Source organism: Drosophila melanogaster, chromosome 2L (genome assembly GCF_000001215.4).
Source record: "Drosophila melanogaster chromosome 2L".
In the NCBI taxonomy this organism is placed as follows: domain Eukaryota; kingdom Metazoa; phylum Arthropoda; class Insecta; order Diptera; family Drosophilidae; genus Drosophila; species Drosophila melanogaster.
This window is the reverse complement of record NT_033779.5, coordinates 11,488,488-11,556,376: the sequence shown is the minus strand read 5'-3', so window position 1 is coordinate 11,556,376 and position 67,889 is coordinate 11,488,488. Positions and strand designations below refer to the sequence as shown.

The 67,889-nt window shown below is 42.0% G+C and overlaps 11 protein-coding genes, 1 long non-coding RNA gene and 1 other non-coding gene across 21 annotated transcripts, besides 1 other annotated feature; 8 read left to right on the top strand and 5 right to left on the bottom strand.

The window, feature by feature from the left end:
• The first annotated feature begins 6,341 nt into the window (after window positions 1-6,341).
• lncRNA:CR44494 (long non-coding RNA:CR44494) lies at window positions 6,342-7,737 on the top strand. The gene is made up of 2 exons (NR_124199.1): window positions 6,342-6,628; window positions 6,997-7,737. It is a non-coding gene; the product is annotated as a long non-coding RNA:CR44494 (long non-coding RNA).
• Window positions 7,738-8,394: 657 nt separating this feature from the next.
• Window positions 8,395-15,739: a mobile genetic element.
• Window positions 15,740-19,532: 3,793 nt separating this feature from the next.
• Window positions 19,533-20,232, bottom strand: CG43438 (uncharacterized protein). The gene is made up of 2 exons (NM_001259061.1): window positions 19,931-20,232; window positions 19,533-19,870 (listed from the first exon to the last, which is right to left on the bottom strand). The coding sequence occupies exon 2, from the start codon at window positions 19,829-19,831 to the stop codon at window positions 19,664-19,666; it is 168 nt and encodes a 55-aa protein (NP_001245990.1). The 5' UTR covers window positions 19,832-19,870; window positions 19,931-20,232; the 3' UTR covers window positions 19,533-19,663.
• Window positions 20,233-21,829: 1,597 nt separating this feature from the next.
• asRNA:CR42743 (antisense RNA:CR42743) lies at window positions 21,830-24,411 on the top strand. Of its 2 annotated transcripts, NR_037733.2 has the most exons (3): window positions 21,830-22,500; window positions 22,684-23,098; window positions 23,183-24,411. The 2 variants fall into 2 exon arrangements; NR_037732.2 differs by having other exon boundaries at window positions 22,684-23,551.
• On the bottom strand, window positions 22,621-24,557 carry CG34162 (uncharacterized protein). Its single transcript, NM_001103679.3, has 5 exons — window positions 24,470-24,557; window positions 24,198-24,415; window positions 23,526-24,141; window positions 22,934-23,461; window positions 22,621-22,875 (listed from the first exon to the last, which is right to left on the bottom strand). The coding sequence occupies exons 1-5, from the start codon at window positions 24,494-24,496 to the stop codon at window positions 22,657-22,659; spliced, it is 1,608 nt and encodes a 535-aa protein (NP_001097149.2). The 5' UTR covers window positions 24,497-24,557; the 3' UTR covers window positions 22,621-22,656.
• A 767-nt stretch (window positions 24,558-25,324) lies between these two features.
• Window positions 25,325-27,339, top strand: CG31706 (uncharacterized protein). Of its 2 annotated transcripts, none has more exons than NM_001273458.1 (2): window positions 25,325-25,803; window positions 26,194-27,339. In NM_001273458.1, exons 1-2 carry the CDS (start codon window positions 25,383-25,385, stop codon window positions 26,826-26,828), a joined length of 1,056 nt encoding a protein of 351 aa, NP_001260387.1. In that variant the 5' UTR covers window positions 25,325-25,382; the 3' UTR covers window positions 26,829-27,339. The 2 variants fall into 2 exon arrangements, with proteins under 2 accessions (NP_001260387.1, NP_723675.1); NM_164969.3 differs by having other exon boundaries at window positions 26,194-26,853.
• An 832-nt stretch (window positions 27,340-28,171) lies between these two features.
• Window positions 28,172-33,356, top strand: CG31705 (uncharacterized protein). Of its 3 annotated transcripts, NM_205964.2 has the most exons (4): window positions 28,172-28,256; window positions 30,365-30,460; window positions 30,710-31,809; window positions 31,878-33,073. In NM_205964.2, exons 3-4 carry the CDS (start codon window positions 30,711-30,713, stop codon window positions 32,825-32,827), a joined length of 2,049 nt encoding a protein of 682 aa, NP_995686.1. In that variant the 5' UTR covers window positions 28,172-28,256; window positions 30,365-30,460; window position 30,710; the 3' UTR covers window positions 32,828-33,073. The 3 variants fall into 3 exon arrangements, with proteins under 3 accessions (NP_995686.1, NP_995687.1, NP_609509.2); NM_205965.2 differs by lacking the exon at window positions 30,365-30,460 and having other exon boundaries at window positions 31,878-33,356; NM_135665.3 differs by lacking the exon at window positions 30,365-30,460.
• A 244-nt stretch (window positions 33,357-33,600) lies between these two features.
• CG43153 (uncharacterized protein) lies at window positions 33,601-34,612 on the top strand. The gene is made up of 2 exons (NM_001259060.2): window positions 33,601-33,713; window positions 33,997-34,612. The coding sequence occupies exon 2, from the start codon at window positions 33,998-34,000 to the stop codon at window positions 34,568-34,570; it is 573 nt and encodes a 190-aa protein (NP_001245989.1). The 5' UTR covers window positions 33,601-33,713; window position 33,997; the 3' UTR covers window positions 34,571-34,612.
• A 320-nt stretch (window positions 34,613-34,932) lies between these two features.
• Window positions 34,933-36,545, bottom strand: CG14929 (uncharacterized protein). 2 transcript variants are annotated; one of them, NM_135663.5, is made up of 2 exons: window positions 36,019-36,545; window positions 34,933-35,920 (listed from the first exon to the last, which is right to left on the bottom strand). In NM_135663.5, the coding sequence occupies exon 1, from the start codon at window positions 36,431-36,433 to the stop codon at window positions 36,044-36,046; it is 390 nt and encodes a 129-aa protein (NP_609507.1). In that variant the 5' UTR covers window positions 36,434-36,545; the 3' UTR covers window positions 34,933-35,920; window positions 36,019-36,043. The 2 variants fall into 2 exon arrangements, with proteins under 2 accessions (NP_609507.1, NP_001260386.1); NM_001273457.1 differs by lacking the exon at window positions 34,933-35,920 and having other exon boundaries at window positions 35,960-36,545.
• Window positions 35,092-36,019, top strand: CG14930 (uncharacterized protein). Its single transcript, NM_135664.2, has 2 exons — window positions 35,092-35,259; window positions 35,322-36,019. The coding sequence occupies exons 1-2, from the start codon at window positions 35,118-35,120 to the stop codon at window positions 35,924-35,926; spliced, it is 747 nt and encodes a 248-aa protein (NP_609508.1). The 5' UTR covers window positions 35,092-35,117; the 3' UTR covers window positions 35,927-36,019.
• Window positions 36,546-36,593: 48 nt separating the features above from the next.
• CG4970 (uncharacterized protein) lies at window positions 36,594-38,986 on the bottom strand. Its single transcript, NM_001032082.3, has 4 exons — window positions 37,425-38,986; window positions 37,263-37,367; window positions 37,109-37,205; window positions 36,594-37,056 (listed from the first exon to the last, which is right to left on the bottom strand). The coding sequence occupies exons 1-4, from the start codon at window positions 38,883-38,885 to the stop codon at window positions 36,647-36,649; spliced, it is 2,073 nt and encodes a 690-aa protein (NP_001027253.1). The 5' UTR covers window positions 38,886-38,986; the 3' UTR covers window positions 36,594-36,646.
• A 309-nt stretch (window positions 38,987-39,295) lies between these two features.
• Dlg5 (Discs large 5) lies at window positions 39,296-47,978 on the top strand. 4 transcript variants are annotated; one of them, NM_164967.2, is made up of 12 exons: window positions 39,296-39,511; window positions 39,576-39,654; window positions 39,720-39,868; window positions 40,560-40,651; window positions 40,704-44,768; window positions 44,833-45,198; window positions 45,527-45,781; window positions 45,837-46,056; window positions 46,115-46,353; window positions 46,413-46,642; window positions 46,694-46,910; window positions 46,974-47,978. In NM_164967.2, the coding sequence occupies exons 4-12, from the start codon at window positions 40,597-40,599 to the stop codon at window positions 47,075-47,077; spliced, it is 5,751 nt and encodes a 1,916-aa protein (NP_723672.1). In that variant the 5' UTR covers window positions 39,296-39,511; window positions 39,576-39,654; window positions 39,720-39,868; window positions 40,560-40,596; the 3' UTR covers window positions 47,078-47,978. The 4 variants fall into 4 exon arrangements, with proteins under 4 accessions (NP_723672.1, NP_001260384.1, NP_001260385.1 ...); NM_001273455.1 differs by having other exon boundaries at window positions 39,296-39,654; window positions 44,833-45,321; NM_001273456.1 differs by having other exon boundaries at window positions 39,296-39,868; window positions 40,707-44,768.
• Window positions 47,728-54,662, bottom strand: spz4 (spatzle 4). Its single transcript, NM_135660.3, has 3 exons — window positions 54,204-54,662; window positions 48,993-50,281; window positions 47,728-48,933 (listed from the first exon to the last, which is right to left on the bottom strand). The coding sequence occupies exons 1-3, from the start codon at window positions 54,252-54,254 to the stop codon at window positions 48,480-48,482; spliced, it is 1,794 nt and encodes a 597-aa protein (NP_609504.2). The 5' UTR covers window positions 54,255-54,662; the 3' UTR covers window positions 47,728-48,479.
• A 2,766-nt stretch (window positions 54,663-57,428) lies between these two features.
• Cog8 (Component of oligomeric golgi complex 8) lies at window positions 57,429-59,573 on the top strand. Its single transcript, NM_135659.3, has 5 exons — window positions 57,429-57,567; window positions 57,638-58,110; window positions 58,169-58,382; window positions 58,466-58,647; window positions 58,706-59,573. The coding sequence occupies exons 1-5, from the start codon at window positions 57,495-57,497 to the stop codon at window positions 59,474-59,476; spliced, it is 1,713 nt and encodes a 570-aa protein (NP_609503.2). The 5' UTR covers window positions 57,429-57,494; the 3' UTR covers window positions 59,477-59,573.
• Window positions 59,574-67,889: the final 8,316 nt, after the last annotated feature.

Genomic DNA, 67,889 nt, shown 5'->3' with positions numbered 1-67,889 from the left:
GCAACAGCAAAACAAATCAATTAAAACAATACTGGCCCACAACCACACACACCCAATGAGCGACGACACGGGGCTTAGGACAAAGTCCACTTCAGTCAAACTATTACATAATTAAATCACAGCGACGCACGCACGCACACAGCCTCACACACCGATTGTCAACACACACACACACACACACACCCATAATAAATGGAGGATTATGTTAATCAAGCGGAAAAGCAGACACGCAAGCGTAGAGAAAACGGCCAAATAAATGAATGAATAAATGAAAGATTTTATTAATGGTTTATTTCTTCTGCCTTGCGCTGTCCTTCAAAGTCACAAAAAAAAGTGCAAAAAAGCATAAAAAATAAGTATGCGAAGCCGAATGAAAAAGAACAAAAAGTTATAAGCATTTAGCTTTGTTTTCGTTTGCTTAAATAATTCATTAAATTAAGTGTGCCGAACAATCAATCAAGCCGCCTTTAGTTTTGTCAGCCAGCACAACGATAATGAAATCCACAGATTCCTTTTGACTTTGCCCTCATTATGAGGAAAACTTTTTCCTCGGAATCCCGTTTCTTCAAGCTGAATTTAAGCATATTTTTGAAGTCGGCCATAAATTTATTCTCAGTTATTCTCCCTCTGGCTGCCTTTGCGCCTGGGAAATTCTTTTCCAGTTCAAACATTGGCGGATAAACGATTTGCTGCAGGCAATTAAAGCAAGAAACTATTGCAACTTAACTTTAAATAACACCCATATTTATATATTGGGCAATCGTTTTATTAAAAATATTCTTTTCAAAAAATCGTAATATTTTATAGTATTTATTATAAAACTAAATTCAATATTTGCATTTATCAAATATTCATTTAGTTTGACTATAAATAAACACACTGCCCGAAAACATTTAATCATAAACCATAAATTTATGTGACGTTATGAGCGCCACTGGCATTGGTTTGATAAGCAAACTGCGTACTAAGAAAATTAAAAATGCAATTTTTTCTAAGTGTAGATCCACGAACAGACCAAAACCAGACCTCGGGCAGACTTAAATGCTCCTGCAGCTGAGCGCTTCGAGTGGCACAATAATGCGCATAAAAACTAGCATCTTTTTCGAGATATTTCGTGGACTAGTCCTCCCGCAGGAGCGCGCTGCCACGCCCCCCAATCGAGCGCCCACTAACTCATATGGTTGTCGCGTGGTCGTCGAGTCCGCCAGATCGTCTCATAAGCAGTTGCAAGTTATTGGCGCTAGATTTCCCCTGACATCGCATCCTGCGGAAAATTCAAGGCGAGTGCCGACGGCGGCAACATAGTTTAGTCCTTTTCCGTCACACAGACACTGGGATACAAAGATACTAAGACACTCAGATGCACGCACACACATCCCCAACAAATATGCGAAACAAATGTTTGCCTTGTGCTTGCATTTTCAGCAACATATTTTTATAAAAATAATATGTAGCCCTGTAGCCCAACAATTTTTGGGGCCGGCACGCCTTTGCACTCGCTTTACTTTCGTTAAGCATTGAGTTTAGTTTTAGTTTATAAACGTTAACAAATAGTTGCCCTTGGTCCATGCTCGGTGATTTTTCAGCAAACTTATTTACTGCGAAAATAGTTGCACTCGTTATAAAGTTAGTTGCTCGAGTGCCAAATAAAATGCCATACCTTGCACTGCTTTCTCTTTTCCGACATTTCTGGGGCTTGTTTGTTGGCCATTCCTTCTTTTTGTTTCACTCTTACAATATTTTTGTGCATTCTGAGCTCTCTTAAATATTTTGCGACTTTGTGGCCTGTGCTGACTTTGAGTGGCAAAGAAGCTTGTGAGTAAACATATTTGCCAGAGCCTTGTTAAGCCCTGTTGTATGAAGCGCAAGTAAATGGTTTTGGTATGAAAAGTACACCTTTGCCACCCAAAGTATTTCAAAAAAATAATTGAAGCTATAAGCATTCGCTGATATTGAGTTGAGCCGACATTAAGTGGAGCTCTGAACGCATTTCACTGACAAATATTAATTCCCAATGACACCATCTGAACTCGGCTCGTTTAAGACAATTTTCGCGCTCACACGCAGTCGAGAAGTCTTGTTATCTGTTCGCTTTTAAAACACGACTGTCGTGTATTTATATATTGGCCTGCAGGCTTTCAATTATTTAAGGTCTTTATAATCGAATAATTAAAAATGAAAAATTAACGCAGAGAAAAATGCATCCTCAACTCAAATTTACAGGGCGCGGATGGCCGAAAGGGGGGTTAATGCCAGCAGAAACTTTCCATATCTCCTTTATTTGCCTGGGCCACTTTTTAATTCTTTTTTTTTTTTTTTTGAACTTCTGCCAGCCAAACACTTTGAACTCACACATGGACAAACAAGCACGCGTACGCGCACGCACACATGCACATGCAATTCACGGGTGAAAATAATTGGAAGATATTTCGCATACTTTATGGTCGAAGGAAGGAGGAGAAGGAGTTCTGGGCGGTCAGCAAGGATGCGGGTCCCAAACACATTTAATGAAAACTGGCTGAGTAATTAAATACATGATGACAAACGCGGGCATGCATCCGCATTTATATTTATAGTTTAATACTCTACGAAAAGGAAAATCAAATCAATAATACATTTTAGAGTTCTTAAATAAATATAGTTTTAAGTAAACAAGCAAGCTTATAAATATATATTTATTATTACACATGAATTGTTGTATCAATAATGTTGTATTTTAATAATTAAAATTGCAGAGTAGATTTATTTATCTTTTCTACTATATTCGCACTTTTTTATTTTATTATATTTTTTATATATTATTTTTATTATTATTTTATTATATATTATCTTGCCAATGATCTAAAAGACAAACAATTTTTTCCACCAGCTGACTAACGGGTATCTGATAGTCGACGATTACGACTGCGTCGTTCTCTCTTCTTTTTTTATTTAAAACCTGAACGAAATATGCGTATTATTTATGGCGAGCATTGAGCATCGACAAGGAAAGGAGATATCCGGAAGCCAGATACCGATCCCAGGCCATGTTTCGATCCGACTTGACCCGCCAGTCGTCGTTTTCGCGCCCTTTCATGTCACATTATTGGTGGCCCATTGACAGAATATATATTAAATTAAAGTCCGTTTGCCACCCTAATGCGTTAAAGAGCCGGGCTTAATGAGACCCCTGTGGAAGAGGAGCAGGGAAAGGGAAAACTCACTCCCAACCGAATGTCCAACTATTTACGGGTTACTTGTACTCCGGCGGAAAATTATTTGCCGAACTGAGGGACAGAGAAATGTAAAATGCGTTAAGCTCGCCAAGTAGTGTCCGGCACAAAAGCGTAAGAAAAATTCCAAACAAAACTTAATTACTTTGTAGAAGGCAAAAAAGAAATGGGGATGGTGAGGAACAGAACAAATTGGCCAAATTTGCTTGACTTGCTAGCAAGTTTACATTCGTATTTGCCGCTCTTTGTTTATATTAACTGAGCACGGGTGACATTTTTTTCGTGCTTTTCATTTGCCGGGTTTTTCCCTTTACTTCTCAGTTTCTTTAATGAGGGTTTAAGTATTATTTGCCCAAGGGTTGCCTTTGGCCTTTGTTTATACTGCCCAACTCCCCATTTCCTATAGCCGAATACCTTGTCGCCGTAATTTGAGAAGGAAATGCGGGACGACCAACGAAAAAAAAAAGGTTTGCGTGTAATAATTTTTAATTTTAATTTTTAGTTCGCCGCGGCCAGAAAAGTTTGGCCCCTTTACTTTTTGAGCCACTTAAGCGGACTTCGGGTCAAATGAAATGAAGAAGGTTGACCCCCAAATAAATGTGGCAACACAAAAAGTGCCTGTACTTGGCGGATTCGAGATAACCAAATGAGATGTCGCTGGCCGAGTAAATAACCGGCGAAACTTATGACAAAGGCTGAGTCCGAGTCTGATGTCATTTGCCAGATTACTTCTGGCAGTTGTGGGGCAATTTCAATACAAATTTACTTAATTGTTGGAAAAATGGTTAGCGGAAATGGCAACAGGAAATATTCTGTTCTTTATACGACAGTAGAAAATAAAGTTCATTCCATTTGCAAGTAAATACGAATTTTAAAGAATTATAGCATAGCTTAAGCGTTTGCTATTATGCAATTAAAGTGAAGAAAGTATCTTAAACAAGACACAAGATAAAACGATAATCAAACAGAGATTGCAAGCCCCTTTGGTTTCCGCTCATTCGCTTCGTTTTACCGCCTTTTTGTTAAAGTAAATAAAGGCGCTTCTCCCCACAGGATGTTGACCAACAAAGGCTTCAATCAGTTGGCGCATTGAAAGCTACTTTGTTTCTCGCAGGACCTTCCTGTTCCGCCGTTGCTGTAATTTGATTGACTGTTTTCGGTATAAATCACTCTCAGACTGTTGGCCGCATGGTCAATCGATTATTTCAACAATCTTGGCGAAAACATTTTCGCTCTCGACTCTGACACTCACTCCGTGCAATTATCATTATGATGAGATGCGGAATAATTTGCCAACAAGTGCATGAAAGGACCAAGGATGGTTTGACATTGCCATTCGACGACGATGGGACCGGCAGAGGAAGAGGAAGTGAGGGCACGAGGAGCAGAGTTTTCGACGAGACATATAAAAGTAAATTCCATTTTTATTAATTGTCCGCCTTCTTGTTTGTTCTCGGATCGGAGTCCGTCGAGTTTTCATCTTTAAGCCAACCCCCTTTCCATCTTCACCTCCACACCCTCTCCCACCCCCCTCCTGATTTTCACGGTTTTTCTCCTCAATGGCACTCGACTCACGAGGCTGGTGTGGCCGCTGATGGGGCGTGGCAGGGGCGGGTCGGTCAATGGAATGCCATTTCGAGTGGCATCCATTGAAACACTATCAAGTGTTGACGGCGGTCCTGCGGATAGCGAGGGTTGCTCTGGGCATCCAGTGCATCTGGTCTAGGGTCTTTCAATAATTATAATTTGTGTGCTTTAATGAGACGCGGAGTGGGGTTTTAAAAGGGATCAGCTGCCGCTCGTGTACATAAAAATAATTTTAAATCAGCTGCATATTTACCCAAAGCCTTATTTGATTTTAATTGATTTTTTCGCCAGCGATATTTGCTTTTAATTTGCCCGCCGAAGTCGCAGCTCCTCTGCAGACACGTATTTGCCCATAATTCGACTGTTTGATCTGTCGAAAAAATGTACGCGTACATTTCCACACACACTCACATACACGTATTGCTGCGTATTTTAATTTTATTTGCTTTTTAAATGAAGCGTCATTGGCCCAAAGCGAACGCAACTGATTGTGTCACCTCCGCGGGCGATTGACAATCAGCTGGTTGGGGTTGCCTGCAATCCGTCCACATCGCCCACCCACCCATTTAACCATCACCCGCTCCAATCAGATACCCTGCACAAAAATTAACCTCAATGCAAGTTATGCGTGCGCCAGTAGCGAATAAATAAGAGCCAGCTAAAAAAAAAAATCCAGAGTGAAAACTTTATTTTTCCCATGGCGAACACTGAATACTCTTTGCAAGTGTTGATTGGTGATTGCATTGGTTCTGCACACTAAAATGTAATCAATGTATTAGTTAATATATAACAATAATTTCTTGTTTTAGGTATTTAGTAATAATAGATAAAATTAAAAAGAGTTTTACATTTAAAGTACACCTAAGTGCATCTAATAATGAAAAGAAATTAGTAAATGATTTTATGTATGACTCAATCTTATAATTTATATAATAAGTATTTTTGGCAATGTAATATTATCAAATATATAATTATACTAATTTTACAACGAATAATGCAACCCTTACTACATAGCTAATATGGCCACCAAAAGAATGGTTAAAGAAAAATAAGGGAAAATTTTATTTACTTTGTTTCTTTGCGCGCCTGAAGCTACTTAAGTTCTTGGCTTTCCCCTGATTTCCCAGTCTCGTTGTTTTGGTTGTTGTATATCGTAAAATATTTGCGTTATTATGCTAGTAATTTTTCCTCTTTTTTGTTGTCTTACCCTAGCCCCTGCGTCTTGGCCAGGTTTTGTTATTGTTGGCTAGTTGGCGGTTGGGTTTTGTGACGTTGTCGCAGCAGTTCGGTAGCTCATTTTTATTTCACCAGCCCCGGGCAGGGATGACAAAATCAGGGCTTGCATGTGAGTGCCGAGCCACTACGTACTACTTGTATTCTCGGCTTCTGTGAGAGCTTTTTCAGTATTTTCCAGCTTGTCATAAAATGCCAAGCATTTTTTGCAGAAACACAAAGAGTAGAGTAGCAGGAACAAGATATACTGCTATTAAAACTAAATCAAGCAAGCGTAGCTACCACCATCAGCAGTGGTTTCCGGTTTCCCAGAAATTTTCAACTTGTAGTTCAACTTTGTTTAAGCAATAAGGTAAAGACAGAGAACACAATTATTTTGGCAAGACCAGAGCCAATTGCCAAAAGCGGACCGGAATGCGACCCTAAACTCGTCAATCGGGTGAAGAACTATGTCAGGGCACGGACCGGCATTTTAATGACCTTCAACTTTGACAACAAGGCATAAATGGCCAACAATTGGGGCGTTAACGGAAATTGGCTTAAAAAGCTATAAAATGTACCCAGTAGCTTGGACCAGGAAGGAAGCACATTTATTGGTAAATAAAGTTCCGCTCAAGGTATAAAAGTTAATAATAAATTGAAACAATGAGGCAAATTTTGTTGATCCGCGCTAGAACAGGGCAAAATCTCAAGCTGCAAAAGTCGCCTTTTATGGCTGGCAATAAAATTGGTAATTGGTTAAAGGGCATATGAAATAAGCTACCGAACAGAGAATGGATTTAATTAAAGTCCACAATGCAAGCTCTTGATTAGGAGTCCTTTTCATGGCTTTCTTGAGTAGATTGCAGCAAATGCTTCTTTATTATTTTGATAAGAAAACATTAAGAATATCGTATCATCAAATCTAAATAGACATGTTTGATCATTTTTCTTTATTTCTAATGTTTTTTTTTCTTAATTGAAGACCTTTTCCACATTCCGTTTTCCTTACGGCGGGACATGACCCGAGACCCAAGTCGGGAGACATTACGACATACATTTTTACGTGTTCCCAGAATATCAGACATAATTAATAAGGCTTGCCAATTAAGAGGCCACGGCAAATTTTCAAGTGCGAAATTTTCACATCTATTCATGTCAGCAAATTATCGCATCAAGTGAGAAAGGTAAAAATTCAACAGAAATTGGCCAAGGACATTGAATGGTGCGGGAGGGGGCTAAGTGGCAGAGGACATTTGCCCCTAATAGATGGCAATCTTGGGCGTGTGTATCGTGATTGTTGGGCTTCTCGTCTCGCAGATGAAGACGCAGTGCGCATGTGACATAATTGAGGGCGACACGGCCGCCTCGTATGAACGAACAGGTGAGCAGGATACACCTGTCCGTCCGTCGGGCACGCATCCTCCGTCCAATAGAAGATTATAATGTACGCGTTGCTTAATTTGAATGGTGCGTGCTGGGCCGCCTTTGAAATGCTGTCAGAGACGCTAAATGAAATTAAAGACTGCTGCCCCCGCAACGTGCTTTCACCTCCCACTTTCACCTCCTGCGTCACAGATAACAGAGGGCACTCATGTTTTAAAAATTAAGCGAAAATAACGATATTAGCATAAATAAGCGTCGCTAATAGGATTTCCTTTGTAATTATCAAATTGCCAGGCTAGCACACAAGCTACCAAATAAAAAAATGGAACAAGCAGTAAATAAAAATGTGAAATAAATTAAAGAATCACACCCGGCTTTAAGCATTCCTTTGTGGCATAGCATAAAAAAAAAGTGCGCACATTTACACACATGTTGGCACCTGTTTTTTTGTTTGTTTGTTGATTTCTGTTTTGACGCCTGCTCTTGTTCTGTGGGTAATTTATTGGCTTGCTCGCCAAAATCGATTTCGCATTATTCGCGTATATCAATGCACTGGCTAATTTGCTTAAAAGCATAATTAACACGGCTCACACAGACACACACACACACACACACACGCACACCGTGCTCGCCATTTTATGGGTGCACGTGAGTCGTAAAAAATCGACGAACACGCGAGGTGCAAAAGACACGCCAAAAACATGATGCGAAATACAAAACAAAAATATAAAAAAAAAAACGCCTGTAAATCAGCGCCCCGAGCAGACAATGCCAATAACAAAAGTCTTCAGCACACGTCGTATACGTAATGAATATTTCGAATGTTTTGTTTGCCTGTTTTGCGGCTTTCGCGGCACTTTTTAGCGCTGATAAAAAACTATCACTTGCATTGAGGTTATCCAAGAGTATGAATAAACAAAAGTGGCATATATATTACCATTTTAAATTCATTTAAATTTTTTATCCTAAAAATCACAACTTTCAATTCATTAAAAGCTGTAATGTGCACACATATCGAATAAGCACTGTATCAAATCAGAACATTGGGAACAATCACATTGTAGCACTTTTGCAACAATGTTTATGTAAGACTTTTCAGTTCCCAGGCATATCTTGAGTGCTCAGCAATCTGACCACACAAGAATGCTATTCAGACCAGAAGTGCAGAGTCAGCATAATTAGCATGCGCGACTGCTCGATCTTTATGTCCACATGACTCTCTTAGACAGCGGCGCTCTCGCTGCCAAAGTTAAGTACATAAGAGCAAAGCAACGTCTCTGCCGACGGCCTCTCTGCCGGCGCAGACGGATTGCATTTGGCTAGCTTGGACTCTTCTAGACCAAGTACAAGGCAGTCGTAAAGGAGTCGTCAAAGAGCCTTCAACATGTCCTAATTGAATATTAATGAGTCTTAACAGAAGTTACAATTTTACTGATATCATACTGAATCTCTATTTCAATAAAAGTAATATAAAGAACACAAAAATGCATTACAATTATTACATGGCGACCGTGACATGGTCACTTAAGCCTGTAAAACAATAATAAAAAGAAATATATAAAAGTTAAAATGCGAACAGTGACCATTAAAAAATAAAATTGTGACAATTGATCAAACCCAGACGACAACAGAAGCCGCAAACTGGAGGACTCTGCTCCTATCGAGCAAAGGGACGCACCTACTCTACAAGAGGCACTAGAGGTGTGTCCAAACGATGGACCACGCCCACTCACAATAGCTGAGTATAGGGCAAGAAGACAGCCGAAACCAAAAATAAAGAAGAAAAGAAGCGGCAAAAGGATCAAGCTTCTTCAACAACGGAGATTAATAAAGGACCTAATAAAGACGGCAACTACGGAGGAAGAGAAAACTAACCAAGCCAAAAATCTGGAAGCGATTGAAGCCAAATTGTGCAGTGGTGCGCAATAACGCAGTTGAGGCTGTATTTAATACCAATGCCCCAATCTGCCTTAATATTAAAAATACATACCTCAAGCCGATGCGTGAAAACGCTGCTTGAAAAATACTAATCTCTGTTAGGCTTTTACTAAAAACATGTGTACGGTATTGAATTATATAGAGCAAAACATTGTAAACCGTACACATGCCCTCTAACTAACTTTTTCTTGGACAGACATACGTGTAGGGAGAAATTATAGCAATATACAATTTTTAATCAAAATTTAATAAATAAATAAATAATAATAATCGTTCAATTAACAACTATGGGTTGGTTCGGATCTGACGATAGTCAGACCAAAGACAACACGGCTAATGTCGTGAACAACGTCAAAATTGTAGATCACACAGAAGATATTCAAGCACTGTGGGTTTTACTCCTAATTTTGACAATTACAAGTGTGGCCCAGTTCCTTCTGACGTTGTACATAAAACACAACAAAATATTAAAAAGAAGATATATGAGTAGGGCGAATAATCTAGACAGGGTTTAAAAGAAAAAAAAAAAATATATTTTAAAGAATGAGTATATAAATATATACTAACAAGTAGGAATATATAAAATAGTATGGAATGGAACGAGTTATGTAAAAACATAACAAGAATAAGAAACGAATTTGAAAAATCTCATAAATGTTTGTCGCAAAATAGACCTATTTTAGGACCGACAACAAAGAAACATGCAAATATTCTGGTAAATTCCTTCAACGAAGCACGAATACTAGTGTATGATAACAAGGAAAGACTAAATCCAGATCATTGGTCTCAGGTATCGAAAGTTCTCATAAAACTTAGATCGAACTTGTTATCTGTAAAATTGAAACTTGGTTTGGATATATCAATACCAACCATTTTAAATTCGCCAATAAAAATAGAATCGGACGAACAAACAGAAACAGAAATAGAAGACGAAGATTTAAACAACTTAACAATTCCAGCTATATTAACACTAGCTGAATTGACGGAGGAAGAATTGGCTGAGTCAGACATAGAAGAAACAGAAACAAAATCTGTCATCATGGTGGACGAAGCAGCTGCCCAGAGGGCATACATAAAAGACATTTCAACGGCGATTCCGGAATTTGACGGTAAAAAGATCAATTTGCGTAGATTTATCACGGCAATCAAGTTGGTTAACCTGACTAAGGGACCACATGAAGCTATTGCCATTGAAGTGATTAAATCAAAAATAATCGGAACAACACTCTATAGAGTACAGAATGAAGTTACAATTGATGCCATAATCAGGAAATTAGAAGAAGTGGTCGTAGGAGAAACAACGGACGTAGTAAGAGCAAAAATGGCAAATGTTTACCAAAAAGGTAAAACAGCCACACAATTTACAAATGAAATTGAAAACCTACGCAAGTCTCTTGAATCTTCATATATAGATGAAGGATTGCAACCAGAACATGCTATCAAATTTAGCACAAAGGAAGCAATCAATACAATGACAAAGAATTGCGATCATGGAAAACTGAAAGCAATCCTAGAGGCAGGAACATTTAAGACAATGGACGAAGCAATAAGTAAATACATCCATTGCAGCACTGAGATGACAGGAAGTGCAAGTTCCGTTTTGTTTTACAAGAGAGGACAAGGAAGTTACACCAGAGGTAACTACCGAGGACGAGGAAATGGTCGAGGTGGTAATAATAGAAATAATTATAACCAGAACACCGGCCAATACAACAACTTTAATAATTATAACAATAGCAATGGCAGAGGACGAGGAGGATATAGAGAATATAACTACCAGAACAGAGGCGGTGGTAACTATAACAACCAAAACCGCAATTTCTCAAGTTATAGCCAAAATGGTAATGTCAGACATGCACAAGGCACGTCGGAAAACCAGCAGGCTCCCTTAGGGCATCAAGAACAGTAAAACAAAAGGTTCATACCATCAATCTTAATCTAAATATTTTCATTAAAGTAAAAAATGAACACACAAATAAGATACTTACATTTCTAGTAGACACAGGCGCCGATATATCAGTCATTAAAGAAAACTCAGATGAACTTTTGAATCTTGATCATAATAATATAACACAAATTACAGGAATTGGAAAGGGTTCAATAAATTCAATAGGTTTAACACTTCTCGAGATGAGAACCGGTAACTATATAGTACCGCACAATTTTCATGTTGTGGACGACAATTTTCCGATCCCTGGTGACGGAATAGTTGGAATCGACTTCATAAAAACATTCAATTGCCAATTAGATTTTACTACAGAAAGTGATTTTTTCATTCTAAGACCAAACAATATTAAACAAGCGATACAAATACCAATTTTTCATAATATCGATAACACTGAGATAACCATACCATCTCGTTGTGAGGTTATTAGGCAAATTACCGTAAGTTCGGTGGATAACCAAATTCTAATACCCAATCAGGAAATAGAAGATGGTGTATTTGTCGGAAATTCGATATCAGATTCAAAAAACACGTACATCCGAATACTAAACACAACTAACAGCAATAAAATTTTAAATGTAAACAAAATCAATTTTGAACCATTAACTAGCTACAAAATAGCAGACCTAAACGACTCCATAAGAGCCGAATCAATTTTAAGCAGATTAAAGAAAAACTTTCCATCTGCACATAAGAAAATGTTGACTGAACTGTGTTCACAATATACTGATATTTTTGGATTGGAGACAGAGCCAATCACTACAAATAAATTTTACAAACAAAAGATAAGATTGAGAGATGATGAACCAAGCTATATTAAGAACTATAGAACACCCCATTCACAACAAGCCGAAATATCGAGACAGGTAACTAAATTAATAGAAGACAAGATAGTAGAACCAGCTGTATCTGAATACAATAGCCCATTATTGCTAGTTCCAAAGAAATCCTTACCGGATTCAAAAGAAAAAAAATGGCGTTTAGTGATAGACTATCGCCAAATAAATAAAAAGTTGTTAGCTGACAAGTTCCCCTTGCCAAGAATAGATGACATACTTGATCAATTAGGCCGAGCAAAATATTTCTCGTGCCTGGATCTTATGTCGGGATTCCATCAAATAGAGTTAGAAGAAGATTCTCGAAATATAACATCCTTTTCTACGAGCAGTGGCTCTTATCGCTTCACGCGACTACCATACGGATTAAAAATAGCTCCAAATTCCTTTCAACGAATGATGACAATGGCATTTACAGGTCTGGAACCATCTCAAGCATTTCTGTACATGGATGACTTAATTGTCATAGGCTGTTCTGAAAAACACATGACCAAGAATCTTACAAATGTTTTTGAACTATGCAGGAAAAACAACCTCAAACTGCATCCAGATAAGTGCTCATTTTTCATGAGTGAAGTCACTTTTCTTGGACACAAATGTACTGATAAAGGCATATTGCCTGACGATACTAAATATGATGCTATACAGAGATATCCAGTTCCTACTGACGCAGACAGTGCCAGAAGATTCGTAGCATTTTGTAACTATTATAGACGTTTTATACAAAATTTTGCAGATTATTCCCGTCACATAACAAGATTATGTAAGAAAAATGTAAAGTTCGAATGGACAGCTGATTGCCAGCATGCCTTCGAACACCTGAAAAAACAACTAATGAATCCAACTTTGCTGAAATACCCCGACTTTAGCAAAGAGTTCTGTATTATAACTGATGCAAGCAAAGAGGCATGCGGAGCGGTACTGACCCAGAACTATAATGGTATCCATTTGCCAGTAGCTTATGCATCCCGTAGCTTCACTAAGGGTGAGAGCAACAAGTCAACAACAGAGCAAGAGTTGTCAGCAATACATTGGGCGATAAATCATTTCAAACCATATATATATGGTAGACACTTCACCGTCAAAACAGATCACAGACCGTTAACATACTTGTTCTCGATGGTTAATCCAAGCTCAAAACTGACCAGAATGAGGCTTGATTTAGAAGAATATGAATTTACTGTGGAATATCTTAAGGGAAAAGACAATTACGTAGCAGATGCGTTATCCAGAATAACCATCGACCAACTAAAAAATATATCCAAACAAGTACTTAAAGTCACTACAAGAAATCAAAGTAGACAGGAATCCTGCGCAGGAAAAGGAAATAAAAATGATAAAGTAGAATTGCCTAAGCAAACTACTCAAGAAGCTTCTAAGCCCAAAGTATACGGAGTCATTAATAATGACGAAGTACGCAAAGTAGTGACATTGCATGTAAATAATATGATATGTTTTTTTAAACATGAAAAAAAAATTACTGCAAGATACAACGTTGAAGATTTGTATATTAATGGAACTCTCGACTTAGGTCAATTTTTCCACAGGCTTGAAAAGCAGGCCGGTATGCATAATATCAATCAACTTAAAATGGCACCGTGGGAAAATATCTTTGATAACATTTCAATAGATACATTTAAGAAAATGGGCAATAAAACATTAAAACTATTAAGAGTAGCGCTACTCAACCCGGTGACCTTAGTGAATACAAAGAAAGAAAAAGAAGCAATCCTGTCTACACACCACGACGATCCAACACAAGGAGGACACGCAGGCATTACAAAAACCCTGGCCAGGATTAAAAGACATTACTTTTGGAAAGGTATGACTCGGGAAATAACAGAGTACATACGGAAATGTCCAAAATGCCAAAAAGCTAAAATTATGAAACACACAAAAACTCCTTTATCAATTACAGAGACACCAATAAGCGCATTTGACAGAGTCATAGTGGATACGATAGGTCCACTACCAAAGTCAGAAAACGGTAATGAATATGCTGTTACACTTATATGCGACCTGACAAAATATTTGGTAACCATTCCAATCGCAAATAAAAGCGCAAATACAGTAGCGAAAGCAATATTTGAATCCTTTGTACTAAAGTTCGGTCCAATGAAGACGTTCATTTCGGACATGGGAACTGAATACAGAAATTCAATTATCAAAGACTTATGCAAATACCTGAAAGTAGAAAATATAACTTCTTCAGCACACCATCATCAGACGGTAGGAACAGTGGAAAGAAGTCATAGAACTTTTAACGAATACATCCGGTCATACATATCGGTTGATAAAACTGACTGGGACGTATGGATAAAATATTTCGAATTTTGTTTTAATACTACACCATCTATGGCACATAATTATTGTCCATATGAGTTGATTTTCGGTAAAACATGCAATTTACCAAAGCATTTTAATAGCACGGATAGAATAGAACCCATTTATAATATAGAAGACTATCCTAAAGAAAGTAAATATAGGTTAGAAGTAGCATATAACAGAGCAAGAATTATGCTCGAAGAACAGAAGAAAAAGAATAAAGAATTATATGACTTAAAATTAAACGATATAAGTATATCAATAGGAGATAAGGTGTTATTAAAAAACGAAACCGGACATAAATTAGATTTCAAATATACTGGACCATATACGGTAGTAAAGATTGAAGAAAGGGATAATATAGTAATATCAAATGATAAGAAAAAACCACAAACGGTACATAAGGATAGGTTAAAATTGTTTAGTTCTTAAAAAAAAAAAATAAATAATATGGTGGCCACCAGCAAAAAAAAAAAATATATATAGAGAAAAGAGTTAACCCCACATAAGTGCATTGAATGTAAGAAAACATTTTTCTTTTATCATCTTTGATGGTTGAACGATTATAAACTAAAAATTTGAAAAAAAAAAAAAAAAAAAAAAAAAAAAAAAAACCAAAAAAAAACCCCCAAGAACACGTATGTTTGTACAGAATGTTCCTTAAATTTCCTTAACATTAAAATTACTTCCTTAAAAAAAAAAAAAAAAAAAAAAAAAAAAAATATATATATATAAAATTTTTAATTATAAAATAACTTCATAAAATTACGTTATTTTCCAAAAGGAGGGAGATGTAATGTGCACACATATCGAATAAGCACTGTATCAAATCAGAACATTGGGAACAATCACATTGTAGCACTTTTGCAACAATGTTTATGTAAGACTTTTCAGTTCCCAGGCATATCTTGAGTGCTCAGCAATCTGACCACACAAGAATGCTATTCAGACCAGAAGTGCAGAGTCAGCATAATTAGCATGCGCGACTGCTCGATCTTTATGTCCACATGACTCTCTTAGACAGCGGCGCTCTCGCTGCCAAAGTTAAGTACATAAGAGCAAAGCAACGTCTCTGCCGACGGCCTCTCTGCCGGCGCAGACGGATTGCATTTGGCTAGCTTGGACTCTTCTAGACCAAGTACAAGGCAGTCGTAAAGGAGTCGTCAAAGAGCCTTCAACATGTCCTAATTGAATATTAATGAGTCTTAACAGAAGTTACAATTTTACTGATATCATACTGAATCTCTATTTCAATAAAAGTAATATAAAGAACACAAAAATGCATTACAATTATTACAAAGCAAAAAAGGCATAAATGGTCTGGGATAAAAATTAGCAGGAAATATGTATTTATTTAAATATCGTTAAATAAAAAGAGTGTTTTCAGAATAAGTCCTGCCTATATTGGAATTAAAATCTACAGGATCAGAACATTAAGGAAAGCCAATTAAAAAACTTGTGAATTATGATGAATCTTTGCTTCGTAACAATTTGTATTTCTCACATTAATTGGCATTAATTCAAAAACTTAAAACTTGTCATTTTCGGTGTTCGTTTCGCAGCTTTTCTGGGTCATAAACTCATCGGTGGCTTCTAAGCAAAACTTCTCAAATTTCAAACACCGGATATTACTTTCAATAGCCTTCTTTTTGACTTTTTGGCTCCTTTTTTCATGGCCAATTAAAAGTGATTAGTTTCGTATTGCACGCCGTTTATAATATTCATATTGCTCAATGCGAGTTTTGTGTTTTCAAATGGCTAAAAGTAGGGAAACCTTTTTAAATTCCGTGGTAATTAATTAGACGGCCCCTTTCAAATTGCCCAGCGGGCCCAGACATTTACTTTTCACGGAACTGGAAAAGCTTTTTGGGCAATGCACGTAAGCGTTTACCTATAACTTTATGACTTTACGAGCGGAAAGTGGGAAAAGGGCGGGAAAAGGCGGGAAATGGCGGGCGGGCCTGGTGTTGGCTGTAAACAAAGTTTTTGTTGGGGCCAAAAACTTTTCTAATTATAATCTACATAACTTAAATTTGCAAATGAGACGCGAGGGCAAAGGCACAAAAGTTTACCGCTGCAAGGGCATGTGAAATTAAATTATGTCGGTGTCTACGCCATGTGTGTTTGTGCAAAACAAAAACCAGCTGTTTGTTTGAAAGAAATGTAAATACGCAAAACCTACATTTAAATTCGAGAGTCAAAAGCAAAGGACCCAAATTGAAAACATTCACAGTTCAAATGGAATTCTGTAAGCATTTTATTGATTGCTTCATTTAAATACACATATCCGTGCTGAGGAAAGTGTGCGAAGTACCCATCTTCCTTGGCTACGAAAAGTGCCTACCAAGTTGCTGCCTTTATCTTGAAAAATCATCTAATCTTAGCTAGACTTCATATTTTTTGCACCGCTAAGCTGCCTGCCATCTAAATGTGTATTGCTTTTGTGAGCCGTTCTGAGCTGCGAAATCTCATAAAATTCTTCATTCCAGTACTTGGAGTTAAATAAATAAATAAAAATGTATGCAAAATAAATACTTTTAGTATACAAAAATTTAATTTAATATCGTTTATGCTAGAAAAAGGTAAGCTATTTTAACTAAATCTATCTTAAAACCTAAAAAAAAGTGAACGTTTCTCTTCTCTCCTATCTGTTTAGACTCGCCCACTACCTGAAGTTCTCATTTAATATGTATATTCCTTGTATATTATGATTACGATCCCATTTACCAAAGCTTTGTGGATTTTTTTGTAGAGAAATTGGTTTTTAAAACACAATTACCGAGCCGCACGAACTGTGTGTGGTGGGAAGCTCTTGGCTTTCTTTTTTCAAACACCCTTGGGCATATTTTAGAGGCTCATGTGACAAATTGCGGCAGCACGTGTATCGCATGCTCATTTCGGGAATATGCCAGGTTCTTTTCTTGCTGATACGAGTATCTCTAAGTTGTGCACACGCTGACAAATCCAATTCATTCTTGCCGCCTTACGTGGCGTATACGTAATGGGCCAGCAACTAAAGGTAATGTGATGGGTGCTACCTGCCATACTCTGCCACTCTGATTCAATGTTTATGCATGTACACTCCTCAAATTGGCTACCACTTCAGTCATTTCCTGCTGCCTCGTTATTTTTTTGCTTTTCCATTTTAGTTTTTCATTTTCCGATTTCACTCGGCGGTCCATCAAGTGGAAGGCAATCGAAAATGTGCGCTTCGCAACAAAATGCTCAATGTTCAGCAAGAAATGGCCGGACTTCACTTGGCCGGAATGATATTGTTGCATCGCTGCCGTGGCATGGGCATCTGCATCGGCATCGGCATGGACATCATCCAGCATCCAACAACTGGTAACAATTACGCGCGCCTTAATTGCCCCACATATACACGTGCATACATACACATACACATGGACACAATCGTTAACAGAAGGATGCTGGAAAAGCGGCAACAACAATAACAACAAACAGGGGCGGATTGGGCTGGGCATCGGACCTGAAATCAAAATCATTGGTGTGAAAATAAACTAATTGAAGAAAAATTTCATTTGCAACACCGGCTGAAACAAGAACAGCGGCAGCAGCAACCGTTACAGCACCACTCGAGGTACCGCATCTTGTTGCATTTGACCCGGGGTCAAGTTGCAGCCAGGCCACGGCACACACACACACACACACATGTGGGGCCACATTCTCGCGCCGAAACAGGGGACACCGGAGAAGCGGGGCGGGCGCGGAGACGGATGCGGATACGGACACGGGGACAGGAGCAGGGACACCAGGGAGGACGAGCCGACGTGTGCTTATTTATCAGATGAACCAATCCCCTGCAGCCGTACACTGGCCACAGCTATTATGTGGCAAGCGAATTTCGCTGGAACATTTCAATTCTCTTTGAGCAGAGTTTGGTTTTCTTTTCATTGGAATATTTACACAAATTCAGTTAATTCAATTAAAGTAATGTCTGTTTTTCTCTTTTACTATTATATTTCTATATAAAGTACATAATTGGCCAAATTAAACATAATTTTAATTGGTTCACACAGTAAACTTACTTACAGAAGCATTGCTTAATATAATAAATAAGCTGAAAGAAAATTAAGTTAAGCTAAATCAAATCTTTGTTTGATCAATTTTAAAAATATGTTTACTAATTTAATTAACTATATTTTTAACTATCCGTTGGATCCTTTCTCCTTCGAAATCCTACTTGTCCACTGTGCGGGCTGAAAAGTCCTTAATCCCTGGCTCACTTCGGTGGACTGTCCATGTCGGGGCAATATTTTCAGGGAGTTGCCAGCCGCCCGGCTAACTATCGAAATGAATGCATGAAAAAGTACGAAACGGTAATGTGCAGTTGCCATGCAGCAGTGGGGCAACAGCAGCAGCAGCAGCAGTAGCAGATGTTGCTGATGGAGCCGCCCTGAGTTGTATGCTACACTTTTTGCACAGCGTGTGCGTGTGAGTGGGCGTGGCACATATCCTTGAATGTTTATTTGCCGCTACCCACTAGCTGCTGGCGGCTTACGCGTTTCCAATGCTGTTGCAAATGCCAATGTTGCCGCTGTTGCCGATGTTGCTGTTGCTGCCACACAGTTGCCAGCAGCAACAGTTGCGCGTAGATGGATGGACAGGCGACTGGCTGACCGTAGATATTGCTGCTTGTTTGCGCGCGCAAAAAAGCAACAAAGCAACAAAAGCAACAACAAAAAAAAAGCTGCAAAGAGAAAAAAATAAAAACCATATATATGAAACACAGTCGGCTTTTGCCGTATGCGCTTTCAAATTTTTCCCCTAATTGGCAGCTAGCCGATTGTTTTTCAAGTGCGAATTCATCGCTTGTATTACGGTGATTATTGAAACGAATCAATGGTCTATATTGGCTTCATTTTTAATGAGTGCATTCGAGGACCTGGGCGCAATCATTGAAAACGCACGTTACGTAGACTATGGTCATTTGAACTCGCTAAAGGGAAACATGCAAAAATGAAATGAATAAAAATATAGTTATCATATATTTTATTTAACCAGAATTATTTGTAATTTTTTCTTACTCTTTGCACATAGGTTTTAGCCAATGCTCTCCTAGTATAATTTCATTAAAAACTGCTTACTAAGTATTGAAATACCATTTCTTGCTTTTTATCTAGCCAGATCGCGCTTAAATGGAATATCCTTCTAGACTTACACAGGCTGCTTTCCCAATTTTTTTGTAGCCTAGTCACAAATCAAATCTTTGATTCCCACGTTCGATAAGCGGGAGCAGCCAGTCCCCGGGCTGAACTAATTTCTCCAACGCTGCGGTCTGAGTTATGGGGCTTAAATTGTTCAGCCCCCAAAAGCCCGGGACCACAAAATTTGCATCTCTCCCTGGATCTGCCGTCTCCTCCGCCCATCTAGTCTATATCTGTTCGCTTCTGGAAGTGTGGAGGCATCTACATAAATGTGGCTTTTCATTAAAATCTAAAAGCATAAATCTAAAAAGTGAAACCAACAATGCCAGAGCAGACACAGGCGGACATCTGCGGTGTGGACCAACCCAGCTGCCTCCCTCGATTTCACAGGATCTGTGGACTGACTGTTTTATGCCTTTGTTCCTTCCTGTCTGTGTGTATATGTGTGTGTGTGTGTGTGTGGGTTTGGGGGTTTGGGGGTGCGTGGCGAAAACTAATTGAATTTTGAAATTCAAGTCGAAATTAAAAAATTACAAACAGCCGGCCGCATTTGGCAATCGCCAGCCGAAATAAACTGTAAAACGGAAATGTATTCGGCAGGTGGAAATTGAAACTGATTGAATTGTAAAGTGAAGCATAAAATGCTTTTGGCTCTGTTGTTTTTGCTTACAGCTGCTGGCACACCAACCAACCGCCCACAAACCCAAGGATTTTCCCCAGTTGTTTTTATTTTTGTATAATTTATGGTTTTCGATTTTAATTTGCGCACTTAGCCGCTTATTTTATGGGAGTTTTCTTGCTTTTCTTTTTTTTTGCATATTTCGACGCGCCTTCTGTGTTTTGTCACAGCAAAAAGAGGGAATGATTTAGAGCGAGAGTTGATTTAGGAATGTGTGTTAGGGTGTGTCTCGATTCCATTTTACATTCGCTACCTTTTGCTTAGGACAACAAATTAGTTAATAATTAAGTTTAGTTACTTATTAGTTTACATTTAGACAAACTCATACAAGTCTAAATACGAAACCATATGTAACATTTATGATTCAAAAACAACATCTGTATGAATTAGTGTAATATAACATAAGATCATACATTCATGCATCATTTAGTTTATTATTTATATACTTGCTAAATGTATATCATCTGCCCTCGGTATACGACCCAAGACATATGCATTATGATTAGCGAGCGTAATTGAAGTTTAACTGCGCGTGTAATAAAAGCGATTTTTGGCCATTTGCAACGCATTACAACCATAAATAATACCAGCCGAAAGTGTGAAAATAAAGACACGCGATATGTTGTTTCCCTCGAAGGGCCTCGCCCATTTCTTCCCAGCAAATCCGAAATCATTTCTCAAAACACGAAGAAATACGGCACAATTTTTGATGAGTTGAGGATTTGGAGCACGCGAAATGGGCGCGAGAAAATGTACGAAATACGATACAGTGGCATAGCATTAAGGACGTGCTGGCATTACCAAACCTAGACCGACTTATATGGGCTTGCACCGATGTGTCGGGAAATGTGGCTGTGCTGTAGACCGCAAACAAACGAGGGCGACTTATTCATTGCGCTTGCCATTAAGGTGGCTCTCGTTGCCATTTGGCCATGCCCACTGGTCCGCCCACTCCCAACGCCACCGCCCTTTACTCACCAGGGTGATATATAACACGCTCATAATTGGTCATAAATCTGACAAACGTAATTTGTCATCACTCAAGCAGCTAGCGAAGCGGGAACAGCGTCATCCCCCAATCTTTTACAGCATAAAAATGTGCAAAACTGAGGCAACTACCACGTACCTGGTGTTTCTTGTCAGTCCTTAGAAAATAAAACTTGCTATAAAGGACTTTCACTAAACAAAAATTAAATGGCTCCACAGTGATATATCAAAAGTTAATTTAAAAGTATGTGTCCTGAAATCAATAATTTTTTTCTCTTTATTTATAGATAAAATATGCAGAATTTAAATAGCATTCAAGTCCTACAAGTATTGGCCCCAAGACTAGATCACTTTTTAAAACCAAAACTTCTTTTAATATTTATTATTTTTCAGGATTGGTTGCACCCACATGAAAAACCATATATACTTCAAGTTTTCAGGTATCGAAGTCGCCATGGTTTCTCCGGCTTATTCCCGCTTCCTTCATGGCTTCAGCTCAGTTGGTCATGCGACAAGTATACTGAAGTGGCAAAATGAAAAAGGGAGCTTGACACAAAATGTCAGCTGGATATTTTTTATTACACAATCACAACATACACATGCACACACACACACACATTCACCCGCATTCTGGCACCTACGAATATGCCCAGAAGCAGACTTTTGTTTTAGTTTCCGCTCGACACCAACCCACACACACAGACAAACAATATTTTCGGGCACTCCACACATAAGCCACAAAGTAGTTACTTTTTATGATCCTCGCCCGCACACATACTCATAATCGGGCTTGGGCCCAAACTCTGATTGTTTTCCCCCAAAAACGTCTCCAAAGCTCGTAAATATTTTACCAGTTTGGACCGCTTCCGACTCTAGGAACTAATTTCAGCTCTTATGGATGACATACGACGCACTTTTCGGTGCTCCTTGGGTGCGAGAGCGATTCAACATCTACATTTCGTTATAAATGACTTTCAAAGGGCCTAAACGTTGTAAATGGTCTAAGTGCGTGTTTCTGGCCAAGGCATCGTCATCAGCATTGAGTTTAAACGGACGGCGGCAATCAATAGGCCATGATAATTTATGACGATTATGCTGGCCAAAAGCCGAGAAAGTTGTCCAAGAATATGACTTGATATTAAACTTTGATTTTGCTGTGACATCTTTGTTGAGAACATAAGTTCATTTCTTCTGATGCCTTCATAAAAGAAATATCCATTTAAAGGTAAATATTTATGGGTGATAAATTTAAGTATGCTAATTAAATGAGAAAAGTATATTGGCTTACTTTTACTTACTAAAAGCTAAGTGGTAGTAATTTTGTATTTTAATCGGCAGACTTTATGACCAATCAATTGACACAGATTATAACTATTATCAACTAATCATTGTTTTTTGATTTATGAAGAGTGGCGAAGGAAAGTATCCAATCATAGTGAGTCATCCACTGAAGTGTTACATAGAAAACAGTCAACACCAAGAGATAGAATAACAAGGAAATACGAAACTCATAGCCACTCAAGGAAACGTGAAGTAGACAAGTGGACAGGACTAAAAATATGAAATGAATAGTCGTTTCCGTGGAAGATGTTACCATTATCTGAAGTAGGGAATTCGTGAAAGTTTCCACATCGCCCAAGAATTAGTAATCTACTCACGCTGCATTTGTTGTTGTAGCATCCCTGGAAGAAAAGTAGTGGAAATGCCAGGAAGATCGCATAAGTGACCAAGCTCATCACAACTCCAAAGGTGGCATCCCACATCTTCCTCTGCTGCAGGCACCTCACAACAATGGATTCACTTAACATCTCACCCAATCCAAAGTATACCAGTGCCGTCACATCAGGCATAACGTCAAACTGCATACTTATATACTGATATATAATATTTTCTATCTCTCGACTTAGCAAGTTAATGAACACCGAGCTGACGATCAATCCCAGCAAGGCAAAAATCCATATATTATTGGGTCTCCTCAAGGAATGAGTGGAGATGAAGGTCAAGATGCTGAGAGTCCAACAGGTCAGGAACATAATTAACCAGCTAACAGCTTTGAAGCCATGAGGCAGGCATATGATTGGAAGGAAAAACAAACCCAGGCAGCTTGTGTACTTGTTCCAGCCAATCAGAGCTCGATCATTGGATATAACCGGGATAAAGTTAGCCAATACAAAGTATGATGGTATCTGTAGATAGAAATGATTACCTTTTCATGGTAGTAAATCATTGAAGATATACAAATATATTCACCATTGCAATCCTATATATCACGTTTGAATCAGCCATGTTCCTATATCCATTCACCGCCTTCAGCCAAATTTCGCGCCTGGAAAACTCCATTTGCTTCTGATATTTGCCCAGAATCTCATCACCGCTATCCATTTCCAAAAAGTTTTCCTGAGTTTGTTTACTTTTCACCTTACTACGTTGAAAGTTAGCATACGACACAACAAAGATCACCAGTAAAACCATCAAAAAAGTGTACAAAAACACAGTTACCCGAAACTTTATCGAGTATAGGTCCGCAACTATAAGGTACACATTGTATGATTTCTTGATTACGATATACAAGTAGACCATTCCAGTCAAAATAAAGGACAAGCAGGACCAAAAAGTAATTCCGTCAACTCGATATCCCTGCGCACAAATAACCATAAATCCTATCACAATATAGCGCAGTATGTCTCCCATAATTTTTGCAAACTGCAAAGGACTCAGGCATATGGACTCAGGTTTACGAGGATTACATATTTCCCAGAAACTGTTGTAATAGGACACGAAAAATGTGGGCCCAAACAATAGGAAACTAGATCCAAACATTGTCATGGGTGCAAACTCAATAAGCGTCGCTAAATTTGGCACAAAACTAAAAGTGGCTTAAACTAAAATTAGGAAGGAAATGCGATTATCTATTTTACCCACAAGTATTTAGTCACCATGAAAAGCACGCTTAAGTGCACCATCAATAAGAAAGCACTTATTAGTCCATAAATTGACATCGTTGGTAGCTTAAATACGCAAAAGCATATATCTAAGTAGTTGATAAGGTAAACCAACGAACCACAACTCAGTGTACTTCTGGCGAGACCACATGTCTGATTGGCATTTCTGAATGATTCCCTTGGCAGTGAACAGCGATTCTGAAATGAAATCCCATTGAATAATGATCAAGTTTCCACCCATTAGATACTTGCCACGGCTGAGAGGTCGACAAACGCCATAACGACTATAAGTACCTAATAGATGAAGTAGTATTTTTTGAACAGGCTGCATTAGCTTGCTTTGTTAGTGCAACATATTAAATACTTTTTAATTTCTTCTAATAAAATTATTTTGTAGTTCAATGTATTATAAGTTATGCTAAACATTTTCAGCATTATGATGGATTCCAATGGCCTCTGGTCTTCAAGGTGCAAATGCAAATGCATTGCCTTCGAAATGGGTCAACATAAGGTTCATGAGCGAACGTCGTCATCGTCGTCAACGTGACGAGCCCCAAGTACGCCATATATCTGTGTATCTTTGTATCTTTTGTGATCGCCCAGTCCGATTTCACTAAGAATTCCTGCCGTAATGGAACTTGATGCGACACATTTGGCAAATTGCCGTTGCTTCAGCAGCATGCATCAACATCGGCCGAGAACATGATATTTTGCTTTTTGGGCTCCAAAGGAAAATCCGAGAACTTTGCCAGCTCGTCTCAATTAGCGGCAATTGAATTATTACACGACGACACTCATTCAATTTTCAGTGATAGGGGCTCATCCCCACGGGCAAGTGTTGTCACAATTCTGATAGACAAATGCGACGTGAGCATGGATTCGACTGGACACCCTTCTATATTATATTGACTTAATAATAATGATCGGCGTACTTATATATCTGAACACGGCCAAACATCTAAAACCAAACGAAGAATTTGTTAAATTGTTACATATAATACATAAGTTTGCTAGTGAAATAAATATACCCCTGCTGCAGATTGTAGCGCATCGTTCACGCATTTGCCACCTTCCTCGGCTAAACGGTTCGCAGTTAAGCCGCCTGCCTCCAGTTCGTCCGCAAAACTCGATCAGTTGAGATCATTTGAAAACTATCGCATCCAAGATGAAATCCTGGTACCTAGCACTCAGCCTGCTGCTCCTCGCCGCATCCACAATTCAGCCCACTGACGCTCGTGGCGGAAGGGGGCGTGGCGGCGGCTCATTTGGCGGACTCTTTGGCGGTTGGCGCAAGTACAAGAAGCCCTCGTCGTCGGGCGGTGGTCGGCGGGTGGTGAGCGGTTCGCCAGTTCACACGGCCATGACGGTGCCGAAACCACCACCGCCTCCGCCGGCACCACCAAAGATGCCCATGATGCCGCCCAAGCAGCAAATCCCCAGCTATCCTCGCCAGCAGATGCCACCTGGCTATGGCTTTGGATCGTATCCGGGCCAAGGCAGTGGAACGTACTACGCCAATGCCCAGGCCCTGCCAGCGGGAGCGGTTTACTATGCCCAACCACCCGTCGGAATGAATCGAGGAATCGGTGAGTACCTTGATATTAAAAGCTTCGATTTAAATAGCATTGGAAAATCAGAAAAGGCAAAAGACCATTAAGCATATACATATAATCGATATAAGACTTATTAGGTTGCTAAATAAGTGACTACATTTATTTATTATGTGTGTGGCTCAATAGTAGTTACGTTAGCTTGGACGACGTTTTCCTTAACTTCCTTACTTGTAGTGAACTAGATAGCTTGAATTAAAATCTGTAAATTTTTGTAAATTCATAGCTTTAACAATGCAGCTTTATTAATGGAAACAGATTGTTACTTTTCTAATGCAATTAATTGCTCTCACATTGTCTAGTTTCTAATCTACTTTGACGATTTCAACCCATTTTACTTTTTCACTCATTTTTTACGCCGAACAGGTACAGGAGATTTCCTCACCGGAATGCTGGCGGGTCACATGATGAACAACGTTCTGTTTGGCCACCGACACCATACGTACCATAGAAATCCGGAGGAGGGCCAGTCGTCGCCCCAGGGAAATGGTCGACAGATCATCATCGTCAACAATGGTCAGCAGGAGGGAGTTTTGCACAATGAGACCACTATTTCAGGAGAATCCTCCGCAGTGGTCCCCCCGGAAAATCCCCTAACGGAGGAGGATGACGTAGAGGGGCAGGGCGAAGGTGACGGAGGAAGTGAAGCTGTTTCCAGTGAGGAATCCACGGAATCGGAGGCAACTCCTCAGCCCTATCCAGATGGTGGCATCATTTGCTTTCCCATCATGCTAAACGAAACAGATCCCGAAAACTCGGAGGTGATGCGAGAAGTGGAACGGGTCGTTTGCTTTCCAGCTCCACCCCACAATCCGGGCAATTTCCAACCCACCATAACCACTGAGCCACCCATCGTTGCCGGCGATATTGTTGGTCGTGCAGATGATGGTACAGAAGTTGGTGGTGGTGATGAGGTCAGCCATGCAGGTACTCCCGTGGATGTGGCCAACTTTGTAGCTGCAAGAAATGATGAAGTCGAAACGGATTCTACTAAAAACTAAGTTAAATAAAGCGAACTAAAGATTTAAACTTGTTCGGTATGTGCATTTGGCATATAAATGGTTGTAGACCGTTAGCAAACGGAAAAAATCATCAGGGAACTGTTTCTGGAAAAATTTATATTAAAGAACTATCAAGTTTAATTTTTACCTTGTAAAATGCAAAGAAATTTTAAAGGACTTTTCTGTCGTGAGCACACAAACAGTTTGACGCAAGTCAGTAAATAGAACCAAAATAGAACGCACGTCAGAGACTCCTTTGTGCTTCATCGGAATGTTCATATTTGTCAAAGGGCTTGTCCCGCTATAAAAAAGGTGAAAGCACACTGGGAATAAAAATGCAACTTTAATATGATATTTTAGGGATCTGGTAACTACAATCTGGTTGTTCACATTAAATGAGGTTGTAACAGCACGAGCATCATCCAGTCAAAGAGAAAATGCTTTTGAAATTTTGACTTTTCCATTGATAGTTTATACATCTTAAATGCTTTTTTTACCAAACTACCAAACCAAAAAATCGAAATACCCCATTAAACTGCAAGTAATGGGTATTATCAAAACAAAAAACAAAGCGACACGAGCTCAAAACTCACCCACAAACAAAAACCTTTTGTAACGGTGATCGTGCGATGATCCAACAAGAGCAATGAAGCTCACTTGGCGCTCATTAGATCCAAAACAACACCTACAACAAAAGCATCCACTGAGCTACACAGTGGTTAAAGGGTAGTGAATATGGCGAGAGGTTTTGTCATTCATAAGTTTTAAAGCCGAGTTTCAGGGATCATTTTAGGAAAAAAATAGTTGGGAACAATTTAGTTAAAATTCGCTTAAAACATCAATCTTGCAGCACACATTTTTTGTACTACAAGTACAAGCGTAAATTATTTTCCAACTGAGATGAGCATGAGATGATGATGAGTAATATCAAAAATTCACTTGGGACACTAGAAATGCTGAATTTAAGAAAATTTATTGCCAAAGGAACAATAACAACGTCAAGTATCTCAAAATTGCACAGAAAAAAACGGCCAAGTGACTATATATAAAAAGCATTCGGTGCATCCTAGCATTTCATATTTTAAAGTTAATAATAAATTAACTAATTAATTAATTAATATTAATGTTTTAATCAATATTTTACTGTTTATTTACTAATATTATACTGTCATTGTCTTTTTAGTTATACGTGCTGTTAAGGCTTGTTAAGGCTGAAGTTAAAGTTTGAATGAATTTTTTAAACTGCACACCAAGTTTCGCACAGTGTACTGACCACCGAGTTGCTCTCGCGGTCGTCGCTCACGAGAAAAACGCAAAACACGAGCGGTTGGTTCGCTGGCATAGCTCAGTTGTTCGAGAAACTTTGCACGACACAAAGCGAATATCGCACGCGGCAAAACAGCAATCGGAATAAAACAGATAGCCCGAGTAAATATTAAAATAAATTTAAGTTTATCACATTTTAAGCTGAGGGTGTTGTGAGTGCTATATGTCAAAATCTGATTCTCAAAAATGTACTACAGCTCCATTTGTTTATAGTTAGAAGTGTAATTTCCTTGGTTTAAACACTAATTGCGGTGGTTGCTTTTGTTTATATCTTTTTTTGCAAACATTGCCCGACTTGAAGGTCACTCAAAAGCAAAAGTAAAAAAGTTTGTTTGTGAAATTGCGTTCAAATATAAAAGAAGCCATACATATCAAATAGCTTTTTTCAATCGAAATCAATAGACGCGTTTTTAACTCCTCCCTTCTAATTAATTTTAATTATTTCGCATAGTAACATGCAGATGTATGTAATTAATCTGCATTCATATGTATGTCTTCAATTAATACTAGTTGATTCTTTTCCTAATAAAATGCACTCAACAGGTTGATTTGGAATTGTAAAGGCACCGTGGGTTAGAATACCTCGAAATGGGGAAATAATCAATTATGCAAATGTATGTTTTATACATATACGTATATAACAATTTTATATCCAGCCTTCAAACATAATAAAAAATATATAAAATTAAAAATAATAATTACATGATAAGGGCACAAAGCAATCTCTATAAGATCATGCCTGTAGAAACAGCTGCCCCATCTCATTAGTTAGGCAAATAAAATTTTATATAAGCCCATTTAGTTTTGAGAGCAGCTGACCAAATGGCAAATAAAACCGATTCGTGCCAAAAATGTTTTCCACGAGGCACCCACTCAAAAACACACGTAACTAACCGGCTTTCGAGCATGTGTGTTGATTTCTTTTTGGAATGAGTCTTTGAATTTCTTCCATTTATGATATAAGTCTTCTCCAAAAATAAACTCTTTTGAAGGCCCAGTAAATAAGTGATTCACTTATTATTGAGCAACTCATTTGCATTAAAACGTTGTACTTGAAATACGCAATAATCTCAAAAAGCTTTGACATCTGACATGAAATCTGCGATTAGCAAGCGATTTCTAGACTTAATCTAGTAATGGGTAATGTGAGCAATATATGTACGTACAGCGCATATTATTTAAAGTCCCATCAATGATGGTTATTACATTTTCCGAAAATTATTGAAGGTTTGGGTTGAAACAACTTTGTCATCGAACCCACGCCAATCTCTTAGTGTTTTGCCATTTGACACTAGCGATAAGCTTAGTATTTCAAGAACGAATAAGCAAGAATTGTTATTAAGATGCTCCAGAACTAGTAAAATTCGTAGAAATCGAAAGTAAGCAAACATGAGATAAGCGATTTCGTGTTGAGCCGCTACAATTTCCCCACTGACGTCATAGCTGCGCATGCGTTGCAGTTCAGTGCTTCGATGAGTCATCAAACCAGTCTATCATGTTTTTAGCATCACTCGCAAGTTACAGCAGGTGCATGTGTCAGTTCCAAACAAAAGTTTACTTATAATTGCATGTAAATAAAGCACGGAAAACTATTGTTTCTAGATGCGGAATTCAACCGAAAAAGGCGATGGAATCGGGGTGTTTAGTACAGTAGTAAATATGTTGCATTTATATGTCTCTTAGTCATGGATTATAAAAGTCCTATATTGCGATTTGCGCCTTACTTTCCCACTGTCACCTTGTGGCGTAATAAGAAAAGCTTCCGTTGGCCTCTTAAGTCGAAGACCTGGCCTTTAAATTCCCGTGTTTATAGTTCTGGAACCCAGCGTGGGTGTGTTTGAGAACACAAGGCGAAACTCAATGGAGCGTAGCCACGCGACAAGCCGGCCAAATCAGCAAGTTAATTATCATTAGAGGACCGCCCAAGACACGCATAACGCGCTTCTAATTTGGTCAAATAAAGTGGGCGCAGACTGTTGCCCACCTCCTGGAATTTTGGCAATCAGGGCGTGACACTCGCTGATTGTTTAATATTTTAAGTGGAACAGCAAAGTTCCAGAATTGCGTAAAACTTTAATCATGTTTATTTAGCTATTCAAATGGTAGCTACCTAGGAAAGCTAACGGGAAACCAAGTGTCATTAGGCCAACCATAATTTGTGCTTATTATTAACGTAAATTGAATCAATTGTTTTTTACACAAACATATAGATAAAACCATACGCGCTAATGATGACTGACATTGGGGTGCAGGAGGAAGCAAGCGAATAAGCTCCAAGTATTGCATATTAAAGCATATTAGCAAAAGTATATAAAACGTAACAGTATCGTCATACAAAAATTATATTTTTTTATTAAATTCATAGCAAAAATAGAATATGTTCTGTAAGTGTTATGCTTTAGGTTGACCTTGAGCTATGTTTTAAGTGGATATTATATTGTTTTGGTTGCGAAGTGAAAGACCCCATTACATATGTATGTGGCAGGCATGTTGTTTTACTCAAAAACCCAATCACAAGAAATACTGTGACTAATTGAGTGTTGGATCCATTCCAGAATGACCACTTACCCGACGCGGTTCAGTGGCAGCCTGCTGGTGGTGGTGCTCCTAATATTGGCCCTGACCACCGAGGATGCGCATGCCAAATGGAAGTCCACTGGCAGCAGAAGTCGCACCAGTTCCTCTTCTAACAGAAGGACCTCCTCACACAGCTACTCTGCGCCATCGCATTCAGTCCCATCGCACCACGCAGCTCCTGCTCCACACCATGATAATGTCAGGCTGAGCTACGGAGGTGGATCCCACTCGCAGCCGGTGAGCAAGGTGAGCAGCTCCCAAACGCACAGTGCGGCTCCTTCGGCACCCGCGTCACCAATTGGCTGGAATGTCCCAGCAAAGCCCCAAGGACCTCCGCCGGCGTACTCAGCCTCGAATCCAGTGGGCGGAGCTCACACCAACATACATGAGCGTCCGCCAGCCTACAACCCGGCATACAAGCCAGCTCCACCTAGCTATTCGGCTGCCACCCAAACGCACAGCAACACGAATCTCCAGAGCCCATATCGTCCAGCAGGAGCAGCCAGTCCTGGTGCCAGTTCCAGTTCAAGTGGTTCCCACTACTATGGCGGAGCACACAACACAGCCTATAGAGGACGTAATAACTCCACTGGTGGATTTGGTTCCTCCGGTGGATATCAGCCGATAACGGCCACCAATGCCCATAATGTGCAGTCCAGCTATCCTCGCCAACAGTTGCCAGCAGGTGCCACCTACCACCCGGCAGGTCAACTTCCAGCCGGAGCCACCTACCACCCAGCCGGGCAAATTCCAGCCGGAGCCTCATACCATCCGGCAGGTCAATTGCCGGCTGGTGCTTCATACCACCCAGCGGGTCAAGTGCCCCACGGAGCGACCTACTACCCCACGGGTCAGGTTCCAGCCGGTGCCAGCTACCATCCGTCGGGTGGATATCCCGCAGGAGCATCTTACCATCCAGTCGGACAAGTGCCCCATGGAGCCACCTATTATCCACAAGGACCAGTCGGCGGAGGTCTGCCCGCAGGAGCCACCTTCCTGCCCGCTGGCGGAGTTTTGCCTGCAGGAGCTGTTTACTATCCACAGGCGCCGCAGAAGTCATCATCAGGCTTGGGATTGGGTGAGTCCAAAATGGAGTAATCCGCATTACGCAGAGTAGTAACTAGTTTGTATTTCTTGCTTTAACAGGCACTGGTCTTATCGCTGGAGCATTGGGTGGTGCCATCCTGGGTCACGCACTGACACCCACCCACACGCGTGTGGTGGAGAGTTCCAATTCTTATTCCGGCGGTGGTGGAGGCGGAGGCACCCATGGTGGTGACGACAAAATCATCATTATCAATAACGGACCACCTGGATCTGTGACCACCACAGATGTGGGATCGGGTACTACGGTGATAAATGCTGGAGGAAACCAAGCAGCCGCTTCTCCAGCTGTGCCAGTGCCACCTGTTTATGCCGCTCCACCTGTTACTGACTCTCAAGCTCTACCCGTTCCTCCAGCCCCAGTTGCAGGATCAGTTCCACTGGCGCCTCTAGGTCCATCGCCACCTGCTCCCGTTGATCCAGCGGCACCTGTATCTGCTTCTGGAGCTCCTGTTGCACCCGGATCTCCTGTGGCTCCTGCACCCGCAGTTGCACCCAATCCGGCGGATCCAAACGCGCCAGTCCCTCCTGCACCTGGAGCCCCTGCTGATCCCAATGCACCACCTGGTGGTGGCATCATCTGTGTGCCCGTTAAAGTGCCCGGTCCGGATCCTAAAGATCCTACCAAGACTATTGAGTTGGATCAGATCGCGTGCTATCCAGCACCGCCACCGGAGACTGCTACTCCAGCCAATGGAACGGCACCAGCCGTGGAGGGTGCAGTACCCCCTCCCGTTTCCGCTCCCGAATCCGTTCAACTGGCTCCCATTCAGCCGACCACTCCTGTGGCCATTCCCGAGGGATCTGTACCATTGGCACCCATAGTTCCCGGTGGTCAGCCCGATATTATGAAGATGCCGGGTCTGACACAGGCTCGACTCTCGGCGGAATCTATCGTCAAGGATGCGCATAGTATGGCAGAGCGAACTTTTGGACACTTTAGCTTCATCTCCACGGTGGTGACCCTAATCGTGGCCTACTGTCTCCACTAACGGCCCATTGCCTCCATACAATCCTTAATTGACTCAAGGACACAGTCTCGTTGGCTACCGTAATTTATTGCCATTTTATGGGACTCAAGATTCTTATGGATATGCATATATGTCTATCGCCGGTCAAACGGTTTTCCTTAAATGTATTTTGTAAAAAATAAAAAAAAAACAATCGAATTTTTGATGTATACTCGTAGTTCTGTTAGACCTGAATGTAAGCCACCAATAAATGTACCAAACAATTACAATAATCTTATGTGTGTTAATACTTAAAATGGGTGAACAAAAAGAGGAAAATGGATTACACTTACTGTATAAAAGCTTTAAATCACTTTATTGTTTTAACCTCCCTTTAAAATTATTAAAATTTGTTTTATATATTTATGTGCGCAGAAACTCTTTTTACTAGCTTTTCTTAAACAATATGAAGGTAGCATTAATATACTTAAATATTTCAGACCACTATAACATTTGTGATACAATAACAATTGGAAAATTAAATAAAAACAATAGAAAAGAAACCGGAAATAACATTTATTTATTGGATTTTAAGCTCAAACTTTTCGCATTTGACGTCATTTTTCGTTTAAATTTTTTTAATGAATCATAAATCGATAATTGTTTTTGCATAATCCAAACTTAACTAAATCGCAACAGATTATTCTAATCAGCATTGTTTTGACTCGTAGACGAACTCTGATCTCTTCAGCGGTCCACAAAAAACATAAATACCGTCCGAAATATTTTCGGAAGCTTAGTTCTTTGGTTTACTTTCTCTGAGTAAAACCAATATTCGCGGCACAAAATATTTTAAATTAGCAATAAAACGTATAAAACTAAACTCAGACAACTACATTTCTTGTGTGCCAGAATCCTTAGTTTGCAGGTAAACTAAACCTTCCATGGCTTCCAAATTTTCAAAAATTATTTTGTTCTAAAAGTTGAATATCGTCTTTTTCTGATACTTAAGTAAATAAAAACATCTGTTCTTCTTTACCGATTACGTACATTTTTTTAAGTAAATTTGTACATTACCTTATCAAATTTCAAAAGAATATAATTATTATTTTATTAGCATGCGTCATGTACACTAATATTTTAATTGGCATCCGTTCCAAGAATTTGATTATTTAATTTAAATTTCAATGAATTTTATATGTACATTTTAGAATGTCTCGTTTTCCGAGGAGACTGAAGAGCATCCTGGTGATGGTGATAATCCTTCAGGCTCAAAATATTGCAACAGGAACTCCCCGTGGCGGAAGCAGAAGTAGCAGCTCCAGTTCTAGATCCAGTCCTAGATCCAGTTATGGATCTAGTTATGGATCCAATTATGGGTCCACTTACGGTTCTGGGTCAAGACACTCCTACTCTCCTCCATCCTATTCATCTTTGTCGAAAACCTTTTCGCTTCCCACGTTCGACTTGGGACACAATTTGCCCAAAGGACCTCCGCCGGCTTACTCAGCTCATGATACCGTGGGTGGAGCACCCACGAACATTCGCGAAAGACCGCCGGCATACAAGCCTCCCAGAAAACAAATTTCCAGCTCTCTATATCACAACCAATACCAAGGATGGACTACCTCCAGATCGAACTCCAACCGCAATTACCGGGTCAGTTATAACTGCACCAATGATTTTATGTGCAGTGCCGCCACCAGCCCACACTATCCCATCCATGGATATACTTATCTTATCCTTATCTTGAGTTTTCTATATGTATACTCGACTTTATTGTAAAAAACTGTGTTTAAATAAACCAAACTTATATTGAGCTGTAGCAAAATTGATTGAAATTGAAATTATTGAAAATGAAAAATGGGTTAGAAATATTTCGACCATTTAAGAAAACGTGTATTCAAAGCACTGTTTCTTAAAATAACAAACTTGAAGTAAATATCACAATAAAATAAAAAATGAAATAATAAAATAAGATATATATGCAAATTTTAACGGTTGGATGGCATTTAAATTTAAATAATCGCAGTTCAAAGAAAGAAAAAGATCCTATGATTGAGTTTTTCAAAGACGGCATATGGCAAAAAAAAGACCAACTTATTATTAAGTTTAGAATTCTAAAAAAAAAAATATCTTCCAAAATTGGTATTTGTTTAAAAATATATTTGCTGAACAACATGTATAATGAATTAAAAGATTACCGCACAGAGTTCGATAAAAATTATGACAATTTATAGAGTTGCTGCGCTTTAGCCTGCAATTTGTTCATCGACAAGTTGTCAGTAGCAAATTGGGAACGTTCTGCCTGTCAATCAATTACATTTGTAAAATGAACAAAAAACCAGAATACAAGCTAAGCGAGCGCGACTTAGACATCCGCTCTGATCTGGAGTTCGTAGATGGTATGCTGAAGGACCTGCAATTGGAGGTGGAGCCGCAGGCTCGTGGGGTCATCTTGGATCTGGCTTATAGTGAGTTGATATCCGGAGAGTAGATATATAGAAACATTTAATGTGAGAATGTCTTGGCATAGCTTTGGCAAGGGACAAACTCGTCGAGGCTCAACGTTTCGCAAAGTTGGTCAATCGCACCAAAGTGAGTATCGAGGACTTGAAGATGGCCAACCTGGAGCGGACAGAGGAGCTGAGCAAGAGAGCGATCCATACGCCGGTGAAGTCCCTTATTCCCAGCCAGGCATCTCTGCCCTCGCCGACTGTGAGCCGTGGACTGATGCTGCCCACCTGGCGGCAGTGTCAGATGGGTACAATGGCCGAATTGAAGGACAAGGTCCCTGAGACTCAGCCACCGAATCCCAAGCCCGTGCCACCCCTAACACCGGTAACAGCTTCTACTCCTGGTCTAAACTCTGGCTCCAATTCGATGCTGACTACTGGATCTTCAAGCCCGGGTCTTAAGGCTTCACACTCCCTTGCTCCTCCCATTGGCACCAAGGCGAATCTTTTCGACAATTTTACCTTGCCAACGATTTTACCCGATAGAGTTCGCAAGGATGCTCGTGGTAGCGCAATAAGAAGTCATTCTACTCCTAGGATGTACATCAATAGATCCTATAGCTCGATGGCTGACGCAGCAGGAGGATCTCCCTCGGTCACAAAGAAACCACGCATGCAACTATGAAATAATCGAAATCTTTAAAATTATAATACTTTTATTACATTGGCAACTGTCAATTTATCGACGAGTTTGTGAATATTTTTAATGTTAATTACCAAAATATTTGAAGGTGTGACTTGGTTATTTTATCTTTTTGGGGCCTTTTTTTGCATTGGTATCAATTTCCTCCTTCTCGTTGACCAAGTCATCGATGCCCTGCTGGAAGTCTTCCGAGAACCGTTTGTAGTAGAAGGGAACTTGAACGCCCAAGGCGTGGAATGTCTTTTTGATCGTCTCGTTCCAAGCATCCACCATGGATTCCTGCCAGGGCTTAACCTGTACATCCTCCTTGCACTTGTCGCACCGCCAGCAGCAGAATCGGTTCATCAGGTCCTCGGCGTAGGGACTCACCTCCCGTTTGGCGCCTTCGAAGAGCACCTTTGTGTGGTCGGAACTTTCCCAAATCCCCAGCTCTTGGGTTCCATACACCGCACCGGCCACCAGGGCCAAGCGGATGAGGAAGAAAGCCATCGATTTGATATGATTTTCAATAGAATTTTGAAATGCCCCAATAAATTAAAAACTTTAATTTTTATTGTTCAATTTTGACACGTCTGATTTGACTTATCTGGGTTATTTCATCGCTTATTTGTTACCTAACAAATTTAAAACGTAAATATAATATTTATTTAAGATTTGTTTGATTTATTTTTTGGCCAAGACCCCTGCATCTTACATACATACTTAATCCGACTTAGACATGATTTCACTCTTATTAGATTCCAGAATCTTTAGTTCGATCTTTTCGATTCTCTTCAGCAAATTGTCATGTTGTGTCTTTAGTTCCACAATACTCGCCTGTTTGATGGCAATAAACTTCTCGGTCCGATCAAAATCGGCCAACAACTTGGGATAGCACATAATGCCACCCTCACGACGGACTTCTTTGATCTGGTCAAGAAGTTTATTGTGTGTTAGATTACAATTATATACTTCATCGCGCAATGCTATTTGCCGTTTTTGCCTTTCTCGTAACTCATCTTTGGCCTCCCTGAACTTGCGATTCAGCAGCTTCCGTCGACATCGCAGATGGGAAATGGTATGGATTTTGGTTTTCACCAGCGTACACATGCGTTCCAGTTCAGCGTTTTTATCTGTAAATAAAATTAAAATAGATAGATACTTGTTACGTTTTATTTAACTCACTGTTTAGAGTGGTAACCATCTGCTGAACGTCGTTATCCGCGGACAGATAGGTTTCCAATTTGACTTCCCCAGAAATCGCCTCAATCTCATCGACTTTCTGTGGGTAAACCCTTTTTTTTAGTCAGCCAACTTATTTTTATTTTGTAATTTCGACCTTTTTAATGTAGGAATTGTCATGCTGCCTTATGATCAAAATCAGTCGTGTCGCAGACAACGCATCGCGTTTTGCTCTCATTTGTTTAAGAGCGGTTTCCGTTACCTAATTAAACAATAAAAGTGTTTTTGTTTAATTTTTAATCCGATTTTGAAGACTCACAAAGCGAAGGCGTTCAGACGGTTGGCTGTCCCGCAGTAATGTGCTTCTGAAGATCTCCTCCAGCCTCTCGATCTTCTCGTTGTCCTCTCGTTGCATCCGCTCCAATTCCGACAGCAGTCGTTCCTTTTCAGCCAGGTGCATCTGCTCAGCCTGTCGTGTCCTGTTAAGCCAATGATCCAATTCGTTTAGGGCACCCAAGTACCGACTCCGTTGGGATTCGTTGATGTAGGATCTGCTGCTCGGCGTTACGAGGGAGTACTTAAATCGACGCAGGTGGTGTTCCGTCAGTCGTTTGGTCAGTAAATTGTTGTCGTGGCTCACCCAGTGGTGATCCTCGACTTCCTTGAACAGGCGATTCATTAGCTTACTTTTGTCTAGATTTTTTGACCGCAAATAGTCTGTATTAACGAATATGTCCACAACTTTCTCAATAAGCCCATCCAGATAGCTTTGGACCATTTGACCGATGGAAAAAGTCGTAGGGATGGAATTGAGGCTAGATGTGGAGGACCTGGACTCAGATGTAATGTCCTTAAAAGTGGCCACATGACTCGATTTGAATTGCATTCCCTGCAATCTCCAATCGCTTTCGTCAACAGATTCTAGTCCTGAGGGCGATGGTATCTCCGTACCATGCACATCGTCATCGTTTTGCGAGGAAGGTGCTTCATAATTGGATTCGCTGGGAATGAGGCTTTCCATCGACGAGGACAACGACTTGCGGGCCAGTTGAATCTGTAACTGTTCTAGTTCCGAGCCCGGCACCTGCTGCATTTCCACACTCTTCTTATCGATGCCCAGATTGTGATCTGTAGTCCCGATATCACTAAGTTCATCCCAATCGGGAATGTTCCTGAGGGTTTGGAGGATATCAAAGCGCATCCTTATGTTCGAGTCGGAGGATACACTCATTTGGTCTTCGTGATCCGTGGTATTTCCCAATTCCGAGTCCATTTTATCGCCATCACTCTGATTGGTCGCCTCCTCCACGCTGTCCGTAGAACTAGTTAAGTGCGGATGTGAATGAACTATTTTAAGCTGAGTTTCCGCGCTGGCTTCGAGTTTCCTAAGCTTATATAAATGAAACGGCTGTTCTTCTATATAAGATAATTTCCTTTTAACTGCGCTACTTGACTTTTTCGATGGTAACGAGCTTATGGAGACCACCGATCTGCGAACATTCTGTTTGGGCATTCCTCGTTGGGAGGAAGGAATGGGTATGGGTACTGAAGTACTCCAGACACTTGGCGCGGTGGATGCGATACGCTCATCGGAATCCGTACTATGACTCGGGATGCTCATTATACTAGTTATGTGGCTTTCGCCGGAAGTTGCAACCTTCTTGGCGCTCGCATCGTTGACTACCTTTTTTCGATCTCTTTTGCCCTGCAAATTGACCAACTTCTTGGGTATTATTTTACTTTTAATGAATAAAAATTTTGCTCGCCCTGGCTTGGCCATTTTCCAAAAGGTTGTTAGTGCGTGCAACTTGCGCAAAGTGCAGCAGTTGCAAAAAGTATTAAAAATTACAAAGAACAAAATAAACAACAACGGTTTGAACTAAATATTGTGTAATAATATCATTATATTTGATTAAAATCTCCCAAGTTTTCTAATGGGTTTGGAACATTGCTAAGCGAAGACACTTCCAGCACGATTGCGCGCCAACTTAGCGTGTACACACTCCCACTTAGTACACATATACAGCGCTGCCAGCCGTTCGTAAAGAGGAGCGGCAGTTCCGATATAGAAGGAATGATCTTATATGTACATTTTACATTCGGGATTTATTTGTTTTTTAAGAAAGCTGGGCTAATGAATCGATATTAAACAATACTATCGATTTTAATATTGTCTAAAGAGACAGAGTGTATTATTTATCGGTCACTCCGCGGTCACACTGGTGACGTTTTAGTGAAGAAGTTGTGTTGTTTTTTTTTATTTCATTTCGTTCAATTTTCGTTGGCCATTCGTCATCGCTTTCGTCGCAGTGTTCTTCCAAGAGTGTCGTGCACCGTAGAGGTTGACTTTTCGCCCAACGATCCAAGAAACTCAACTTCCGGAATCCGGATGCGCGAGCGAAAACGGTAAAAGTCGTCGGTTGTCCCGTTCAACGTCCGCCTGTTGCATCTCTCCCTCTCTTTCCCGCAGGGCTGGAATTGGGGTGGAGCTCGTCCCCTCTCTTTCGCGCGCCCATTCAGCTGTTGCGTTCGCGTGCGTGTGTGTGAGTGTGCGTAATAAGATTTTCGATGTAAAGGAAAATACGCTATATTTTCCTATTTTTTGGACAAATAGGCGTGCTGCTGGGCCAAGATAAACTCCAATCAAGGAAAAAAAGGGTTTATATAACTCGCAGTGCTTTCCACCATTGTGTGTTCGCCAGCTTTTCTTCTCTTTCATTCGGCCAACTTGTTTTGCCCGCCTGCGAGTGTGTTGGTGTTTCGGTAAGTGTGTGTGTGTGTGCATACATGTTGCTATTAATTTACGCTTTCTGCTCGGCTGCTTCAATTAATTCTTTAGCTTAGTCTCGATGCTTTAACTCGACTGCTTAATTGCCACACATTTCATTTTCGCAAGCAATAGCCGTTTGTAAGAGTTACCAAAAACTGCGTAACTTCCCTTTTTTCTACACTTCGCCACCTATCCCCATTCTCCCTACTGCCTACCCACGCCCACTCCCGCCCATTTTCTCATTCCCCATTGCGGTTGTATTTAAATTCGATTCGTTCGATTGTGAAAATCGCGGTTTCACAAAAATTGTGAAAGTTTCGTTTTTCCAATGCCTTGCTTTTCATACTTACTCGCACACTTCAAAAAATACAGCAATGGTCAAAATAGTATTACTAGTAAAGTTAACAAAAAGTTACAGTTTATTTTAGATAAAAGGTTAAAAGGTAAAAGTTTGAATCCTCACCTTTGGATGTTTAAAAAAAAATTGTATAAACCAAAAATAAATTTTCTAAAAATTAATAAATAAACGGATAAGATGAACGAACTCCATATCAAAGAAAAAACCAAACCCCAATTGGAAAGCAGAATGCATTACGCTAAACAAATTAGTTAGACAGCCTGGAACCTCGCTTAACTTTAACTTTAGCACGAACCTAATTAATCTTTTGTACTTTTACTCATCAGCATACCCTTATGTTAAGTATTACCTAAAGATGCTGTGATGGCGAAGATGGCATCTGGAGATCTATCGCTGACTAGTACGAGTAGCCAGGAAGGTAAGACGCCGTATTCATTTAAAGTACCTACCCATAGCGTCTTTAATTTTAGAAGAGAGCTCGGAGTATGTGGGCTATGATAATACCCTACGACCGCCGTCCAATTCCAGCGGCAGCACCACAGCTGCCAACATGTCCAACAACAACGGGCCCTCGAAGGGCGTCAGTAGCGGTGTGGGCGTGTCGGGCATTTCTGGTGGAAACGGCGCAAATTACGATATACTGCAGGCGCAGTACAAGTCCGCACTTTTGGAGCTAAATACCCTACGCCACCAGCATGCGAACACCAAGAGGCGATGCGATGAGTTAGCCACCGAGTTAACTCTGTACCAGGAGCATTACGTGGCCGATCGTAACAAGTTCACCGATATGGTGGAGGAGAGCGCCCGTTTCAAGCGTCTGCTATTGGAGACCCAAAACCAACAGAGCCAGCAGGCCCAGAATGGAAATAGCCAAGTGCCGCCAGTCGGCAGTGGGAATCCTTATTATTTTGGCAAGACGCAGGGATGCGATGGAAGCTGCAGTGAGAAGCTGGCCGAACTGAAGAAAGAGCGAAATATGGTCGCCGTGGAGAGGGAGAAGTACAAGAAGTCCTACATCGAGCTTGAAAAGGATCGCAACTACTACCGGGAGCGAGGCGATGAAAATCAGAAACTGAAGGTTCTTCTCTCCCAGGAGAGTAAGAATGTGCTTTCCCTTACCGAGGAGCTTAATCAACTGCTCTCAGAGAAGGACAACGTGCTGCAGGAGCACCAGAAGATGTCCGACGATCTGGTTCTGGCCAACAAAGAAATTGAGAGGCTCAAAAAGGACGAACAGCTTGCCAGGGCTGAAATCAAGGTTCTACAGCTGGCCAATGCGGACCTTAAAAAGCGCGATCTTCTAAAGTCTCGCGATAGCTCGTGGTCCAAAGAATTTCCGAGTGGAAAGGAGCTGGAGAACAGCAAGGAACTGGAAAAGCTGCGCAAGAGCTTAGAAAAGGCCCTCTCGGAGGTGGAGCGTTCAAGCCAGGATGCCGAAGAAGCGAAGCGCGTAAGGGATTGGGCCATATCGCAACGTGAGAAGATCGTGCAGGAGCGGGATTCGGTGAAGACGCTCTGTGATAAAATGCGCCACGAGAGAGATAAAGCCATCTCCGACTCGCTGATGGCCATCCGGGATAGCGAAAAGATTAAAAAGCAGAAGGACGAAGCGCAGAAAAAGATCGACTTGTTGAAAGAACAAATGGAGCAGCAAGAGCGCCAAAATCTTGACAGTAACGCCTCCGGATCCCGACGCAGTTTCCGCCCAAGCAGTTACGAAGGTGAGGATCTCCTGGAAGTAGAGCTGTCCGGCTACGAGCACACGTCCGACCTGGGCATCATCCTGGATGACAGCAACAAGCGAAAATTAGTGTGTGGCGTTACCAGCAGTTCCCCCGCCTGCGGGAAGCTCAAGATTAACGATGTGATCTGCAAGGTGAACAACTTGGACTGCCAGTCTTTGTCGAAACGGATGGTTCTTGATGAGATCCGCGCCTGTGCTCCTCGTTCCCTCCTGCTCGTTTCCCGAACTCGTCACAGCAAACGGCACGCCTATTCTGTTCAGCTAAAGACTAGGGATAGGGATTGCCCGCATGGCCTGCAACTGGACATGGGAGTGTTCATTGCAAAGATCGAGCAAAATTCGCTAGCCTTCTACGAACCAGAGCTGGACGTTGGCGACCGAGTGTTAAGCATTAACAACAAGTCTATGGACTCAGTGCAGTCAATCGAGGAAGTGATGCAGTTGATGAATGATCCCCGAAGCGATGGGCTCAATCTGTTTGCCCTTAAATACGTACAGGATCAGTTACCCCCGGGAATGACCACCTCGTCGGCGCAGACAGATTCCATTGACTCCATGCAGCATGTCTCAAGTGCCGGGGGAGGTGGAGGAAGTGGGCCCAGTAGCGCCACCAAACATCCGTCCAGGTTCGCGGAATTTTTCTTCCGAAAGCTTAAGTTCAGCAAACCAGGCACACCAGAGGATAACTTTGAGCAGGAGCACGACGACGCCATCGCTGCTTTGGATTCTGTGCTCAGTGAAAACAGCTCTGAGAAGAGCAAGGAGAATCTGTTCAACCGCAAGAAGCGGACCAAGAAGGAGAAAGAGGCCTCCAAGAGCATGGGTACCTGGCCGCGGACCAACATCTCGCATGAAAACCCAACGGGCACCATGCGCGGCAATGAGAAGAAGCGTGCTCTGATGTCGCTTTTTACAGCCGGTCCCATAAATGTGGACAAGGATGACGAGCTGATGGGCGAGGTTGGAGTGCCAGAAAAGCAGCCAGCAGCGTTGATCCAGGATCAGTTGCCTCCACCGCTGCCCCCGCAAATGTCCAAGCCACTGGCCCACATTCGGGGATCGAACGGAGGAGCTATAAAGACGCATCCAAACCGCAATTCTAATCCGGTGAGCTCGGGAGTCTCGGCACTGTTTCCCCCCGGACCACCCAATGGAATGCCCAACACTAGTTATCCCACACATCCGAGGCATTCGCTATACGGTGTGACTGCCGAGGAGATTAACCAAAAGCCGATCCAGCGAGCCCCTCTGATGGGCGCCAATGCCAGGGTTAAAATGCCTTCACAGGAGCGCTACGGAACCAGGCCGCATAGTAACCATCGCCTGTCGTTAAATATCACGCCCAGCGGAGATTTTTATCAGCCCAAGACCAGTGGTCAGCAGGCCCAGCAGCAAGTAATGAACGCCTCATCGACATCGGCGGGCTTTGGAGTAGGATCGGGATCAATGGTCGGTGGTACGGGTCCGGCGGCCGGAGAGTTTCCAGTGCGCAAACAGCAGGTCTATGACGTCTTCCATCCGCCTCCACTGCCCAAAAACAGCTCCGGATCCAATATGTTCATGCCGCTTCATCCGACCAGGGGCAGTCACCCGCCGCCCGTTGGACAACCGCCGGACGTTGTGTCCCTGAAATCGCAGAATTCTATAGAGTCAATACTGTCTGCTAAGAGTCCCGCTATCAGCGAATACGGGATGTACGCCAAGCGCCATGTGCCACAGGCGGTAAGGCATGTGCCGAAGTACCCGAGTGATAGCGAGAGCATTGGTTCCGGTGTTCACGGAGGATATGGTGGATTTCTTCAGTCCAACCATATGCCGGGAAATAGACACACGCAGCTCTTCCCCACTTTTGGACCCGGTGGTCGGGGTAACCGGAGATCCAGTCCATTAACCCTACCTTCACCACCGCCTCAGCAGCAGTTGCAACAGCTACCTGCGGCGACGGCACCGCACGACAGCGTTGGAATACCCACTGATCTGGACTACCATCCGCACCATCACACGCAGACCAACGCAATGCCACATCCACATCCCCATCCCCATGCTCCTTACTTGGATTACGGGCACGGTCTAGGGATAGGTCCCTATATGGGGGTGGGCGGTGGAGTCTCGGGAGTTGGCGGAGCTATCTATGAAGGCGGAACATTCCCGCGCAAGAAAGACAATCAGCGATTAAGGATTCCATCTAATCCCAGTGTGGCTAGCAAAAGCAGCAGTATGGTGAAGAATAGCTCTGGCAGCATCGACCATCATTATGTGACGAGCACGGGGCCAGTCTCTGGTGGATCCATGTCAGCCTCGTCTTCAGATCGTGCACCTATGTCACTGATGAGCTCTAGTATTCACAACAGTTACGGTGCAAATATTGCAGGAGGAAATGGAACTGGATCGAGCATAGGAGTTGGAGGAGGCGGTGGAGGAGGAAGTGGCCGCGGTTCGCCCATGCCGCAGGTCCATGTGGAAGTCCTTAGCCATGGAGGCGGCGGAAGTGGCAAGCGCAACTCCAATGTGCCTGCGGATTTTCTCTGCCCCGGAGACCTTAGAAGAGTCACCATCGACAAGCGCGACAAGTCGCTAGGTATCACCATTCAGTGCAACAACAACGGCGGCGGAATATTTGTGTCAACCGTCGCTGACAAAAGCACGGCGATGCGTGCCGGTCTCCAGGTGGGCGATCAACTCTTGGAAGTATGTGGCATTAACATGCGGGCGGCCACGCAGGAGATTGCTGCCAATGTGCTGCGGCAGTGCGGCGACTCCTTTACAATGCTCGTTCAGTACAATCCGGAGAGTAAGTTTATCGGTCAGTCCGTATACTCATCCCATTCTAATTGTGCTGTTTACTTTTTTTGCAGAGTTCCCTTCAATTGAGTACGAGGGAGCGCACAATTTGGAACCAGAATCTCCCATCAATCATTCGGGCTCCCCGACTCCGCGCAACTCTCCCCGTCCTCCTGCCCGCAACTCGCTTTTCCCGTTGCCGATGCAGCCGCAGGCTCCTTCAACGAGACCCGGCTCAAGGGCTCCGCTGTCGCATCAGTCGATTAAGGACCAGAGCTTCACCGATAGCCTTGAGAACCAGTCGGATATCAGCAGCAGCCAGGACATGCCTTCATCGGCGGCCACCACCACCACAACGACTGCCTCAGCCACGTCAACGGTGTATGATGAGGAACCTAAGCCATCCTTGCCGCCGCCACCTGCATCCGTTCCAGCAGAGAGTACGTAGCCACCACTCTACACCCACTACTAACCACACTCCCGGGATAGTAGCATTTCCCCATAATTCGTGCCTTCGACGGAGAAGGTAACCGTGCAGCAGGAAGAGTTTCCGGCTGTATCAGGTACATATTCTCAGGGCCGTAAAGAACAAGGATTTTAGATAAAATGGCTCGAAATATTTTAACTCCCAAAATCTGTAAATTCTAAAACGGAAGTGTATGAGCGTTAGTTTCACAAACACATTATGTATCGCAGCTTCTTCCCTACTAACAAAGCCGTCAATCTTTCGTATTTTGCACATGATATGACTTGGACTTTCAATTCCAGCTCTAAGGTATGTGACTCTGCACATGGACAAGTCAAAGAACCTGGGCATCAAGCTATTTGGGGGCAATAAAGTTGGCATATATGTGCATGACGTCGCGGTGGGATCGCCTTCTGATCATGCTGGAATTCGCAAAGGCGATCAAATACTGGAATACAATGGTGTAGATTTGAGCGGAGTCACCGCTGAGCAGGCGGCCAATGAGATTTCAAAGCTTACGGATACGGTCACCATGTTGGTACAGAATAAGTTACACAGTAAGTGGTGAATTCTTTCGTTGATTATGATTATGATATAATGTATTCCCTACAGCCCTAAAGCAAATTAAAGACGAGCCTGGCGACTCCTTTTATATTCGCGTGGGGTTTGACCGGACTGGTGAGTTGAACGAGGACGATTTGCGCTTTGTTAAGGACGAGGTGCTCTACGTGGACAATACGGTTTTTAATGGCACCTTTGGCTTGTGGCGAGCCTGGAAGCTGGATGCCATGGGCCATCGGAAGGAGTGCGGCATAATACCCAGTCAAATGAAGTACGTTGGCAAATTACTTAAGTTTGAATTAGTTGCACATATTTATATATAATTGCAGGGTGGAGGAGGAACTGCGTTCGGGTGAGGTGGTCGACTGTGATACGGGAACGGCCAGACGCGGCAGCACTTCGGCCAGAAGATCATTTTTTCGTCGCAAGAAAAACCAGCGCAGCTCGTCCCGCGACTCCACGGAGATTGCCAGTTTCAGCAACACACAGCTTAGCTTCTTTCCAGACTTAGGTCTGCTCAACGATGATGGTGGAGCCCTTAGCTACCAGCGTGTAGAGCTTTTAGATTGTACGTACATTTTTTATGAAAACTAAAAGAAGTAAGTTAATGTAAACACAATCTTTTAGCACCCATTCGCCGGCCCGTGCTGATTATCGGACCGTTGTCCGAGTGTCTGATGGTTCGCCTTACAATTGACTTCTCCAACCTCTTCAAACTGTGCGAGGTGACGGCCATGGACTGTTCGCAGGAGGCCATGGAGGAGGGTCTAAAAGAAAACATCTTTGTGGATTATCGGCGGAGGGGCAACAAGTTTGAATGCACCACCGTTGAGGCGATTAGCAATGCCTGCAAAAATGTAGGTAAACTCCAGAAATTTTCAGACATCTTCATTAAATATCCCTTACAGGATCGACGCCACTGCATCCTTGACGTTTCCATTTCCGCCGTGGAGCGTCTGCAGCGCCTACAAATCTATCCAATTGTCCTCCTGCTGCGCTTTAAGTCTGCCAAACAAATCCGAGATATTCGCGACTTTGGCACCGACAAAATCTCAGCCAAGGCGGCCAAGGAGATGTACGAGCGGGCCATGAAGCTCGAGACCGACTATAAGCAATACATATCAGGTATAACTTTATTTTAATTAATCACAATTCAATGTGAATAATTGCTTTCTCATTTACCTGCAGCCGTAATCCCCGGCGTCAGTATCAAGCACATGTGCACCCAAATTAAGGATGCCGTCGACAAGGAGCAGGACAAGCTACTTTGGGTGCCCGTATCGAGTGGCTGATCCGATCGGATTGCCGCCTGGACGGACAGTTTGGACATTGGAGCATCCTAGTTTTAGTTATTAGCACACAACGCGACACTCACGATTAGTATTTTCAATGCGCATCAATAGTATCATATTTGTATTTGTTTTGTTCAACGCAGAGTATTCGATTGGCGTCAACTTGCAACTTGGAAGTTAGGGCGCGGTATTTCTACCTGTTTCTTGTCTCTGTCACCTAATTAATGTCTATAGACTTACTCTTTATTTGCGGTTAGTCCGACCGCTCTGACGGCAAAATATGGTCAGCTTTAATCACAAAAATGGAAAATGCTTCCACAATTTATATATCTAATTTATATATACCGTTTGGAACTAGATTTCCTTCTCTGGCGACATTCTAAGCCAAAAGTCTGTTTGTATGCAATTTATTATTATGTAATTGTAAGTAAAGGCATCTTATATTTTTTTATTATTTACCCAAACGATTCGATAAACTCGATGGCAATAGAGCGTGGCTTTAAAGCCTTCAACTTTTCAACTGTGTATATTAAATAGTTTCGACTATCCAATTACCTTCGTGAACCGCTTCAAAATCAAGCTTTACTTAAAACTTATCTAATTCTGGCAACTGCCTTTGCCCGACTACGAAATTAAAAACGCGACTAGCTAAGCAACACTAGAAATTTTATTTAAATGTGTGATAGACAAAATGCTATCACTAGCCTTAAGTGGTAAATGGTTAAACTGAAATGAAGTGCCTTAAATGCCTTCAAATTGCTTAAAAAAAAAAACAGAAAACCTTTTCTACAAAATAAATACAATTTATAAATCTAATTTATCATCGTACACTTGTGTACATAAAGAGTAAACAACAGTAATATATCAACGTATTAAATACAATAAAATCTATTTTATACATAAGCATTCTAAATATACAGACTACATTTTTGCAATAAATATTTTTCCAGAACGCCTATGCTTTCGTTTAGGGGTCCATCAAAAGATTTGGGGTTTATGTTATGGCCACGTTTATGGTTATCCTTATAGCTATCATTTGAATAAATAAATACATAACTCTAGTAAATACCATCGTACGCAGCTCAATGGCCGCAATGCGTTCGTAAGTATTTCAAGGTACATTCGCTCTGCAGTTTTTCCGTAAATCGGGCATTATGTTGGACTATATTTACATTAACATAACGCCGCTTTTATGATTTAATTTATAATTATTGATTACTTATAGGTTTAAAGTGAGATTGAAGGTCTGTGTGAAATATGATCGAAGAATGATCGAAAGTTATTAACTTGATCGGTTGAAGTTTCTTAAATGTGTATTGTAAGGACTAATTGGAAATTATAGCTTAATTCTATAAAACCTAATACTACTGTACAATTGTTCACAGGAGGGAATCTAATGGGATTAGTCCTCCAAGAAATCGAACTCATCACGTGGGCGATACCACTCTTCCGTGGCATGTTCGTAAATGGCCCGTTGGACCTCCGCCTCGGCAGCCTCGATGGGATCGGATTTTGGAGCATCGAAGCGACTGTCGGACCGTGGACTACGTGATGTTGCGCGGAACTCCATTGGTATATTGTAGCACTTGCATATGCAGCTGGACGGGAATCGGAACCAGTCGGAGAATATCCCGCGGCACTCGTTATGCGGATCGTAGGCCAACAATCTGTGGAGGCGGTACTGCTGTTCACATCTGCATCCATCGCGGCAGAACATTTGCTTGAACTCGTGGGTGCACTTCTCCCAGTGGACGTACTGCTCGAAGGGATAGAGATTGAGGAGGGCTAAGACCTCGCCGCGGGTATTGTTTGCCCAAAAGGGAGCCACCACTTCATCCTTCACGGGACAGGCATTTCTGCAGAGAGATCAATATTGTATTATATAATTTGATAAGCAAATGGGTCATATACTTACACTCCACGCAAGTTGCTGGCCACAGCTACGGGCTCTTGCTTCATGGCATCCTGAAACAGCTGACCCTCCCTTAGCAGTCCAGACTTGCTGGCGCTTCCGGTAGAGCTGCTCGCTGGAGTTCCACCCGCCGGAGGGGATGAAGCTGGAGCACTTGTACTGCTCGTCGTGGTCAAGGGTCTGCGCAACCTCTCCGGACTAAAAAGCCCGCTGGAGGTGCCGGAGAAGAGCGAGGCGAAGCTGACGGGCGTGGTCACGGATGCGGGTGAGTACTTGGTTACATTGCGACGTATCAGCAAAGTTGCTGTTGTTGTGGTTGGTGTCGAAATGGTACTCGAGACTTTTGGACTGGCTGCACTGGTGGTCGTCTCTGCCGGTTTCCTTTTCCTGATGGGTAAAGGTGTCGTGCTCTTGGGCACAGATGTGGGCTTCCCAGTTGTGGCTGTGGGTGGTTCTTGTGATGGACTTGCCTCTGCGCTTAGATTACGAAGCCCCAACTGTGGTGAGTCAATGATCTGTATATTTTCACCAGCTGCGGACGAAGGTTTGGCAGTGGACGTGGTTGAAAGAACGGAAGGGGACACCACTTCGTAGACGCTGTTCGATTCTGGACTGGGCTGGATCTCCACAATGTCTGTTTCCGATTCGGGTTTTTCGTGTAAAGGTGGCGCAGTTCCTTTAGTAGTACTTATCGTACTATTGGTATTTCCAGGCGTTGTGTCGGTAACCTCATTTGGAACTCGTTCCGTGGTGCTACTAACTATTTCCGGAGCAGTGGTTGTAGTCGTCGTAGCCTTAGTCGTACTTGTGGTAATCGTGGAGACAGGTCGAAAGTGCGGCTCCATTAGCACATCGTTGCTCTTGAAGCTTCCGAAATCTTCACGCTCACGATCGCGATCTCTGTTGTTCATCAGATACTTGGCACTCCGCCGTCCGCCATCCTTGCTATATCGCTCCGCCGTCTCCTCAATGTCGTCCGCATCCACCTCGTTGTTCTGGATCTCATCCCGCAGGATGGAAATGTGCCTTACATCGCCGTACATGCGCTTCATCAGACCCTGGTTCTCGTGCACGAATCGTCGTACAGCGTGCCATGGATAAGCGGATCCTGGCAGGTGGCAGAACGCCTGCTGACCCAGGTCGCAGGGAATCGCAGCCAGGATCTGGGCCCTACCACGTCGCGATATCTTCCCATTGGGACTGCACGAGTTGGCCGAGTCGAAGCCAAATCCGGCGGAAGAAAGTGGTAGAGCAATCGTCATTAGGATCAGCAAATACCCGATAACCTCGATCTGCAAGAAAATATATGGGAAATATAGTCAATTGGTTTATTGTCCCATTTTAAACTTTCCATAATAAAATGTTTTATTAAACTAATCTTTTACTTCGAATGAAAATGCATGTACGTTTCACTTCTTGTATATAAACTGTTTGTTACTTTACACATTTCCTGGTTTTCGAAAGGCTTTTTATCCCATACGGATTGATTGGCCAAATGACCCATCCAGCTAATGGAAGTACTCAGCAGCTCCAGCTGAGCAGAGGAAATCTTAATTGAAACCACAATCGCTGGCTGATAAGCAAATGGCGTGACGCTAAAACTTCAGTTTTTGTAGCAGCATATATTGTGCAGGCAAGTGGGCTCAATGCACCTGGACCAGAGGACAGACTGAATTGGCCGGGCGGCTCTCACTCGGCTAAAACGAATGGCCAGAGCCGGTAGAAAATCAAATTTTACTTTCACGCAAAGCCAACTGGACAATCACAAGTCATAAAGATGATCGATGTGCATTTGCATCCCACCTTCAAAAAAGCAACGCCAGAGAGAATGGCCGCAATTTCAGCAATCATTGCACAGAGACAAAGTTTTAACACTTTCTTTTAAAATTTAATTAAATTATATAGGAGTATATTATGGCTTAAAATTACATATATATATTTGTAAATAAAAGAGAAGTTATAATAGTATAATTTAAAGACTTCTTTTTCTTTGATCAATATCTGATACCAACAAGTTTTTCTTACTGCATGGATACCACCACGCCAGACTAACCGCCGTCGTAGCCACATCACCCTGCCGTACCCTCCACCCCCCGCACCACAACGCACCGCACCACTCGAATGGCTGACCAACAACCGGCAGCTGGCGGCGGACAACTTGCAACTGGACAACACCGGCCACTGGCAGCCGGCGAAGTGAAATGCAAAGAGCAATCAAAAGCGAAATGGGTTACCCAAGTAAAAGTAAATTGCGCCGCGCTCGCTGGAAAAGTCATCGCATTTCCCGCCCCACCTCCCGCGCCCTGGAGCCCTTTCAACTTTCCTTTTCGGTTGCACAATTGCCGCCCAAAAGCCGGGAACATTGGTCTGCAAGTCGGTCCTAATAGGGTCTCTTGGACTCGCAATCTTGGCTCTTTCTTTGACAACCAAACCGGTTGGCCAAAAATCATATGCACCCCGTTTATATGTACATATATCTCATATATGGCGAGCACATATCGATCGCGGGTGAATCACGAAAAGAAAAGAAAGTGATCGGCTCCCTTGGCGGATGTGTGTCCAAAATGTGAGCTCAACACGATTTGCCATGCGGTTAGGTAATAGTGATTATTGATCTGTGTTTCGTTTCGGGAAAATTCCAGCATCATTAGCATACGTAAGCAAGGTCAATGCATATGATATTTCGTAATATTTTCCAGCCAATTTTCGAATACCTTTTCTAAAGTTATCCATTCCATTCAGATTTGAATTTAATATAGATATTACTTTTGAGTATTTTTCTACAAATGGAAGCTATCAAAACAATAATTTCCAGCAATCATAGCTAGAAAAAAGTTGAAAGTCTTCTCCGTTTCTTTCAAGCAAATTATAATTATTCTCACACATCATGTACCCGAAAGAAATTTAAATATCAATGACAAGGTGGAATTCCTGCTAGCGCTAACACCCTTTTCTCCCAATTGGGAAAAGTACTACAATCAAGTGCTCCACGGCACCCAGACCATGGCAATTACGAGAAGAAAGTGATCTGAGCTCTGATTCGGAAACCCGAGGATGAGACCGCAACTTGGGTGCGAAACAAATGGCTCTACGCGAACTAATTTGTGTTGAAAATCAAATCAGGTCAGACCGCAAGAGGCGAAGACGCCTGAAATGGAAAGCAGAATTACTTTCGCTTTGTTCGGCTAAAAGTAAATAAGGCAGCCTGGCATTAGTGCCGATTGTCATGTGCATCGGGACAATTAAGCCGAATCTCGTTCATTAACATTGTCATAATTCTTGGAAGCGCAGAAGCCACGGCGAAACTGGAGCAAATACTGCTGTCAGTGTCCAAAGTCGGCGAAACAAATCAATATGTCCAATCAGCCGTGAGAGCTTGCAACTGCGCCAGTCTGTGCTGGCAGAATGTCTTGAATCGAGCTGGTCTCATTCGATTTCACACAGCTCGAAAACATAATTCAAGAAAGTAAATTAATTAAGAAAAAATTAATTTCTTTAGTCTAGCCAATTTTGAATTAGTTCTCTTTAGTTTTCTATGCTCAAGAAAATATAATTAAATATTCTTCTTAGAAACTGTATTACTACTGGTAGCCATTTGTGTTGGCTCGCTACTTTTAGTTGCTCTTCTTGTGGCAGAACTGAATGCGGCGACGCAGTGCCGATGCTGCGGTGCAGTGCAAATGGGCATTAAGTCAACTCGCATCGAGGAAGACATTTGTCAATCTTAGACGATGCCGAAGCTGTCGTCAGAGAAACGTATTGCAACACTTTAATGTGTCAGCGACTTTCTACGAAAACCCAGTCCGCACGGTGGGCAGGAAGGCGGGCGGAGGGGGGAGGGGGTTGGCCGCGAGGAGGAGACGTTCCAGTCTATGTCTTCATTTCCCAAATACAAATACAATGTTGCCCGCCAGCAGTCCGTCCGCCCGACTCTCTTGGCGAGTGGCTAGAATGAATTATTTATAAATTCAATTGGCTCTGGAAATGAAGTTGATGTTACACTTAACCAAATTTGGCCTGACCGCTGCTGTTTCTGCTAATTGCCAGGCGAGCAGCTGGCAGCTGGCGAGTGGTGAAATTTTCCCCATCAAAACAAAAGACTCAGGCGACAAACTCGACGAGGTTGCAGGCCAGCCGAAACAAAAGACTCAGGCAACAAACTTGACTTTGACGTGCTGCAAGCTCCTCACTTCCCTTCCCCTTTCGAGGAATAGTGCATATTCATGGCGAAATGTAAAATTAAGCGCAAAAATTTCACTGATTGGACACCGCCGGAAAAGGCCGCGAACTTCGTTTCCCAATTTTGGCAAGTCGATATTTTTGTTTTTGGGCAACCGATTCGCTTTCGGTTTGAGTTTTGGTCTCGACTTTTGGCTTGGGCCAAATCCAACTAGTCGATCCCAAGTTAGCCGCATTGCTCTCGAAGAAAGTGAAACTTTTTATTTTATTCCGCTTCTCTCTCTCTCTCTCTTTCTGTCTCTTTTACACTCCTTTGCTTGGGACCGGCAATGCCAGCCAGTAGAGCAAACACAGCGGAAACTTTGAGCATTTTCGTTGTTGGTTATGCTTTTATGATTGCGTAGTCATGCGTTAAAAGAAAACAAAACCCACTCGCGGACAAGGGGCAGAAGTTGTTAATATGCATAAAACGCTTAGCCCAAACGTTTATCGATTTCAACACATTTTGAGAAAAAATGACGGGGACGCGTGACCATCTTTTAATTGCGATTTCATTTTCATCAATGGCTTGTGGCCCAAGGGGACACCAATAACGAAATATGCCCAGTCGATTGATTAATTGATTTTTGGTCAATTAAAAGGAGATTTTATTGGTTTAGATATGAATATTTTGGTTACTTCAGTAAACGAAATGTGACATACCAATGAAAGTCATAACACAATTTTATACATTGGTTCAAAGTTGTAAAACGGCAAAAATTGCAACACAATACACAATAGTCACTGTTTTCTTTTGTTAATAATAAGAACTGGTAAAATTTCATTTTTTTTTTTATTTTAATTTCAAAGCATATTGAATATTTAAGTATTTTTGGGGCTTTGAACACTTTGCATTGCTTGTATAACATCAATATGTTTACATTGTGGCCTGTATTTACCATCTCGAGCTTCGCTGTTGTTTCTTTCGCTGTTGCAATTGTTTAATTTTTGACACTTTCTTATGCAAGACGACCGCCTTGGGCGATCCCCACTTACCGTTATTAGTCTAGTGATCGGCGATCGCCTATCCATTTGGGTGCGCACCATTGTTTACTTTCACTCGATTGACACTCGCGTCGATGGTAAATGGCAAATGGCAATGGCAAATGGCAGATGCCGACTGCCGAATGCAAAATAGGCGCAAATAGAAATCTGTCAAAGGATTTGGCAATGTTTCACGCAGATTTCACACTCGCACGCTCACACACACTCGCAGGGCAATGAAAATTAGTGGCAAAGTCCATATTTCAATACAATCGCAAATCGTCTGCAGTTTCCGCGACCTCAGGGGTCCCGCTTCTGTTTTTTTTTTCGTTTTTGTTTGGTTTTTTTTTTTTATTGTTTTCTTTGGACCGGGCGCTTTTCCCACTGCGCCGAAATCGAGGAAATCGAGGAGAGCCGACGAAAAGCCTGAAATCACGTTCACACGCCTCGAACTCACGTTTGCAACTGCGACGCCACCAGCGGCTGATCAATCCCAAGTCCCACGGCAAACCGTCGGCCTCTCTCTTTCTCTTCCACCGCCGCGCACCCAGCTCCAATGCACTGCAAGAAATTGGTGGTGCTTCTATGGAAGTTAAGCGCACCCATACGCAAAACATTCAAATTCTTGAACTACATGTTGTAAATCTAGAGTTGCGAAACTGTGCACTTTGTCAATCTCTGGATACCAACTTTTTTTTAACAACTATACATTATTAAATAATAAATATATGTTTTCTTATTTAACGTATATTGAGCATAATGCGCTCAACACCTTTGTTATTGATTCTATTTTTGTTTTAGAAATTGAATTTAATGTGCATTAATTTTTCATTATAAGAACAACACAAGTATAAGCACTATTCAACTAAATTTGAATATAATATTTGATTAACTTATAATCTCAAAAGCCAAAAAAAATCAGTTTTAAACATACATTTTGATGGATTCCCTGAAATAGAAGAGATTAAGAGACTTTTTGGAAAGTAATAAGAATCTAGAGAACTTAACTTAATGAAACTAAAGTTACTTAAAATTAAAGTCCTACAAAGCTAATACTAACTATTTTAGCTGTTACTTCCATTTTTCTTCCGAGTGGAGAGAAAATCGAGTGACGAAGTGAGAGAGCAACGTTGCGATTGAGCAGCGAAAACGCTTCTTATTTTTACTGTGCGGCTTGCTTTTGTTTTTGTTTTTGCCTTTTGGTTTGCTTTTGCAGGAAAACTTTTTCTTATTTATTATTCGTCGACAAACGCTGAAAAACGACCCAGCGCAAAAAAAAAACTAAAAAAAAAAAAAATTAAAAACACGGGAGTACATCGACAAGAAAAAGCGCCACACGCAACGAGGAGTCTTCGGAAGACAGTCTTCGGTTCTCGTGGTGCCTCCACCGCTCCAATGCTCCACCGTTCCAATGTTCCGAAGCGGAGAGTGCGTCTTAGTAGGTCAGTGGTGGACCCGAGCATTTGTTGTTGCCTGGGCTTTGTTTTGATTCATTTGCGGCCGCTGGTGTTGCAAGTGTTGTTGCTGCTGCTGTTGCTGCTGGCGAGGATTAGACGCCTCGTCGAGAACAGAGAGCTTGTTTTGGCGCGCATCTTCGGGACTTGATTGCGGGAACTGCACTTAGCGAGGGCTGACTGTGTAATGTAATAAATAAATATAAATAAATACCATAAGCCATCGAACAATATATATATATGTTATATTTTCTTACGTTAATGTTTTTTTCATTTTATATACATATTTTTATTTTATTTGTTTGTTTTTTTTTTAAATTATTTTATAGTGATATAAATTTATACTATACTATGTAAATGCATTTAATTACTAATTTTAGTATCTATAAGGCGGTGCATAGCAACTTTCGATACTGTTTAAACCACCTCCGCTGACAGCAAAACAAAAAACTGTTGAAAGCGGTCTGCTGTCCAGTCTAACCGCGGTTTAATTATCGTTGTGTGTTTATTATGTCCTCGCCCGCCCCCCTAGTCTGCCCACCGCCCACTATCCACCTCTATGTCTCTCCCGCCCGTCAGCTCCGCCCACGAGACGCCGCACGAACAATATTGTAACCGCTCCTCATCGTCCGTTTTTTATTGGCCACGAAAACTCCCATTGAGTAAGAGTTGCGCCACCAGGTGGTGCGGTGGGTGGTGGGGCGGTGCGGATTGCTTGGCGGATGTAGCTAAGGTCCAGCAGTGGAGTGGGTGGTCGCTGATGGATTTTCCTGCCTTTTTCCGCTCCCTTTTCTGACCGCAAAAAAAAAACTGGTTTTCCCCCAAACAATTGCCAAATAATTGCTATTGCGAAATATTGTGCAAAAGCGGCTGGCTCCACAGCATTCATAAGAAAAGTGCCTAAGTTTGCAATAATGTTGTATCTTACGGTTAAGTTAAAATATCTATGATATAGCCCATGCTAAATCATATCATTTTGTGTGAGTGACACCCGAAATAAAGGAATCGTATCAGCTAAGTGCCATCGATATTTGGGTCAGAGCAAGTGAAAGTGCAAAAATAATAACTGTGGCTGCGGTTGCGCCTGAGAAGCAGGTTCACTTCACTCCAGTTGAGCGCTTTAATCGGAGGTCTGGGCCAGGAAAGTAAAGTGCGTATCGAAACTATAAGACCAATGAATGAATGATTCGAATGTTATAATCTAATCCATTAATATAGCTATTTCAATCTTATTCATAGGGAAAAAGAAATCGCGTTTCTTAGCAACCTTTCATCGTTACTTAAATTGTACTAAATAGCTTCATTGTTCCCTAACAATTAACTTTCATTTAATGGCATTGTATTTTAAGGGACTGATTCTTTAAATTATATAACAATTAAAACTTTTAATGCCATGTAAAAAAATTGTACTTTGTGCAGCCCTGAGTTTTAAAGATGTATAGATTTAATGTAAATATATATATTTAAATTTAACAATTAAAATATATTTTAAAACAAAAATCATATAGCTAAATGTTTGAAAAGACGTTAGGCGAGTTTCATATTGGTCAGCTTCTGTCAGACTTCATGATTGAATTTTTAACACTACTTTTCTCATATGTGACTTTATCGCAACCATTCCAGAGTAAGCTTAATTTTTAAAATGCGTTCTATAGAAAGCTTTTTCGGATTGTATTGATCTTAGAATCTAGAAAGGTGCCTAAAATGGTTTTAAATAGCAATAAAAGAAAATATTCGCGGCAATCTGGCAGTACTGGCTACCGTCGATCTGGTAGCACGAACCGCACGAATCAGCTGTTTTTCACAGACGTCAACAAATTGGATAATTTTTGATTTATAATTGAAAACAATGGACTTTCCGGACAAAATGGATTTGGAGAACGAGAGGGTACTGAAGCTGATATTCCCCGACGGTGTGCCAGGTGAGTGCATCATTTAAAGCCGCCGGAATGGGCAGATAACTTATGTTTCGTGTTCCAAACGCATCATCAGACAATCTGCGTGGCAATCCGGAGCTGGATAACTACCTCGCCAAACTGGGTACCTGCAAGGTGGAGCAGCTGAAGAAGGAGCAGACGCGACTGGCGGAAGAGGCGCGCACCATTCTGGAGCAGACACAGGATCTGGCCATCTCCAACTACAGAACTTTCATCACCACCGCGGAGAACTCGCGTTCGATTTTCAGCGAGTTCCTGCGATCGGAGCAGCAGCTGGACACACTGGTGTCCAAGCTTCCCGACCTCAGTGTCCAGTGCGAACGCTTCCTGCAGGACTCCGCCGAGCTGAATGAGCAACGGCGACTGAATTCCATTACCCTGCAAAAGAACGCCCAGTTGCTGGAAGTTCTCGAACTGCCGCAACTCATGGAGCGCTGTATTCGCGAGGGCCGCTACGAGGAGGCTCTGGAACTGGCCGCCTACGCCACCCGCTTGGGCCAGCACCAGGGACACATTCCCGTGGTCACAGTGCGTTATCATTGAGTTTGATTTTCTTCATTCTCCTTTATTAAGCGAATACTTTCAGAGCATTGTGCGCTCCGTGGAAGCCCTGTGGCACAACATGCTGGTGCAGCTGGTTGCACAACTGCGGACGGATCTCCAGCTACCCAAGTGCCTGCAAATCGTGGGCTATCTTCGACGGATGCAGGCATTCGGTGACAACGAACTGCGATTGAAGTTTCTGCAGGCAAGGGACGCGTGGTTAACTTCTTGCCTGGAGGCCATACCCACTGCAGATGGTTAGTGTGAAGCTCAAAGAAGTAGCAAAAGGCGCTTCGGACCACAGCAATGAAACTAACAATTTTCATCTTGCTCTTTACAGCCCAGCAGCATCTATCGAAAACCATCGAGATTACTCGCATAAATCTGTTCAATATAATCACCCAGTATCGCGCAATTTTCCCGGAAGACGAGGGCACTCTAAAGACTCAGAGTTCTTTAAGACCGCTGCAGGGCGTCAGCTGCAACGGTGACAGACTTTTTCAGGCCTGGCTGCACAATAAGGTTGCTACTGCTTGACTGGTTTATTTCTTTGCATACTACTTTCTGTCTGTTTCTTCAGATCAGCGACTTTCTGCAGACTCTGGAACGTGATCTACAGCTAGGAGTTGGCTCCGTCGAAACAGTGCTTGGGCAGTGCATGTACTTTGGGCTGTCGTTTAGCCGTGTCGGCGCTGATTTTCGTGCCCTTATGGCTCCAATTTTCGTGGGCGTGATCCGCCGTCGCTTTGAGAGCAGCGTGGAACAGGTCGACGAGCAGTTCGAGCGGGAACTGGAGAGATTCACCTTGATCAACAAGGTGGCGCTGCACTCTCACGCCCGCAAGCAGGTTGATCCCGAGCAGGAGTCCTACGCGCCGCCCGAAGCTCTATTGGATTTCTATCCCCTGGCCGCTTTGTGCAATGGCTATCTGAGCGCGTTGAACGAGCTGCGTCTGTGTGCTCCCTTGGCCTTGGCCACCGATGTTACCCGCTGTCTGCAGCACTCCCTGCAACAGGCTGCTCAGCGTGTGCTTGCCTTTTATCGGCAAGAGCAGCAGGCCTTCGCCGGCAGCGAACGAGAGGCATTTGTTCGGCTCTGCTCATGTCTGGCCTACGACCTGGTACCCTATATTCAGAGGTGCATCCATGGAGTCTTCCCCCCGCAGTCGCTAACCGTTCACTTGGGCATTAGCTTGCTTCAGCTGGAGCAACAGCAGCTCACCTACTTGCAGCAGACTCGCATTCTTGAGCCCTTGAAGCACTTACTGCCGACCAAGGCACTGGTGCAGCCCCAGGATAAAGTGATGGAGGCTAAGCCAAGCGCTGGGGTGCCTGTCACTGCCGAGGGATAAAGCAGTCCAACGCAATATTAGTTGTTAAATATATTCCAATATTTATAAATATACCTACCCTTAAAGGCATAAAGTTTAATTATACTATAAACTTTTGAAAAACGCAAGGAACTTCATTTAATATGTTTCAATACATAATCTTAATTAGAATCGAACTTAATGTATGGTTTACCATAATGCTTCAGCTTACCTGATGCGGTATAGTTACCTGCATAATAACAAATCCCCAAACCATTTATTGATAGACACCCAAAACAGCCTATTTAGCAAAAGGATGCGCGGTTCTTCCACTAAATCGTTTTCCTAATTTTACAACTTTTCCGGCGAATAAATTCGCGAATGGTTTTCGAGTGGCGGTGGCCTTTGTTCCGCCTGTGCGCTGACCCACTGGGGAGCCCCATTTTACTGCGGGTCGCGAGAGTGTAATAATATTTTTACTTGTGCTACGCCCGACGATCAAAAAGCGGCTCGTTGCGGTTGTCCACCGCCAAAGCCAAAGCCAAAGAGTTGCAATCAGCTCCACGGACTCCCTGCCATCCGAATTTTCCCTCACTGAGAAGCGTCGACATGGCAGGTCGGATTGGGCAGTCCGGAAAATTGGGCAAAACGACGGGGTGGTGGTGGCAATAGTGCCGCGTCTATAAGCAATTTCGCGAACAATGACTAAATTTTGGGAAAAGCGAGCGACTTTTGTTGCTGTTGTTGTTCCACTGCTGTTGCATCTGAACGAATCTGAATGCAACGCAGTGCGCCGAAAATTGGAAAACATGGCTGCTGAATGGACAACTGGTGGAGATGGAGCATTCCACGTACGGATGCACTGAGCAAATCAAGGAAAACAAGATTTATTTTTAAGAAATATTTTAATGTAACCTAAACTTAATCCAATAGTGGCATTGATACCTTTAAATGCGGCATCCGCATTTTCTTGTGGCAAGATCATGCGTTTAGAACACACTTTTTCTGCGAGTGATTGAGAATGGGAATAGGACATGGAAATAGGCATACACTGCTAGGCATTCGGCGGCGACTCATCGTTCAACGTCAGCGCCGGATGCGTTTGTGGCCACGGCCTTTGTGGGAGTTCCGCTTTTCGATTGGGGGAATGGTTCCAAGGGAGTGGCTCACTGGGGGGGTATAGGTGGTGCAGTTGGGGACTTTGGACTGGGGGCATCTGTATTTTTAAGTCCACCACTAAATACAAACGAAAGCACTCAAGCACAAGTTGGCCACGATTTCCCAATCGCAGTCTCTCCCAATCTCCGGCCTACTCTGCTCCACTACACACACACACACGCACACATACGCACAAATAGTCCGTTAGTACGGGCGTAGTTGAAAGTCCGTAGTCCGAACTCCGGACTCGTCATAGTACAAATGGAATTTGGGATTTTGATTGCGAATCGAAATAGATTTTGTGGTATTTGGCAAGCAGTGCGAAACAAGCGGCTAACAACCTGAGTTGGTGTGCGTGTGTGTGCCTGTGTTTACGCTGCATGTTATGTGTGTGTGTGTGTGTTGTGTGTTCGTTTGTTACTTTGGCATGGACAACACTGCGTATACGCGCTTTATACCGTCCGTTGATTGATTGAGTTTTCGAGGCCTTTTACACGCTCGCTGCCTTCGTTTTTGACAGGCCCCCCGTTTATTTTGCATTTTTCCAAAGCTCCACCCGCCACATTTTCACTACCGCACCCCCTCCCCCCTTTCGCCACCACCCCTGGCCTGTTTGCATTTGTGCCTGTTTTTGCTGGCCGCTTGCTTTTCGGTTCGTTTTAATTCGTTACCAAGTTGATTTTGTTAACCTGAAAAGCCGATTTTCCACACCTGGCAAAAAATATATATTTTTCGGGCAGCTTTAGCGGCGGTATTCTTAAATATAAAACCAATATAATTCAAATAAGTAAACTTAAGTGTAAGCGGTAATGAATTTGGTTAATATTAATATCTGCAATTGAATAATAATACTATTTTCTGTAAGATACACAATTTGAAGGAGATTTGTTTTTAAACAATTGTTATGTTTGAGAGATTGATTTATACATATCAATTTATTAGAACCATATAGAGAGATAGTTTTTGGATATTGGTGTAAATTTTAAGCCCTATTCAATAGATTATATAGATTAGATACTAACCTACATATGGGTATAGTTCATTTGAAAACGCATAAAACCGCATGAGCAATTCAGATCACCAAATTCAAGGACTCGGGCTACCTCATGCGCCAACCCTTGTTCACTTTCCGAAAATAAAGCAGGAAGTTGAGGTCCTGTGTGGGTGGTTGGGAGAGCGACGCGACGCTGCTGTGCCATTGTCCGGCTGCTAATTTATCGGGATAATTGCCAAATGACCAAATGGGGAGTTTTATTACTGTTGCCAGAGGAGTGGCGAGGGGAGCAGGATCAGGACTGACGAGCGAAGCACAAAAATGGCCAGACAACGATGACCGAGGGTAGGCACACCCCAAAAAGGAACGGACACATGTGTTTGCCCAGCTCAATGTCCACTGCCCTTGGCGCATTTTTAATTGTAATTCATAAATTACATTATTTACCGACTTCGGGGCAGGTTAGTTAATGATGCTGCCATTTGGGGATTGCTTTCGGCCCTTCGACCAAACTCCCCCCCCCACAAAAAAAAACAGCTAGAAATCGATAAGCTCCACTTTCAGAAAAACCGCCACAAAAATGGCGTCTCATAAATGTCAACCGAGAGTCGTAAACTGCCAGCGAAATTGAATTCGCCACTTAACACCACAGCGCCACCTAGGGGGCGTATTCCATTCTGCACTGATTCAATTTGGATACTTTTACTTATTCAACTTATTCGTTATGCAAAATTATTGCTGCCGCGTATTGAGTAGCAAAAAAAATGCAAAGAATGAAAAGAAAGCGTGGAGCTGTTCAACCAGTTGGAAAATACCCTGGGAGTTCTGGGGTATGAAGTGGTTTTATATATATGTAAATTCGCAAACAAATCACTCGAGCTTGCGAAATACCCTTAGGGGAATCCTTTAGTTATCCTTTAGCGATTTTTCAAATAAACATGCAACACATTTTTTAGAAATCTCCTCCGCTCCCCTTAACTGAGCCAGCGGCTGTCAAAGTTTGACGCGTTTTCTGGGCCAGCATCAGATTTCCCCCTTTTTCCAAGCCAGTGCTGCCGTGGATAAAGGCTGAATGCAGCTTAAATAGCCAGATTTAGTTAAAAAAATGTATAGTTAGTACTTTTTATGAGATTTGACCAAGGAGTAAATTTGTTAGTTTTCATCAATGTATAAATTGATATACATACATGTTCTGTTGGTATAAATAAACTTGTTAACTTTGTCAACTATATTTAAAGCAATTAAGTTTATGTTTATTGATAAGTTTGAATAAATATACACGCTTGATATAGAAAGTAGAATATGAGAGAAATAGTAACCTAAAAATATCCAAATTTTCAGCACAGTTACTTGCGTGTCCTGGCTTCCAAAATGATGGTGATGATGCTGATACTCCTGTGGATACCGATACTGATAGCGATGACAACGGACGGAGTGCGCCTCGAGGACTTTTTTGGCTGACATGTGTGGGCGCTTTTATAGGCTAATGGCCTGAGATGCATGCCGCGGGCCAAACGCCAGTGACTTTGACGGATTTTCCGAGCAAATTCGCTTAGGCTTGCCTAAGCTTGATTAGCTACTGGGGAATTTGCACACGCATCTTCAGGGGAGCGGGAAATTTAATTTTGATGAAAAGTTGATTTGTTAAACTAGATAGGCAAGATGTTTTACAAACGATATATACAATTTTTATATGGTGGAAGCCTTTAATAAATTATCCCACCAATCACTTAAAATATATAATATAAATATAACCGATTGAATCGGTTTGCTGAACTTTGTGAATAAATAGCCACCTGCAAATATCAAAGTATGTTTTATAACGGTGTAATATGATTCGAAATATTTTATGTATTTTGTGGCATATCACTTTTTTTTTTAGTGTTTTTTGTCGCAGAACAGGACAGCCCATGACTTAATTAGCAAATGCCGGGCTGGCAACAGAGCGTCCTCCAATCCATAGCCAAGTGCACAGGAATGCGCGTCATTATGACAATAGTGGCCACCCACCACCCATCACCTACCACCCCCCACATCCCACCAACGAACTTAAGCTCGAGGGCAAACAAAAAAAAAATGTCGCGTTGCAACAAAGTTGAGTTCGTCTCGGCCCTCGCATTTCCAATAGTTTTCTATGGCTGCTCCTCAGTTTTTTCCTCAGCTTTTCCGCTTTTTCCTTTCATTTCACAATTTTTATTTCACATATCCAGAGGTCTGTGTTGGTGTGTGTGTATATTATATTTCTGCAACGCGAACCAATAACCATCGAGCGGGCAGCTGGAGACGCTGACGCTATAGAATGCCATTGGCTCCGGGTCTCATCCTCGCTCCACATTCCCAGAGCCCCCGATGACCTGATTCACCTGTCCGCACCCGGGTATCTTACGGATACCAACGGCGGATGGCTCCTTCTCGCTATATATATATTTTTTTATTTTTTTGTTTGCCCACCCGATTTCTTTGTATTGTGGTTATGATAGCGAACCTGACGGTGGGTGGCCACATCCCTCCACGACCAAGCATCCTTAACCTCTGACCCCAACCGCCTCCTCTAGTTTCCTTTCTGCGGTCCAGAAGCAATATAATTTATTGAAGTTCTGGCATTTTTCAAAATGAAATTCTTTTTAACGATGATTGAACTACGTACGTGTGTGTGAATCTACGGGTTTTAGCCGGTTCTCCTTTTGGTTGCTGGGATAGGGGGGTGGGTGGCTCTTTGTTTGGGTCTAGCACGTTTGGCCTGTCCATTGAACGCCATATTATTGGTCGATTGAAAAGTAAAACATTTTTTATTATCCGCACGTGTGCCGGCTCCCATTCGATCCTCCTCCTTGCACCCTGTTTTTATGACTACAAAAAAGGAGAAGAATATGTGTAAGATGGTGGAAGTTGGGCGATGGGCTGTGGGCGGTCGCTGAGTGGGCGTGCTCTGACCACCTGTCGTGGCATCGGGCATCCATAAAACTTTCGACCCAACTACCCCAGGTGAGCTCATGGTTTTTATGATACCAACGCCCCCAGCCACCGCACCACCCAAAAACCTCGACCCACTTTCGGTTCCTTCATATTTGATAAGCACGTTGGCGTTCCTTTTTTTTTTCTTTTCATGGCTTCCTTTTACTGTTGCGCCCCATCAATATCCCTCAGCTGCCCGTCTCTTTCACTCCCTGCTGGACATCGCCTTCGCTCTCTTTTACTCACTATATTTTTTCCCTCTATTTCCTGCTGTTTGCTGTGCACATGTATGTGTGTCTGTGTGTGGTTATAAAAATATTTCATTCAATTTTTTATTCCTGTTGGCGCTCGCTGCCTCTCTCTCTTTCTCACTTTCTTCTTGGTCAGCTAGTCGTTGCCCTCTCTATCGCACTTCGGCTCCAGCAAGTCCTTCTTCTGGCCCTTCCTCCATCTCGCTCGCACTCACTCGTTTTCGTGTCCAGCGATTTATTTTGCCGAGCCAGCGGACCACACGGTTTCTCATTTTTTTTCGCAGTGCCTGTGTGTGCGTCGCCTTTCCTTTTGTTATTTCGTTGTCCTTTGCTCAGGTCGGCAGTGTCCTGTACACTTGGCCACCCGCTGAAACACCCACAGTGCCACCCACTGAGCCACACCCCCCCCCCCTTTCCAAACCAACCTACGTCTTGAGCTTCATAATTTCTCCCTTTAAGACAACTTTCTCACTCACACAGTGATGAGAACTACTTAGGTACGAAATTCGGTACCAATATTATAAAACTAGAACTAATGTGTTGGGAAAAATTTGAAAGCACCTCTCGTTTTTTCCAACCACCTATTTTGATAATTTTGAAAATGAAGTATTGTTAGCTAGGCACTTTTAAAAGTCCCCACTTGCATAGTCGTAAAACAGGAACCTATTTCTTTACTCAACCATTGTACCTCTGCCTTAATGTAGTACCTTTCGCACCACTAAGTGGGTGGTTCCAGCAAAGGAATTGCGCGTTTTCTCCTCAAATATTTCTGCGTCCACTGCTCCTGATTGCCAGCTCCTCGATTTGGTCAAGTTGTGGACTCGTTTCACTTCGCCGCCGCTCAGCTAAGCTGAGTTCTCTTTGAGTTCTTTCGCCTCGATTGGGTGATATTTTCGCCTACAGCCGCCCATCCCGGCCATGTTTGTTTGCACTTTTATAACAATGTTGGTCAGTCCGGGTTTAGGCCATGTCGTGTGGTTTTCCTTTAGGGTAGACCAACGAGATGAGGTGGGATGAGATGGTTGATGGATCCTAAAATATGATGTCATACATTAAAAAGATTGGGTGTTGCCCTGCGATAAATATATATATATATATATGATTTTGGTATACACAGAATGGAATTTAGCTACTATTATTTACTACAAATTTTTTTGTTACTTTTATTAAAATCAGAACCATCATTTTCTTACCATCAAAATGTTGGCCAATTTAGTACATTTTCTTAGAGAATTTCCATCAAAGCCAGAACTCCGCATATCGCAATTGGGTTACCATTTGGATAATCTTCCCCAAAGATGACTTTATTGTATTAGCTTGAATACCAGATGAACAGCGACCTAAAAACTAATTAAGCTTAGGGCTAAATTAAGTCGTGAAAATAGAAGCTAGTCATATATATAAATATGTTTGCTTGGATATGTAGTATATCCATTTGTGGCAATGTGTTTATGGCAGACAAAGAAATACAAAAACTTTTCCATCTACCCACGAGTGTGCTCTAGATTCAGTCCCTGGCCATTCTGCTGTTTTCTCTGGGCTAGTTCTGGCCAATTTATTTGAGCCATTAAAATTGTATGATAAAGCGAGTCCATTAATTGTGTTGCTTAATTTTCGTTTTAACGCATTTTATCAAGCCAAACAGCGAACGTCGTATCCTTGGTTCTGCCGTGGCCATCTTTCAAACCCCACTGCCATCCCTCTCCATAAATGAGGTTCTTAGCTGGTATAATGTGTTTTTATTTGCCGCTAAGGGAAATAGATGGAGTCCAGTCTAGAAGGCGCTGACATGCCATATGCCACATGGTAGTAGCCACGGACAGGATAAGATACTCAGTTATCTATTGGAGATTTTTTACGGGAACGAAACTTTGACTTAAAATTAACTTCTATGTACTAAGACTATGCAATTACCAAGATAATAAATATTCGTGTAAATGGGAATAGCATTTGTTTTTGTTATTATTAAAATATTGCTTATTTTGATATAGTTTCGATGCATTGGCAATGTATATATATATATATATATATATATATATAAGGAAATGTTTCTATCTTAAGAAATGTTTTTTTTATTTTGTGTCTGTAACATTGTAGACGCAAGGATATATAAGAGGCGTTGACCATTGATAGTCGATCTCCGAGAAGAATAAACATTAAATGGGGCGGTGGGGCAGTTTTGCTCTGTATTCCTTGTGTACGCTCATATCTTAACGGTTTTCGTTTATTTTCATATATACCCACATATATACACCAGAATGGTGTGGGGCAGAAAGTGTGTGAGGGGGTAGTGGTGCTATATGTGGGTGGTGTGGTCTTGGCCGGGCTATGAGTATATATGATTTTTATTGTTATTGTTTTGTCCTTTTATGATGTTGCACGTATCGCAGTAACTTTGCCCGAATGCTCGTGTGTACGTGTATCTTGCGAGTCCTGGCTATATCCCTGCCACATAAATACAAACATACTTGCTGGCACGTACATATATAAATAGAAGAAAAATCGAAGGGAAAACGAGAAAAATGAAACAATAACAAAGCGTGCAGTCTCGAATAAGCCACCCATTCCACCCACCCAGAAACTTCGAACTCCCCATTCGGTTATAATTGGGTGGCATTGAGGGTGCTGCCGCCGGACTCGGTATTTCACCACCGAAAATCGCTTGCTTTCTTTTCGCTTGTTCCCCCTCTTTTGTTGACTTAAGCGAAATGTGCTTGTGTGCGTGCATGTGGGTGCGCTCTAAGGGCTGTTTACCCCCGCGATCGCCCCCATTTCCGTTGTGTTTGTGGTTGTAATTTGAAGCCAGCGACAACCGAGCCTTGTTGGGTTTTTTCCTTCAAAAATGAGGGTGTATGGCACGTTATGGATTTATGATATATATACACATAACTTTATGCAATAAGCGCAGGTTCAAAAAGCCTTCCTGTGGTTGGCTGAAATTTGTTGGTTGCACTTCCGATTGGCTGGGAATATCAAGCAAATTCATAATTCCAGCGGTCACTTTCATAATTCCCCACCCCAAATGGCGTCGTCGCACATTGCGTATGCGCAATGTTAACCAAGGGTTAGAGAAAGGGAAACTTTGGCTGGACTCTAG

Bases quoted from the DNA above. Each gene is read 5' to 3' on its own strand.
- CG31705 (NM_205965.2), top strand. From the start codon at position 30,711: ATGACCACTTACCCGACGCGGTTCAGTGGCAGCCTGCTGGTGGTGGTG. The intron at 31,810-31,877 runs GTGAGTCCAAAA...TTGCTTTAACAG, and splicing joins ATCATCAGGCTTGGGATTGG to GCACTGGTCTTATCGCTGGA.
- Dlg5 (NM_164967.2), top strand. From the start codon at position 40,597: ATGGCGAAGATGGCATCTGGAGATCTATCGCTGACTAGTACGAGTAGC. The intron at 44,769-44,832 runs GTAAGTTTATCG...CTTTTTTTGCAG, and splicing joins CGTTCAGTACAATCCGGAGA to AGTTCCCTTCAATTGAGTAC. The intron at 46,643-46,693 runs GTAGGTAAACTC...TATCCCTTACAG, and splicing joins TTAGCAATGCCTGCAAAAAT to GATCGACGCCACTGCATCCT.
- CG31706 (NM_001273458.1), top strand. From the start codon at position 25,383: ATGAAATCCTGGTACCTAGCACTCAGCCTGCTGCTCCTCGCCGCATCC. The intron at 25,804-26,193 runs GTGAGTACCTTG...TACGCCGAACAG, and splicing joins CGGAATGAATCGAGGAATCG to GTACAGGAGATTTCCTCACC.
- CG43438 (NM_001259061.1), bottom strand. From the start codon at position 19,831: ATGGGCGGAGGAGACGGCAGATCCAGGGAGAGATGCAAATTTTGTGGT.
- CG43153 (NM_001259060.2), top strand. From the start codon at position 33,998: ATGTCTCGTTTTCCGAGGAGACTGAAGAGCATCCTGGTGATGGTGATA.
- CG14930 (NM_135664.2), top strand. From the start codon at position 35,118: ATGAACAAAAAACCAGAATACAAGCTAAGCGAGCGCGACTTAGACATC. The intron at 35,260-35,321 runs GTGAGTTGATAT...GTCTTGGCATAG, and splicing joins CATCTTGGATCTGGCTTATA to CTTTGGCAAGGGACAAACTC.
- CG34162 (NM_001103679.3), bottom strand. From the start codon at position 24,496: ATGGCGTTTGTCGACCTCTCAGCCGTG. The intron at 24,142-24,197 runs GTGGGTAAAATA...AGCCACTTTTAG, and splicing joins TTCATGGTGACTAAATACTT to TTTTGTGCCAAATTTAGCGA. The intron at 22,876-22,933 runs GTGAGTAGATTA...TCCCTACTTCAG, and splicing joins GCTACAACAACAAATGCAGC to ATAATGGTAACATCTTCCAC.
- spz4 (NM_135660.3), bottom strand. From the start codon at position 54,254: ATGGTGCGCACCCAAATGGATAGGCGATCGCCGATCACTAGACTAATA. The intron at 50,282-54,203 runs GTAAGTGGGGAT...ATTTTCTTGCAG, and splicing joins CGATCACTAGACTAATAACG to ATCGAGGTTATCGGGTATTT. The intron at 48,934-48,992 runs GTAAGTATATGA...ATCTCTCTGCAG, and splicing joins GCCAGCAACTTGCGTGGAGT to AAATGCCTGTCCCGTGAAGG.
- Cog8 (NM_135659.3), top strand. From the start codon at position 57,495: ATGGACTTTCCGGACAAAATGGATTTGGAGAACGAGAGGGTACTGAAG. The intron at 57,568-57,637 runs GTGAGTGCATCA...ACGCATCATCAG, and splicing joins ATTCCCCGACGGTGTGCCAG to ACAATCTGCGTGGCAATCCG. The intron at 58,383-58,465 runs GTTAGTGTGAAG...TGCTCTTTACAG, and splicing joins GGCCATACCCACTGCAGATG to CCCAGCAGCATCTATCGAAA.
- CG14929 (NM_135663.5), bottom strand. From the start codon at position 36,433: ATGGCTTTCTTCCTCATCCGCTTGGCCCTGGTGGCCGGTGCGGTGTAT.